The 68,263-nt window shown below is 38.3% G+C and overlaps 9 protein-coding genes and 1 long non-coding RNA gene across 15 annotated transcripts; 4 read left to right on the forward strand and 6 right to left on the reverse strand.

Annotated features, from left to right (window-relative positions):
* Positions 1–727: 727 nt before the first annotated feature.
* LOC139189184 (uncharacterized) lies at positions 728–1,332 on the reverse strand. Its single transcript, XR_011572832.1, has 3 exons — positions 1,190–1,332; positions 1,034–1,089; positions 728–938 (listed from the first exon to the last, which is right to left on the reverse strand). It is a non-coding gene; the product is annotated as an uncharacterized lncRNA (long non-coding RNA).
* Positions 1,333–2,073: 741 nt separating this feature from the next.
* LOC103413355 (asparagine--tRNA ligase, cytoplasmic 1-like) lies at positions 2,074–6,972 on the reverse strand. Of its 3 annotated transcripts, none has more exons than XM_029089134.2 (7): positions 6,717–6,972; positions 5,669–6,272; positions 3,929–4,519; positions 3,000–3,256; positions 2,786–2,915; positions 2,624–2,682; positions 2,074–2,465 (listed from the first exon to the last, which is right to left on the reverse strand). In XM_029089134.2, exons 2-7 carry the CDS (start codon positions 6,155–6,157, stop codon positions 2,282–2,284), a joined length of 1,710 nt encoding a protein of 569 aa, XP_028944967.1. In that variant the 5' UTR covers positions 6,158–6,272; positions 6,717–6,972; the 3' UTR covers positions 2,074–2,281. The 3 variants fall into 3 exon arrangements, with proteins under 3 accessions (XP_028944967.1, XP_028944968.1, XP_070663716.1); XM_029089135.2 differs by having other exon boundaries at positions 5,669–6,233; positions 6,717–6,962; XM_070807615.1 differs by having other exon boundaries at positions 5,669–6,299; positions 6,596–6,896.
* A 1,720-nt stretch (positions 6,973–8,692) lies between these two features.
* LOC103430167 (ribokinase) lies at positions 8,693–11,026 on the reverse strand. The gene is made up of 4 exons (XM_008368300.4): positions 10,250–11,026; positions 9,503–9,688; positions 8,969–9,164; positions 8,693–8,880 (listed from the first exon to the last, which is right to left on the reverse strand). Exons 1-4 carry the CDS (start codon positions 10,901–10,903, stop codon positions 8,789–8,791), a joined length of 1,128 nt encoding a protein of 375 aa, XP_008366522.2. The 5' UTR covers positions 10,904–11,026; the 3' UTR covers positions 8,693–8,788.
* Positions 11,027–13,830: 2,804 nt separating this feature from the next.
* LOC103430166 (SH2 domain-containing protein B-like) lies at positions 13,831–20,114 on the reverse strand. The gene is made up of 12 exons (XM_070808205.1): positions 19,831–20,114; positions 19,293–19,484; positions 18,431–18,640; positions 18,200–18,289; positions 17,776–17,853; positions 17,505–17,669; positions 16,965–17,324; positions 16,180–16,460; positions 15,494–15,656; positions 14,356–14,705; positions 14,123–14,200; positions 13,831–14,038 (listed from the first exon to the last, which is right to left on the reverse strand). The coding sequence occupies exons 1-12, from the start codon at positions 19,972–19,974 to the stop codon at positions 14,020–14,022; spliced, it is 2,130 nt and encodes a 709-aa protein (XP_070664306.1). The 5' UTR covers positions 19,975–20,114; the 3' UTR covers positions 13,831–14,019.
* A 2,044-nt stretch (positions 20,115–22,158) lies between these two features.
* Positions 22,159–35,373, reverse strand: LOC103448937 (actin-related protein 4-like). 2 transcript variants are annotated; one of them, XM_070807749.1, is made up of 21 exons: positions 35,289–35,373; positions 35,208–35,256; positions 34,986–35,077; positions 34,061–34,234; positions 33,899–33,972; positions 33,273–33,353; positions 32,843–32,903; positions 32,661–32,710; positions 32,056–32,110; positions 31,637–31,714; positions 31,490–31,543; positions 31,170–31,223; positions 30,984–31,044; positions 30,323–30,374; positions 30,026–30,092; positions 24,264–24,326; positions 24,080–24,142; positions 23,689–23,751; positions 23,156–23,220; positions 22,706–22,774; positions 22,159–22,572 (listed from the first exon to the last, which is right to left on the reverse strand). In XM_070807749.1, exons 2-21 carry the CDS (start codon positions 35,218–35,220, stop codon positions 22,527–22,529), a joined length of 1,335 nt encoding a protein of 444 aa, XP_070663850.1. In that variant the 5' UTR covers positions 35,221–35,256; positions 35,289–35,373; the 3' UTR covers positions 22,159–22,526. The 2 variants fall into 2 exon arrangements, with proteins under 2 accessions (XP_070663850.1, XP_028944970.1); XM_029089137.2 differs by having other exon boundaries at positions 35,208–35,360.
* Positions 35,374–39,979: 4,606 nt separating this feature from the next.
* LOC103430168 (receptor-like serine/threonine-protein kinase At1g78530) lies at positions 39,980–41,771 on the forward strand. The gene is made up of 5 exons (XM_008368301.4): positions 39,980–40,235; positions 40,409–40,747; positions 40,830–41,084; positions 41,187–41,320; positions 41,471–41,771. The coding sequence occupies exons 1-5, from the start codon at positions 40,100–40,102 to the stop codon at positions 41,654–41,656; spliced, it is 1,050 nt and encodes a 349-aa protein (XP_008366523.2). The 5' UTR covers positions 39,980–40,099; the 3' UTR covers positions 41,657–41,771.
* Positions 41,772–43,359: 1,588 nt separating this feature from the next.
* LOC103409546 (fatty-acid-binding protein 3, chloroplastic-like) lies at positions 43,360–45,912 on the reverse strand. 3 transcript variants are annotated; one of them, XM_017325320.3, is made up of 5 exons: positions 45,476–45,912; positions 44,464–44,564; positions 44,168–44,323; positions 43,868–44,082; positions 43,360–43,648 (listed from the first exon to the last, which is right to left on the reverse strand). In XM_017325320.3, the coding sequence occupies exons 1-5, from the start codon at positions 45,646–45,648 to the stop codon at positions 43,490–43,492; spliced, it is 804 nt and encodes a 267-aa protein (XP_017180809.2). In that variant the 5' UTR covers positions 45,649–45,912; the 3' UTR covers positions 43,360–43,489. The 3 variants fall into 3 exon arrangements, with proteins under 3 accessions (XP_017180809.2, XP_028944972.1, XP_070664660.1); XM_029089139.2 differs by having other exon boundaries at positions 44,464–44,570; XM_070808559.1 differs by lacking the exon at positions 44,464–44,564 and having other exon boundaries at positions 45,476–45,807.
* A 517-nt stretch (positions 45,913–46,429) lies between these two features.
* On the forward strand, positions 46,430–47,622 carry LOC103430169 (major pollen allergen Ole e 10). The gene is made up of 4 exons (XM_008368302.4): positions 46,430–46,636; positions 46,952–46,977; positions 47,089–47,323; positions 47,416–47,622. Exons 1-4 carry the CDS (start codon positions 46,579–46,581, stop codon positions 47,439–47,441), a joined length of 345 nt encoding a protein of 114 aa, XP_008366524.1. The 5' UTR covers positions 46,430–46,578; the 3' UTR covers positions 47,442–47,622.
* Positions 47,623–50,360: 2,738 nt separating this feature from the next.
* Positions 50,361–54,400, forward strand: LOC103448906 (solanesyl diphosphate synthase 1, chloroplastic-like). Its single transcript, XM_008388164.4, has 6 exons — positions 50,361–51,068; positions 51,168–51,292; positions 52,548–52,675; positions 52,758–52,861; positions 53,278–53,405; positions 53,581–54,400. The coding sequence occupies exons 1-6, from the start codon at positions 50,831–50,833 to the stop codon at positions 54,127–54,129; spliced, it is 1,272 nt and encodes a 423-aa protein (XP_008386386.1). The 5' UTR covers positions 50,361–50,830; the 3' UTR covers positions 54,130–54,400.
* Positions 54,401–60,932: 6,532 nt separating this feature from the next.
* Positions 60,933–64,219, forward strand: LOC103448904 (mitochondrial ATP-independent inner membrane protease subunit 1a). Its single transcript, XM_017335428.3, has 6 exons — positions 60,933–61,040; positions 61,082–61,232; positions 61,322–61,546; positions 62,858–62,968; positions 63,519–63,583; positions 63,870–64,219. The coding sequence occupies exons 2-5, from the start codon at positions 61,104–61,106 to the stop codon at positions 63,552–63,554; spliced, it is 501 nt and encodes a 166-aa protein (XP_017190917.2). The 5' UTR covers positions 60,933–61,040; positions 61,082–61,103; the 3' UTR covers positions 63,555–63,583; positions 63,870–64,219.
* The last annotated feature ends 4,044 nt before the right edge of the window (positions 64,220–68,263 follow it).

Genomic DNA, 68,263 nt, shown 5'->3' on the forward strand with positions numbered 1-68,263 from the left:
TAAAGCAAATCAATCAGGCTCTTTAGGCCCTCTGGTCACTACTCCATTAATCCATCTCCTTTGAAGTATCACTACTGCAGCTAGCTATAATCTATACAATGCAAAACATCCGGTACCAGTAGGCATCTATAGATGGGGAAAATCTTTGGTGAGATCAAATTTCCTCGTGTGAATGTCTTACTCAAAGCGTAATTGTTTTCTCTCTCTCGCATAATATAATCTCACCTTTTTTATCTTTGCCCCCCTCTAACCAATTTTTCTCTTTTTTTAGGTAATTGCTTTATCTCATACATACTACTTTAAGATTTATAAACAGAACCTAATTAATTAGTAAGGCAGATTTGTAAGCAAGATACATGCTAAACTTGCTAATACGTATACCTACAAATTTAACATAAGAAAATAGTACCATACGATATTGATGTTCCTGTAATTATCTTCTTCAAAATTTACATCAAAGTACCGACAGTTGTAATTTGAAACTCATAGGATAAGTGTTCTGAATAGGTGGCTAAAGTGAATTTTTATTTTTATTTTTTTGTGCTTTAATTTGTCATTTTCCACGCTACTTTAGAAAACTTTACGATGCATGGCAATCTTGATAGCCTATCTCACAACTCAACGTGGGAAAGGAATCGACATCTTTACATTGAGTTGAAAGACGCACAGTATTACTTGACTTTTGAATGAAATATACAGTGCATTTTTAATCATTAATTTTTATGCATTTTGGATCAGCTAGCTTTGCAAATTAAGGAAGAACATATGATGAAGGAAATAAAAGAGTATGGGCGGGCACTTCTTCGATCGTAAGATGATGCCGCCCCTTATGCTGAGGAATTGATAGAATTACTGATAGGATTTGCTCCTGAATGTACTTCATGCAACGCTTTCCTTTTGACATGATGACTTCCTTCGACAGATGATGAATAGTACAGCTGCTGATGACATGAAATACATCAAGAAATGCATGTGCGAAAGAGAAGAGAAACATAATCCTAGTTTGTATGCTGTATGATCGGTCAGTAGTTACCTTGTCCCGAAAATTATTTGATGCTCCTCTTAATTTCTTAGTCTTGGTCTCCATATCTGAACAAACACACGTTCATGTCAAGTAGTACTCATCAGAATATGTTTATTTTGTGTATGCGGGCGAGAGAGAGAGAGAGAGAGAGACAGACAGACAGACCTTGTAGTTTTCTTGTGACCAAACTTGAGTGAGCAAACAGATCATGGGAGACTAGAAGGATTAGGAGAAAAAACAAATTCAAGTTCATAGTGTTTCATTAATAAGTGAAAAATCAGGATAGAATAATGGTGATCAACGATAAGAAGAGAGAGAGAGAGAGGGAGAGAGAGAGATAGGGTCCAATGCAATGCATAGGGAGATGATCAGTTCAGAAAGTTTTATATAGACGAGAAAAGATAGTAGTAGTACGACTACCAGAAGTGCACGCACACGCATGTGTGCATATGAACCTCATCCTTATATATCACAGGAGAACTACTTATGTAGCAAGGGTACACTGCCACGTGACCTCTCATGCCAATGAAACGATGGCATATGAACCAAAACTTACACATATTTTTACTTGGCTCAAGACGTCACCGTGACAGTGTATATGTGCCATATAAGTCCTCCCATTGCAGGCTTCATTCAGGATCGATTCAAGTTTGATTGGTTGTTTCAGCCTTTGGTCAGGAATGTGAGTAGAGACGAAAAGAGGATGACTAGACCAACGTGTCGCATTTGGAAAATTATGCATGTAACAAGGACAATGCGACTGTGACCAAATGAAATAGGTGAAACTTGACAAGGAGTGATAAGTTTGGAACACCGCCAACTTAGTGTCTAAATTGCACGTAAGTGTCTTGTGGTTTTGTTTGTAAATGTCTTCAGCTGATCGTGTTTCTATCAGGACAGGATTTTCAATCAAACGCAACAAAAGCAAGCCAGAAATAGCCGATCAAAAGTGTGGCACACATTCAAGAACCAACCAGCAACAAATCATGCATCCATAATCTTCCCACAAGCAAGAAGTCACAATCAAAATCAAAATGGAGCTCCGGAAATCACACGAAACACAATTTAAAGGTGAGAATCTATAAAACACAGATATGTTAATAGATATGCTTCTCGAATATGACGTTGATTTGAAAACAGCAATTCTTTGTTCTATGTTCTTCCTTATGATGATCGGCCAATACCGTAGTTAACGTAGATAAAGGCATAGGACGTAACAACTAATTCGAATATATCCCTTTCAATCTATAGACTAATTCAAAGATCTGCCCTTCCTGGATATCTAGGGAAAGGAATCACATCTCTAATGTTGTCAATCCCGGTAGCAAACAGAACCATTCGTTCGAATCCTAAACCAAAACCACAATGTTTGACAGTCCCGAAGCGCCGCAAGTCAAGGTACCACTCATATGGCTCAACAGGCAGACCCATCTCCTCAATCCTGCAATAACAGATTCATCACGCAATACATACATTTGTCGGTTCATTCAAACATTACATAAAACTATCCACTCCGAAGTATGGGGAAAAAAATTGTACAGGAGATGAATCCACTGGAAATAATAAAATAATAATAACGGCACTAAAACAGAATAATACCTGCTGATAATAACATCGTAACGCTCTTCCCTTTGGCTTCCCCCAATCAACTCTCCCACCTGAAATATAAGAAAACCATATATGATAAGTGAAAGACACAATGCTGAAGTATGCAACAGAGCAGTGAAATCAATGATACAAAGTTCAGAGTATAATACCCACCTTTGGTACCAAGACATCCATAGCAGCCACTGTTTTCAAATCATCGTTGAGCCTCATGTAGAATGCTTTGATCCCTTTAGGATAGTTGTAAACGATAACAGGCTTTTGAAATAATACCTCTGTCAGGTATCTGCAAAAATAGGACGAACTGGTAAGCTCAATTTAATCAGTAACCATAATAAGACAAACCAATAGAATAATCCTAAGGGACTACCTTTCGTGCTCAGATGCCAAATCAATCCCCCACTCTACATGATTCTCAAACTTCTTACCCTTTTTCACAGCATCAATTAGCAGATCCACTGCTTCTGTATAACTAATCCGTTTAAAGGGTGTTTTAGCAACCATTGCTAGACGATCAATGCAAGTTTTATCAATTTTGTCAGCCATAAATTCCATGTCTTCCCTACATTCGTCAAGTAACCACTGACACAGAAATTTCACATATGCCTCTGCACAATTCATATCATCCTACATGAATACACAAACTGTAAGACATCTGCACAACAATAGAATTCAAAAATAATAAAAATCACGAACTGAAAGTTAAGAGGCTGCTCCTATGTTCCCACAGAAAACAAACCATTCTCTTCATCTTACAAAGCATTCAAAAATGAGAGAGAGAATTGAATTCAGACAACCATCTAAACAAAGAGCTTTGAAAATAAAGGACCCTTAACAATACTTCAAACTAAGGATACTAGAAAGCAGATGTGAATTCTAATAGAGAGAATCCCAAGAGAAGGCCAGATAGTTGTTTTCTTGGACCACTGTAAAGATACATATTGTAGCGAAGTGAACCTAATGCTGAGGATTTTGATATTAAAATTATTGCATATAAAAGTCATTTTGACATGAAAGTTGCCATCATCTTGCAGATAATTCATCACTAGCAACAGTGATCAGTGAGTATGAGGGGAATTAAACCAGAACAACAATGAAAAGAGGGCCATATAACCCCTTTATTGGAAGCCTGTTAAGAGAGATTGTTGAAAGGTGGATCAGAGACCCGGATTTTCATATAAAAATGTTATTAAGTGAAAGTGACTGAATCATAACACCAGGACATAACATAAAGAGCATATATACAACCTAACATTAAAGTACAAAATGCATATTTGACCACAATACAGCTTCACATACCTCAAGTTCTGCAAATGCAATTTCTGGCTCCACCATCCAAAACTCTGCCAAATGCCTTGAAGTATGGGAGTTCTCAGCTCGAAAAGTAGGCCCAAATGTATAGACACTACTAAGAGCACACGCATAAGATTCAACTTGTAACTGGCCAGAAACAGTCAAAAAGGCTTGACGGGCGAAGAAATCTTGGGTATAATCAACCTTCCCATCCTTTCGAGGGATACCAGGTTGAAGCTTAGATCGCTCCTCTAGCTTTAAGACATTATCCTTTGCCTTTTTAAGCTCAACCACAGCAGCATCAATATCCTGCTTACTTGCTTTAGCAGATTTCAGCTGAGCGACATCATCACCTCTCTGCTTGACATTAAGCTTGGCAGCCTCTATGTTTGCTTCTGATGGAGGAGGGTTCTCAATCAGATCCTTTTCCAACTTTTCAGCTCCACTAATCAAGGTTGTGACTTGAAACATCTCACCAGCACCCTCACAGTCACTGGTGGTAATAATTGGAGTTTGCACATAAAGAAATCCATGCTTATGGAAAAATGAGTGGGTTGCAAATGCCAAGGCATCTCTGATTCGAGTAACTGCAGAGATCTGAAAGCAGATTCAAGTTAATCAAACATTAATTATTAAAAGTATAAGATGTTCTACAAGCAAGATGAAGGCTAAGAGGCAACACATTATCATCAACAATAACTGCCCTTTAACATCTCTCCATAAAAAACCAAGGTCATGTTCAATCAACCTTCTTTTAAACAGGGGGAAGAAAACAAAGGGGCTCCACTAATTTCATACTTCATTATGGTTTTCTATAAGAAACAGAGTTTTATTGATAAAAAATTAATAGGAGCAGACAAGCTATCCAAAATCAGCAGTCCATCAGTAAGCAGTAAGCTAAAATGGAAAACAATTCACTTCCTAACACAAGTTGAAAACCAAAACATTAATTAGGCTCCTAAGTAATAGCTGGTTTCCAATCAGCTAAACAAAAAAGTAATGTTTTATAATGCGAAAAAAATTGAAACACAAACAGAAGGCCAATCTCACTTCATTCATTTACACCTACATCCCCTCCCATTGTGATTCTCAAAAATTCTTCTTTTCCTTTCCAACCAAATAAGGTAAAACATCATAAAATAGCAACAAAAAAAAAAAAAAAAAAAAAAAAAAAAACTCGATGTCATCAAATTTTTTGCTTCTTCCAGCAAAAGCCTTATGCCTTCTAAGACAACAAGGAAAAAACATGCAGCTGGAATTAACCATAGCACAATCGTTCTTTTGAGTAAATCCCCTCCCGTTGTGATTCTCAAAAATTCTTCTTTTCCTTTCCAACCAAATAAGGTAAAACATCAAAACAAAACAAAAAACTCGATGTCATCAAATTTTTTGCTTCTTCCAGCAAAAGCCTTATGCCATCATTTTTTACATAAAACAAGATGATGACTACTATTTACCCATTAGTGAAAAAAAATTCAAGATCTTTTCCTTTCCACCACTTATCCCCCAGAATACTCTGATGGATAAGTACATGTTAATCAAGTTTCTAATCAAACAGAACCAACTAAAACTACATTGTATATGCATAGTGTATTAATCAGATTGAAAAACAAAATTAGAAAAAGTGAACAGATCAACCATACCCAAGGGCCAAAGCAAAAATCTAAATGTTTACAGGCACTTAGTATATCTGTGAGTATGCATTTATGAGAGTAAGCATGTTTCAAATTAATGCAAGCAACTTACAGTGTTGGTTCTGGAACGCATATGAAGACGGTCCCTCAAAAACTCGAGGGTGAGCCTGGTCTTGGGCAACGGGTATTTAGCTGGGTCAACCGGACCCACATGGATCACCTTCTCAACATCAAGCTCCACCTTCTGCTTTTTCCCATCAGGGGGAAGCTTAAGCATACCATCCACAGACAGGCAAGTACCAGTCTGTACAAGCTGCCCAAGGTCATACTTGTCAGCTTTTACAATCACCTGAAGGTTGCCTGCGCATGACCCATCGTTCAGCTCCAGGAATGCAAATGCATCCTTGTCTGCCTTCCGACCAGTCTTCACCCACCCACCAATCCGGACTGTCTGCCCGGCCAACCTGGACCCTCCATCAGGTCGCGAAATAATGGAACGGATGAGGACTCTGTCAGAAAACTCAGCTTTTAGAACGGAGGAATCGTCACTTAAGGTTACTTTCGCGAGCTGGGCACTTGAAGGCATGGAATCACCAGCCATTTGGAGTTGGAATTCAAACTCCCGCCAAAGCAAATAGCTTGAGACGGCAGCTGAGTATTGTTACCCAAACAACTGTCTGTAACAGGCAAAGGACAACTGATTATTACAATTCAATCTGCAAAATCAAGTATCCGCGTGAGTTCTTGAAAGCATCCAGAAAAATAAACTAAAAGAACAACAGAAAAAGGAATGAAGCTAAACATACATATAAAGCTTCATCGAAATTTATCACACACATATGCAAAACCTCCATGGACGAAGCATCAAATTCAACCAGCCAAACCAAAACAATAAATTGTTAAAAATTTCTAAACTTTACCAATTATCTAATATGCCCATCACACGCACAACCGAAAACATCAATAAAATTTACACTAAACATCAATGAATTTGCACTAAACATCAACGAAATTACCCATAATCCCATTTCTTCCACACCAATTTCTATAATTTCCAAGCACACAAACAATGTAAGGGACGACATTTAAGCTAAAACTGTAAATCCAAATTTCAGACTCCACATTTCTGATACCAAATTGTGAAAAGGAAATCTAGTTACCTGACACGGGAAGTGAAGGGTTTTTTTTTTCGTTTCAGTGCAAGACCTTAATCGTGATATTTCGATTTCGAAGTCCCCCTCTCGGTTTCTTGAAACCCTAGTTGTGAAGACTTGGGGCCTCGGTCGCTCACTGCCGCCGCCCAAGAGAAGGAAGGAAGGAAGGAAGGAAGGAAGGGTTGTAGGGCGAAACGAGTGAAACGCCAAAATATAGGAAAGACTATTCCGCGGACTGGGAGAAAAGGCAAGAAATCTTTACACTGTTTAAAATACCGGTATAAAATTTTGGAAATATTGCCAAATAAGATTTCAATAGAAATAATGGAAATATAAAATGAAATAATGGAAATATTATTCATTGTGAAACTAAGTTTATCTATCGTTTGTTAAAAAAAAAACAAGAATTTGGACGAAATATAAAAGTTTCTATAATATTTAACACATATGAAAGTATCGATGATAATGTCAATCTTGAAAGTTTCTTCATCGATTTTCATATCTTTCTCTGATTTTTTGACATTTGTATCGAAGAAATTTTAGACATTAAATTTTATCCAAAAAGTTGAAAAATAGAATTTTTGTTTTCCTTTCCTTTTCTGCTTTTAACTTTTTTTATCTTTCCAAATTTTCCGCTTTCGAACTTTAAATGTTACGTTTTGTTTTCATTATTTACCTTGGAGGGCCAAAAAACTAGGGTTTGATCAAACAAAATTCTTATTAGAGGGGCGAATCGGATTTTGACTCAGATATGATCCAAATTTGATGTAATTAATACGATATGAATTGTAACTTTTAATACGATAATTTGAATACAATCCGTATTTGAAGGTTTGACAATGGATGGAGTATTAGTATATACTTTCCTTTTTCTTTTTGAATATAAGATGTATTCTATGAGTTTGTTTGAGGGTACTTTTAAAATTGTTTAAACGTTTTTGACGAAAATGTTTTTGCTTTTGGAACTAACCAATCATTAGTAAAAACGCAAGTAAATCTTGAAAAAAAAAACTCTTAAAAGTGCTTTTTGGAAAAAACGCATAACTGGTACTTCTTACATAAGCACTTCAAATGCTTTTAACTCAAAGAAGGTACTTTCAATCATTTTAAAAGCATTTTCTAACGAGTCATATGTTAATAACAAACTAATTTCCTTCCCATACAACATCAGTATCATATGAAGTGGCGTCGTATTTTTAACCCTTAGGTTAACTGGTGCGCCAAACCAGAGTCAATAACCTCAAAGAATACATTCGTGAGAGTTTAAACTCGGAATGAGAGTTCCAAATTTTTACTCCCTTTCCACTAGACCCCTTTTGAGGTTTATAACATATTATTTTATGTTATGCATTAATTATAAATGGATTCAAATATGAATCAAGACAAATCCGATTTATTTTTAGGGCTAAAAAAACCACTATCAGTTGACAAAACACAAAGTATAAAAATGATAAAGAAATAAAATAAAGGAAAACTAATGAAAAAGACTTAAAAACTTTAAGTTTTAACGATAAGGACAAAATAAATGGTAAAGTGAATAGTACTATATTTTTTAGTGTAAAAATATGATTTTTCGTTAAAATGAACAGTCCCGCAGACTTTTCGTTAAAATTCCCATAAAATAAATGTTGACACCGAGAATTTGTATACGAGTAAAGTAGACAATTAGCTTTTTTCTTCTCTTCCACAATGTTTGGTCTGAATGCTGTGAGTACTAAATACCGTCCCCACCATATCTGGATGCTCTGAATTTGCTCATATTCGGTTCATATAACCACTGGCTTCCGGAGAGAATGTATTCCTCCAGAGGAGCATCGCATAGAGTGCGAGTGCTATAGGGCGATTCCATAACGAATACTAAACCGAGGAATCCTTAAAAATGCGGGATGTGAGAGCGAGAGAATGAGCGAGTGAATGCTCTCTCACGTCATCATTGATGCCCGCATTAGAATTCCTCGTACTAACTTGCTTGTAGGAGTAGCTTCTGGGATAAATAATCGACCTTAACTGTTTAGATAAAGGAAAAATCCAACAAGCATGTCGAAATTTATTGTACCTATCTTATGTACAAGCTATCCTCAAGGAGACTGAAGAAGATTCAAAACTGATTTTCTCTCCGGCATGCTAGGAATGGCTCCCTTTACTTGAACACAAAGAGAAGCTGCCGCAGCTGGCAAAATGAGAAGAGAAAGGAGTCATCAACGAAAGTGTTATAAGGAACGTACTCAAAATAGAATAACGGGTTTTGTTGCCCCTACCTGCAAATCTCAAGCATTCTCGTTTGGACTTGCCCTCCACAAGAGCCACCGCGAAAGAGGCTGTAAAAGTATCACCAGCTCCGGTAGTATCAAGTACTTTGGCAGCAGGTATGACTGGTTGTTTGAGTGGTTCTTCACCATCTACAAATAGGGCGGACCCTTTGTCCCCAAGTTTCACCAGGACTTGCTTAACACCCTGAGATTAAACATAAAACAAAATTACGGCTTGGTAAAGCTAGAATATAAGAGCACCTTCCCAGTGTGGTTAAATGACCTACTATCATCTAAAATCAATACTATCTGACAACATAAGGGCCAATGCAAGAAAGCTGATGGAAACGGTATCAGAACGTCATGAAAAGATCAGATTTTGATATCAGCAAGATATTTCCCTTTTTGTCCAAGATGATATAACACTGAATACGAAATTATGCAATGATAATACCAAAAATCTTCAAATCATAGAAAACACAGTCTAGAAGCTTGATTAATCTGTTCAAAGCTATGAAAACTACTCAGTGCAGCACAACTTACCATTTTATGGAGTTTCACCACAGCATTACTAATCTGTTCAAAGCTTTCAGTCGGCATTCCTGTCAAACGACCAAGCTCAGTTTCATTTGGACTCAAAATATCAACAAAGTTCAATAGTTCTCTAGAGATTGGTGTGTCCATCCCTCCAGCATCCAAAATGACTGGTACACCTGCACTCTTGGCAGCCTAATTACAAAATAGTATATCAGTTTATGAATTGTTACGAAGATAACAACGATTAATGGAATCAACATGTTCATAGTCACATCTACTATATAAAGGGACACAAAATTGAAATTCAAAGTAAATAAACTTATGTGAGGAATTGAAAGTTGCCTATGAACAGACCTACTGTCATGTACTTTACGTGACTACACGTGGTCTGCTATCGGATCCACCTTGAGCAAATTACCTTATTCCTGCAGAGATCCTATATGGTGCTATGCTGTTTACAAGACACGGGCTTCAAATCGAGACTCAAGGACCTAAAAATCAATAGCACTTCACACCAATTTAATCATTTACAGCTGTGGAATAATTTTCATATAAATTGCCATTAGTAACTCACTTCATTGCCCAGCAGTGGGGAATAAACATGGCAGAAAATACACACAGAAATTTAATTGAATCCACGCATATGCTACAAGTAGATAGCAGGATCATTTGATCCTAATCTAGCACAATCGAGCAATATCCTAAGCAAAACGGAACTTATAGATTGAAAAAAAAAATACTGAAAGCCCTGACCTTTGCAACCTGAACGTTGACCGAATCCGGAATCTCCCTCTGAAGCAGAACAATTCCAGCATTTCTCACAACCTCCAAATCCTCATCAGAAATCCTCTCAGGCCAGCACTCCATGTTGGACCCACCAACAATGATGATGGAGTTCTGCCCATCAGACTGCAACATCACCACCGCATGCCCAGTGGGCGCACCAGAAACCGCACTCAGGCGATCGAGGCAGACCCCGCCGCTCTTCAGAGCCTCGGTGATCAGCTTCCCATGGGCGTCCTCGCCCACCTGACCGACGAAGTATGTTGGGTAAGAAAGCTTGCCGCCGCAGGCAGCCTGGTTGGCGCCTTTGCCGCCAGCCAGGGTCTGGCCGCTCTTGGCTGAAATGGTCTCGCCTTCTTTGGGTAGACGGTCGATTTCGACGTAGATGTCGGCATTGGCTGAGCCGACCACCACGAGCGGCGGGGTTGTGGCGGTGAGAGGGGTTGCTGGGTTTGGGGATTTTGATGCGTCTACGGAGAAACAGGGAAATGGGTTTCTTCTATTGGATTGAAGATTTGGGTTTGCGTTGTTGATTGATCTGTTTGGGTGGGTTGGGAAATGGGTTTGAATTTTTTCGTGCCATTGATTTGACGGTGAGAAAACTGCAGCTCGGATAGCACTCATTGCTCTCTGTCTCTCTCTCCGACTGAAGTTTCAAGAGCGATGACGCTTTAGACGAGGAAGGTAATCGTCGATTGATACCCGACAAGCTTGCTGTTTGAGGATGGAGACCCAAAATTTTATGTCAGTTTTACTTTCCCATTTTACCCTTAAATTTTGAAAATATACTTTCTATTGGTATTTTTTTTTTTATTTACCCTTAAAATTTTAAATTCGATTATCATTAAAAATAAATTTAAATTACATTATTATTAGATTATTATCACATTATTATTGACTTAGTATGAGGCTAAACTTATCCGCTTCCCTTAATGTAGATAATAATATCGTTTGTTAAAAAGAAAAAGAAAAAGAGGTTTTTTTCTTTATTAAAGAAATCTAGACAACAAGAGGTGAAATTTTTAAAAGTTAAAATTGATCTTGGCCGCACTATTAATTTGAATGATCAAGATTATTTAGTCTGCAAGCTCCACACACAGATATCCAAAGACGATCTTAATCCCATTATCCAAGTCCGCAATTCATAAATTAGCATTGTTTATTACTTGGTGTTATTACATATTGAATACATCAATTTGAGCAAGATATAGAGGAAACGGCAAGAGGGATCTGCTTTGGTGCAAACATACTCAAGAGCAAGGTATAAAATATTGATGATATTAGAAATATTGGTAGTTCAAAAACACGAAAATTTCGATGAAAATATCGGTATATTATCGATATCGATAAAAATTGAATAAAAACCACGGAAATTGTAAGAAAAACTTAGAAATTTTTATTGAAACTTTGCAGGATGTTTATTTAGTCAATTATCTATTAGTTTATCACAAAAAATTAGAAGGAAATGCATTGCATGATAGATATAACTGATTTAAGTTGATTATATAGCGAGCTGACAAACATTGTGAGTGTAGAAAATATGTAGTAATTAATGAAAGAAGTTTAAACACACCATAATCATTTATATATAATAAATTAGTACAATATTTTACACTTCATACATTGCATGGTAAGATACATGAGTGACTTAGCAAAGTCTAAAATATCGATGATATCGGAAATATCGGTAGTCCAAAAACACGGAAATTTCGATGGAAATATCGGGATATTATGGATATTTTAGACCATGCTCAAGAGAGACAATTCCACTAGTGGTAATATGGTACCCATCATTAACAAGACACTCATTTTTGCTCAATCACCTGAATATTCTCCGGTTAATCGGTCTCTCGGAGTGAAACGAGCCACATCTCAGACGGATTTGCCCAATTGGGCAGTCCTCACTTGGGCACGCATTCAGAATTTGGACGCTGAAAACTCGACTTCCTGTCCTGAGTAGCTTGGCGTCGGGGAATTGTATCACCGAGATGAAGTTTTTTGAACACGTGACTTATGGTACTCATTTGACTCGATTATTGCTGCAATGTGACGAGCATGCGAGATTAATTAACGTTTAGGATAAGAGTAACGTTCTCTTGCTAGATATCTGACATGTTATATGTTAGTTAACTTGGAATCATCTCTGCAATTGTAGCATGTATTATCGGAATGTAATTTTTGAATTGTAAATAGTGTAGGATTGCTACGTAAATAGGGATTACTATAATCCTATAATATATTGTAATATTTTCCACACATTAATATAAAGAGTCATAGTTCTACATAATATCACCCGTCTAGGTTTTTTCTCGGATTCCAAGTTTTCTCTTTACGTCCTAGGGTTTATCTTTTTCACTTACCTTGCCGTCCAACCTATACCAAATTAAACAACAACAAAAAAACAACACAACTCAACTCCCAAATTGTTTTTGGACCCCGATCACGCCCTCACGGTTTTGTTTCTGGGAACTCAGATGAGAACTTCCCAGTGGATCACCCATCCTGGGATTGCTCTCATATGAAATCGCTTAACTTCAGAGTTCCGATGGAATCCGAAACCAATGAGCTCTCAAAAGGCCTCGTGCTCGGAAGAGATAGTCATGTAAATATAAGGCTTAGAGGATCCACTCTCCTGGGCGATGTGGAATGTTACATTGTAGTATTTTTTTTTTTTAGAAAAAAAAAGAGTCGGTGATTTCACCGCCTACCCTTTTGGGAACCAAAACCCTTTTAGAGGCTGTGACCTTTTTAGAGGCCGAAAAGACTCACAGATGATTTAGAAAGAAATATTACAATAAATATCTTAATCTTTTCAGCTATCAAATTGATTTGGCTTTTAATCAAGGATGATGTACTATCAAAATGATTTGGTTTTTAATCAAGATTATGTACGGATTTACAACAAAAACATACAATTACGTTTATGTTTATGTTAATTTGGACTCAACCGTTTCTCAACTTTACCAAATCCTACCAAATAGTACAAGGCCATATTCTTGAACATACTAGCAGGGATTCGCGAATTAATACAAGGCCTAAGTTGCCATTAAAACTATGAAACGGGTTCATTTTTACTTGTAAGTGAGAAAAAAACGTTCTAACTTATTAGATAACAAGTTCCATACTCAAAATCACCCCTCCAAATATTATTGTATCCAAAAGAAAGAGAGAGAAAATTGAAGGACGATATTTGTTATACCACATTTATTGTACTACTAACCACCTCCTTAATAGACGGCTAAAAGTAGAAAACTCACCTGCTGCGGATTTTTATCTCCCCTTCTTGTTATTTCACCCCTTGCGTGAGGGGTGGGATAGAGAGAAATAAAAACTCGGGCCATATAAGTAATGTAGAGGCAAGTTTGTTAAAGAGATTACGAGCAAAGTGATCAGTAAATGTGATTAATTACAGAGTCTGATTCTTGGTTTCAGGTTGACAATACGGCCATTCGCCATTCGGAATGTGCAAAGCATCACATATGATTAATGTACATATATTTCACAACTGTGTGCATCACTGGCATCCAAAGCTCATTGTATCAGAAAAAATGTTGGCCATAAAAGTTCAATCATGCAATTGAAATCTGCTGAGGATTCTACAAAATGGACATTTCCACTTTGGAGTTATTGACATAACAGAAGACTAATCTACACATAAAATGCACGAATGCAATAATAGACACCCGAAAAAATTGATCTCGCAAGAACGGAATGGTGTTATCTACGCATCTCTAGCTCACTTAGCGACTTCTTATTATCCTGCAAAATTTTAAGCAACAAATTTATGAACAATAATATTAGTAAATACAATGCACGGTGAAGTAAATTGAACAAATTTCTTGCCTTCCCAATTGAGAGAGTTCGGGCTCCGCAAGAAGCATGTCTTGCAGTGGTTTTGCATTCTTCTCTCTCTCAGCAGGACTACAAGATAAGGGAGGCAACAGCAGCATCAGTAATTTCAAGAAACAACTAGGTTGCAAACGGAACGTCAAAGCTTTACCGATCGAAGCCAAGCAACAGAAGTGTAATTTAAAAACAAAGTTTATCAGGAAATGCAAAAGAAGCGAACTACGCACCTAAACATATGATCAAGGGAGATAAGCCTGTGGTGAATTGTGTGCTTGCTGCCCACATAAGTCACAACTAAGCTGCCAGCATCCGGGTGGGGCCAGCTCCTTGAAGTAGGAAACCGGAGTACAAACGTTCCAGGTTCCTGGAAACCCCTTGAACCTTGAAGCGAAGTCTCAGCTTCTTCCTTTGTAATGAACCCTTCTATCCACTTGGGGGACGTTGAACTCCACATTGTATTTATCCCACCTCTTGATAACGTAAAAGCTACAGGATATAACCAACACCACAACTTTTCAAAGTTCTCTTTGGCGAGATGTTCTCGGCAACCAGCGATTCTCCCCAGTAGCTCAAAGTCCTGAAAGCATTTCCCAAAGGAAAAGACTAAATTTTTGCAAGCTAATTCTTTTACAAAATTTCTTCTTGGCAATTAAACTTCAGAAAAGCTGAACGAAATAGAAAAAACAAGATAAACCCCTAAACTTTGTGGAATCACACAAACCAACTGATAATTTGTATCCAAGTTCTGTTAAACAAAGCTCATCGCAGCAAGCAATGATAACGAAAGTTGAACCAAATAATGACATGGATGCTGTCACTGGAGCTCCACATGAGAAAAGACTTGAAAGAGACAACCATCAAGGTTGCTAAGAATTTACTATGACTTCGAATTATGCCAATCCTACAGCTTGAGACTCAAAAAATAAAAAACCTGCTATACTCGTAAAGTAGCCCAGGGCGTTTAACAGGTGTTTTAAATTTTGAGTTTAGCAAGGCGTTTATATTATCTGATATCTTTTCATTTTCAAGCTGTGATTCAAAGTATACAACATAAAAAAAAACCTACTAGACTCGGAATTTAAAATCTTTTCTGAGAAAAGGTTCACAAACTCAGTGGATTGAACACAAAGTTAAAATTTATTGAAAAAAATACGACTGATCTGAAAGCTTGATCATGTAGTGTTGATTGCTCCACCAAATTCAGTTGTCTGACATACAGCAATCTTTAATAAATAGTTGATTATGCTGTAGGTGTATTATGAGCAAAAGATACTTGATCCCACAGGAGATTCGAAATGTCTAATCCTTACATATTTCAACCAAGAGTAAAGTAGAGAGAGAGAGAGAGAGAGAGAGAGAGAGTACCTGCTGTGTGAGAGACCGAGAATTACAACAAGCAATCTTCATGAATTGCTCTTCAATTTCAAAAACTGCACTCTCCCATGGAACCTGGCGGTTATTTTGTGAGATGGAATTCCAAGCTTTAGTTCCTTCTTCTACCAATCTCTTTGCCATTTCTACTTGGTGCCTGGGGGAATAAACAACAAAGAAAAAGGATTCTGATTATACAAGGATAAGGAATATCAGTACCGTAAATCACAAATCAAGGATCAGTGGGTAAAAGATGATCAAACTCTTGTCCTTTTTTTTTCTTTAGTGCAAATTGACACAATATACACAAGGAAGGGGGTTAGTGACTGCATGATCAGTAATCTAATGAGATGAGCCTTTCGGGTCTGTTACTTTCTAGTTTCTTCCTACAATTATTTTTTATCGGTCATGAGTCAGTTTTCACAGAAATGTCTAGTTGGAATCTCAAACAAAAAACGGAAGCTAAGTTTGGCCACCAGTGGAGTATTGTGAATTTGGGATCCAAGCAACATTCTGTTTTTTCTGTCATAATGAACAAGAACGTGAAATATCAAGCAAGATTGGATATCATCCGATTTCTTAACTCCAACAAGTATGATAGGATATCATCATATGTTCTGTTAACTCGAGCGATACAGCCAGTAATATGATTATATTAATAAAAAAAAACTAGTGATTACCTGTGGTGTGAACATCCTGAATACAAGGAAACCTGATGGGAAAAACTCAAAATTTCTTCATTGGAAGCAGTGCTGGCAATCTCTTTGAGCAGAAGAGTCTTCTCAGATAAACCTGCTAGGCAGTATTTGAAAATAGTTGCATCTGAAATTGGATTTGTACTACTTGATGTACTCATAAGATCTGGGTTTCTCGCTTCGGGTCTCTCTGAATCAGTTCGGGAGTCGTCTATTTCTTCAACACTGTCGGGTCTACCAACCACATTTTTCGCAAGTGCTTCAACCTGATTTTCAATTTTTCTCAATCAGACTCTTGTCTATATTCACAATAGGTAGACATGACCATATCTCGATGTTACAAAATGTTTTCTAAAGGTTCAAAAGGTAGACATGACGGTCTTCATCTCTCCGGCAAAAAAATAAAAATAAAATATCATCCATAATAATCATCAAATTATATGCTCAAAGGTAGTAACTACAAATCTTGAAGGATCATGCATACTTCTAATACCGAAAATGTAGTATATATCTTTCCTTACAATATTGGTATCCTCAGAAGGAAAAAATAGCAAGTTTGGTTACTCATAAGGACTCCCTTCTATAAGAAGATTTGTGACAAAAATACTGAAGAAGACAAGTCTGGTTACGATATTATATTAGCCTCTACGGGTTATCTAATTTGTCATTATATTACTTCCAACAAAATAGGAATCTCAAACAAAAGAATCCGCTTGAAATTTTCTTATCATGAAGCACACTTGTGAAAATCAGAGAAAAAGGATGAATACCTGTTTAGCAGTTCTAGCATGAGAGTTGCATTCGTCATCGGGTTGCTCCAAGGCGGAAACAGTTGCACGTATTCTATCTTGTCCCAACCTACACCGTTTTGATGATGGACTCGGTTTCTCTTCATTAACAGAACTGTGCTGAAGTTCTAAGGTTTCATCACCCAATCCCGACAACTGAGATAAATTAACTGGATCACTGGCAGATGCTGGTCTTTTCCACGCTGTAGTGGATATTCGAGTAGTGCGGCTCCTTGAGATACAACGAATTGGAGGAGTGAATGCCTTGAGGAAAGGATACTTTTCCAATTTCGGGATGTGAAACATTACGCGGAACATCCGATTATCACACTTAGATGAAAGCTGAAAGGAGAAAGAAGGATAGTCACTGAAAATTGTAGCAAACATGGAAAAAATTCATCACAGTAAGTAAATCACCTCTGTGTATTGCACCTCAGAAAAAGGAACATTTCGATTAAAAAATTATGGGATGGTAACATGAGGAAACAAAATGATCTTTTTATTTCATTTCTAAATTAGAACCTGGGATATCTTGAGCTTAAAAGACGCATGCCCTTTCAATGTTTTACTTGGTCTGTCTGAAAAAGCAAATTCAAACCCATCATGACTTGCCAAAAGCGGAGCTTCCCCGTCACTTGTCTTCTCCACAGGTTCCCCATTGTCAGCATACACAAGGGAAGCAATAACCTTAAAGAGAACCAATGTCAACTGTGCATGTTAATATTTATTCAATGTTGCAAAGTGAAATTAACAGTATATAAAGTGTACAAAATGTCAAAACATAAATACAAACCTCCAACTCCTGGTTTGAAGGATGGGAAAAGGCATCTAACAGTACAACGTCCAGTGAAAAAATCCTGCGACACGAGGCCTGTGATATGGTAAATAAAAGTGGCAATATCAGTTAGAAAATATCTCGGTGCAGTAACCCTTAACTTTAGATAGCATCCATTATTGTAACATTGTTAGAGAATGTTTGGGATTATCATGTATATGCATGACAAACTTTTTTTTGAAAAAGTAATAGACATATCCAATTGAAGAGATAAAAATTTGAATCGATAAAGTTGTGAACCAAACTACTGGATCCTTGACGTCGTTCGTATTTGAGATTTGTGCTATAAATGAAATCAATTTTATAAAACGCATCAACCACCACTGTCTACCTCAATCTCAGAAGCAGATGAATTATCAATTTGTGGAAATGAACTACTAACCTTGCCGCCAACAATACTCCAAACACCGTCACTGTCTACCTCAATCTCAGAAGCAGATGAATTATCAATGGATAATTTTAGCGGTGGGTCCTGCGATACAAATATATTTCTTAGTAGAATAGACGTTTACTCTGGTGGATAGGGGGCTAAACGGGCTAGGAGAGTTAGTCAATTGAGATGCAAATTATAATAAACCCGTTAAGGAATTACAAGGGTGCAACTACTACGCACCTTAGCATAGTTTTCCAAAATAGATGAAGTTAAAGGCAAAACTTTGTGATTGCAGATGTAACCCTGCAAACTATTGTCCTCTCCACCACCAGATACCAAAATGATCTTCGTCAAACCACTTGAAATGGAGTCCTTGTTGAACAAAGACGACATAGATTTATTTCCCACAGCTTCACCATCAATATGCAGCCGCAAGGTATCAGACAAAACCTAAAACGAAGTCATAAACTCTGAGCATTTGATATATTAAACACAAAAGGTGCACACTAATCTCACCACCGACAAGGCCCAATCAAACTGTTTCTAGTATGTAAAATCTAAAAAACAAAACAATAATGCATTGATAAACCTCACCTTAAGCAACAAAGAAGTACGCCTTTTATGAGTTTTCAATCAAAATTTATTTACGAAGGCACGGGATCTTAATTAAATTGAATGTTTACTCTCTTATTTCCCCTTTTTCCCTTTTTCATTTCTTTGGACAAGAAAAATCTTAGTTAACTTCTTCATTTGCATAACTTATCATTAAATAGAATCTGAGTTCTTTTGTTTCCTTGACACCTATTTCTTCTTAATTACATTACGGTCCTATATCTACCAATGTATAACAAATTTATTCTCTTTTTAGCACCCAAAAGGTGCATACTAAGAAAATTTTAGCGGTAGAGACTTTAAGAAAAGACATGGAGTACTCGGAGCTAACAGAAGACTTGACGCAAACCGAATGCAATGGCGTTCTAGGATTCATACAGCCGACACCACTTAGTGGGATAAAGCTTTTTGTTGTAGTTGATGTTGTTGTTGTTTAGCAAGAACAAATTCTTGGAAACGAGTTTATCTTTAAATAACTAATAAACCATACCTCACACCCAACATGAATCCATTTCTCCATCGGAAACTCATTCTCCGTAGATACATATGAATCTTCGGACAACGAAGACAAGTCACAAGTTTCAGGAGCTTCCTTGTGCAAGATTCCCAACGGCAAAAGCACCATTTTCTTCTTCTCGCTCAAAACAAGAAAGGGCGCACTTCCAGTGGCACCCGACTGCCCCTGCATACAAGAAACGAAAAAAGAAAAAAAAATACATCATCGAACACACTCAAAGAACCAAACACCAAATGTTCCAAACCATAAAAGGAAAATCAAATTCGAACATAATCGTTTACAGAAATCGCTCCAAGAACTGAAAACAGAGATCAAACTGGTAAAACATTGAAATTCAGAGAATAACTCCAGAAAAAACCATAAAAAGAACAAAAATTGATCACCAAAAAGTCTAAGAAATCATCAGAAACTATCAAGAACACAAAAATGAGAAATGGGCATCCATTGTAATAGCTAAAAACATTAATTAAAAGGAAGGAGAAGAGAGAGAGAGAGAGAGAGAGAGAGAGACCTGAATGAGCGTGGCAGGAGAGGCAGCGGAGCTCGTGAGGTAGAGCCAAAAGCAAAGAGAAAAGGCTCCATCTTTCGGTTCAATTTCCGCTCTGAAGTCCTTCAGCAGCGAGTATTCCTCTCTTTCTTTTGCCTCATCCGCCATTGTTGTCGAGGTTTTGAGAATTCTCGGGGGTTTTGAGAATTCTTGGGGTTTATTTCCGAAAAACCTTAAAACTCTCGCTGTGTCTGGTTTTTGGGAAGAAAAAAACAGCGGTTGTTTTGAGTGACCGCTGTCAACTAACGGTTGGTACTGTTGCTTCTGTGTGTTCCACTTTGTGCTTTGAGATGGGTGATGATCCACTGCTTTGCGGAGTACTTTCGTTTCTGAACCCAAACGCGCCGTTTCGGGCTTTTTTTTTATAAAATGCTTAATTGCGCAAAGTTAAGCTGTGTTTGGGTTTTCGCATTACTAAAGAGTTTTAATCACAAATCATCCCTTATGTTTGGCTTTTTGTACGACTCTTACGCACTTCTTTTTTTAGTACACTGATATTTTTACATTAAAAGGACGGAGAGTTTGGCTAAGCCACACAATAGGCAAATTTGGTATCGAATTCGCTATCCACAAGATTTGAACTTAAGACATCTCACTTTTAAGCGAAAAAGAATATCACCATATCGTAGTACTGAATGGTCACACACTCTTGTTTAATCTTGTTCATTATTTTTGTTTAATTTAGTCAATTCAATGGTTATAAGTAAAGAGTTGTTTGTGAGATGTAAAAGAAATTAAAAATCATCTCCCTTGATTTTTTTAAAGGAAAACTAATGAAAAGCGCTTGAAAACTTTGAGTTTTAACGACAAGGACAAAATAAATGGTAAAGTGAATAATACCATGATTGACTTTTTAGAATAAAAATGTGATTTTTCGTTAAAGTGAACAATACCGAAAGCTTTTCGTTAAAATTTCCTTCTTTTTTTTATGCTTTTCTAAGAAGTTATCTTTGCTAAGAGCATCTCCATCCGTTTTTGGAGGGCAAGGGCAAGGGAACCATGAACAATATTTGCTTTTGTGCAAGTCCACCTGTTTGAGAAGAGAAAGGGCAAAGACAATGGCGATTACTATTCACATATATTTTTTATGTCTTATGCCTTGTAAGCAAGGTATAAAATATCGATGATATAGGAAATATCGATAGTTTAAAAACACGGAAATTTCGATGGAAATATCGGGATAGTATCGATATCGATAAAAATTGAATAAAAACCACGGAAATTGTAAGAAAAACTTAGAAATTTTTATTAAAACTTTGCAGGATGTTTATTTAGTCAATTATCTATTAGTTTATCACAAAAAATTGGAAGGAAATGTATTGCATGATAGATATAACTGATTTAAGTTGATTATATAGCGAGTTGACAAACATTGTGAGTGTAGAAAATATGTAGTAATTAATGAAAGAAGTTTAAACACACCATAATCATTTATATATAATGAATTAGTATAATATTTTACACTTTATACATTGCATGGTAAGATACATGAGTGACTTAGCAAGATCTAAAATATCGATGATATCGGAAATATCGGTAGTCCAAAAACACGGAAATTTCGATGAAAATATCGTGATATTATGGATATTTTAGACCATGTTTGTAAGTATGTACTTAGTAAATTTGTTCTTTGAAAATAAAACTCCCTATTTATCTCTTATAATTTAATTTTAAATACAAAGCATAGCATTACAAACAAGCATAATTAATAAAAAAATAAAAGGCAAATGAAAAAGATAGTTAAACTTTGTAATTTTGTTAAATGTGTCTATTTTTAAGTGTGTTGTTTTAGAATTGTTTGGTATTTTCAATTTTTTTTAACATTGGAAATCCAACGGTTCAGATCAGAGGACCGTTTGGAAATCCAATGGTTTGCACTGCTGCAATTGGGCAGCCGAAACGGCACTTGCGAAGGCAATTTTTGCAAAGGCAGCTGAAAGAGCACAAGCCCTTGCTCTTCCTCCGTTGGACCTGCTCTGTTCGACCAGTTCAACCCAATTGCAAGGGCAATTGGGTGACTGCTGGAGATGCTCTAACCAGAGCCAGGGCAGAAAGTGCGATCGGCCTCGGCCCCGTCTAAAGGGAGGGCTCCAAAAACCATTTGCTACATGAGCAAGCAACCAGTTTCGGGGAACATTCCGGCAACTCTTTGCAAGGGACAAATGGAAGCGATTCTGATGATGCTCTCATCGAGTTTTCCGGCAAGATCCCGGCGAGGTTGGGTTAAATGAGAAAAACGCCATACTTTCATTAGCTAATAAATAGAAACTAGCTGCTGTCGAGAGCAACATATGGTGTTAGAAATGTTAAATGGCTTTGTCATTTAAAACTAGTAGAGGTAGCAAAGTTGGGTTTAAAACTGGATGAACACTCTGAACAGTGAGCACCACAAGAAAAACCCTAATCAATGGACATTAACATAAAGTTCAGCAGTGAAATCTCTTCCGGTACACAGGATAGGTGACGATTCATACAAAACAAAGCATCACTCTCTCCTGTTTCGACAACACAGGCTTTGAGGCTTTGAAAGTTGAAATGTAATTTCGTGCTTATATTTTTCTTCTTCTGGAAAAATTAACGTAATAGAAGTCTGGCAGTAATAACTAAGTTGACATCAAGCACAAACCTTTCCTACTCGCACTCGATCAGAAGACACGAATTTAAGGGCACTTTCGTTGTATGTAGGAAGCCCCATGCTCCTCGTACCTGTCAATTGCAATCACACGAAGCAAAATATCAGTAGAGGACTCCAAAACACTCTACATGATTTCTTAATCATCTACAACGTAGATCGTTTGATATGGCTTAAGCAAGACACAGGTGAAATCATGAAACTTACTCAGCCTTGGAGAACCACATTTGCTGGAATGAACCGAGAGACGCCAATATACTTCCGCCTATCCAAACACTGCAAAATTAAACACCAACATGAAGTCAGGAAAAAGAGAAATTTTGCATGTATGTATATTATGAACATTAAATTTTTAAAAGCGCATAACCTATTACTACACAAAGGTGAAACTTGAAAGCATTTGAGTGAGTTTCGAAGTTATACGGTTAAACATGCTTCAAGTGTATTCTCTATGAGAGATGTAAAATTTCAAAGTTAAGCGACTGACAAACTGCCATCACATGACCCTAGAATAATTTCAGGGTGCTCAGATGAAAAATGTAATCCGAAAATCAAATAACAGTTGCAGAGTTGCAGCCAAATTGCTTTATGTATGGGATCTTCTGTGCTAGCATGGGCAAAGAAATGAATGAAGGACTTGAAGCAATTTATATTTACCTGAATCGCCTTTCGGTTGAATTCCCGGCCACCAATACTTTAACTCTAGCAGCTTGAGGGGACTCCTGCAGGTTGAATAATCGCATTTTGATATTTCATACTAATAAATACACAAATAATACTGTACCAGCTGAAATCAATTTAACTACTTTGAGTACAAATGATTTTAGTATGCAGAGAGTGAGATAGAGAGTTCAATGACATCGATGTATTAGGCCAATGGCCAATGCTGAAAAGCATGTCAGTGCTTTGCTTCCTGAAGATAGTATGAGCTAAGATAAACAATACAAAAGTTATAGAACGAAGGCGATGAGAAACTAGTTCTTCTAAGTTGTAATGCCACAAACACATTAAAGAACAAATTTAGTACCCAGATCTTACAGTGAATTTATAAAACATGAAATTGTTACTGCTAGACAATTGAAACAATATACCAAATAGAAGCCAAATTCAATAATAAAAACAGTTGGCTGGGATTAATAAAAAGGGAAAAAGAAACATGACTATGGTAGTGCTTCAATTAAAAGCCATACCTCCAGCATGTCTTTCTCAAGGCGTTCCTTTAACTGTTGCATTGATGCTGTACCACCGGCAAGCTGTATAAAATAACAGAAGGAAAAACCATGTCATATAATTCTCAAGTTGCACGTCAAGAAATTCCGTGGAAAAATTGGGGTTAATGGATGTGATAAACTAAGGAAATTTTCAGGAATTCTGCATATTCACCATAGAAATTGCAACACTTACTCAGCAAGTCCTACCAAAACATATCTATTTGCATCCAGAACTAAACTAATTTATGCTATTAATTTTTGTCAATTCTTTGGGAAAAAAAAAATAACTGATTCATGCATAAAATAAGTAAATTGATGCTCCAACCAAAAAAAATATAATAAATAAGTGACTGCATCTGCATCATCTTACCAGTATACTACTAAACAATTCACGCCGGATGTCCACATCACACTTGTTAATGCTCTCGATAACCTGGAGAGAAGAAACAAGAAAAGTTAACCATGAATTAAAAATGAGGGGAGAGGGGGGAAGAAAAACAGAGAAGCAACTGCATGGATACACCCACTTATTGTCAAATAAAGCAGGATATTACCATTTGTGGCAGACCACGAACAGTGGGAGCAATCTCTGCAAAATGCTCCATACCAGGAATTGTCTGACATTTTCATAAAACCAAATATGATAGATATAAGATGCAGGAAAAATATATTATTCAGTACCAATTAAAACATACATTTATGCAACCAATCCATCCAGCAACTGCTTCAACCAAAGTTATATCAGGGGTCAAATTTTCTCATGAAGTGCAATTTACAATTGACTGATAAAATGTGGTCCAACCATATAAAAAATACCCAACCTACATGCTCCACTCAGAAAGCTTCAACATACAAGCTTCAACAAAAGAAAATTCAAAGAACTTAGCGAAGAAGGCTTTGGTGTATCTAACACAATACGTTGAAATGAAGGAAAGCTTATTTATTGATATCCCCGATAAGCTACAAATATGTACATATACATGAGTCAAAATAAACACACAAGAGGGAGCCTTCACAAAGGTTGCTTAGGAGAAGTCTCAGCAGTCGGTAGAGCCCCAGAAAGAGAAGGCACCGGAGGGGGATCATTTGGAGCCTCAGTACTGGACAGAACCCTAGAAGGAGGAGGCATCAGAGGTTGATCATTTGAAGCTTCATTACGCGGTACAGCCCCAGAAGACGAAGGCAATAAATGCCTTTGGAACAAACCCACAAATCTCTGATGATCAAGTAAAACCTGACCATCAGTTTCCTTCATCTGGTCAAGCTTCCTCTTCATGTTTGTAGCATAGTCATGTGCGAGCCGGTGCAACTGTTTATTCTCATGCTTGAGCCTTCTAATCTCCTGTTTGAGACTCATCACTTCAGCCGCCAATGATTCAACTTGGCGGGTTCGAGCAAATAGGCGTTGGGCCATATTAGACACAGAACCTGCACACTGAACACTGAGAGCCAGCGAATCCTTAACAGCTAACTCATCAGACCGTTTGGAAAGTAGTCTGTTATCTTTGGGAGTGAGAAGGTTCCTGGCCACCACCGCAGCGGTCATATCATTCTTCATCACGAAATCCCCAACGGTAAGAGGACCAGTAGGGGAGACGAAGGATGGGCGCCATATGTTGTCTGGAGAAGGCGGGGCTGCCTCTTCAACAAGGTTCAAGTCAAAACGACGGTCGGAGGGGCCAGACATTTTCAAAGGTGTTGAAGAGAGAAGAGGTCGGACAAATCAAGATCTTAGAAGTGCAAGAATGAAGCTTCTACTGGTGGAGATTCAAGTGTGCTTTGGAACTTAATGCCAGCCCCTATAAAAATCTGCACTCGACGGAGCTTCAGAAATCGAAGAGGCGCCTGCTCAGAAATCGAAGAGGCGTTTGCTTTCTCAAAAGCTGGGCTGCTTAGAGATCACGAGGGTTGATCTCAGAAATCGAAGAGGCGTTTGCTTTCTCAAAAGTTGGGCTGCTCAAAGACCTCGAAGGCTGATCTCAGAAATCGAAGAGGCGCTCGCTTTCTCAAAAGCTGGGCTCCTCAGAGACCACGAGGGCCGATCTCAGAAATCGAAGAGGCACCTACTTTTCCAGCCTTGTCAGCACCTGTCACACGCACACTCAGCTTTGCGGAAATTATGGGCATTCTGTCGAAGACTTCTAGGGAAGTAGAAAACACATGAATCTTACTGTTCAATCACCCACTTCCCACACGCAACAATAGCTCATGGGTACCACAGAAAACTTTGCCAAAGTTCTCTGCCAAAGTTGAGCACGTGAAGCTTGCAGCTCCCACTACATCGCTCTGACCAAGAAGGGTAAAAGAATAGCAAAGAAACAGCACTAACAAAGTTTAGACCCATAAATTTTGAAGGTCTAGCTACCATATTATTACCCACAAGGGTAAAGGAACAGTACCACTGCTGGATAATTGGAAAGTCCCTGTGTGTCAACCTCTGTGCTTTGTGGCAAGGTAGACTAGCAAACATGCCCAACCTTTACTCATATTCGAGAAAACACTCCCAATAAGATTGCTTGCTCCAAAATCGAAGAGGCACCGTCCTCCTAATCTCGAGAGCCAGACTCCCAACATGACTACTTTCTTAAAAATCGAAGAGAGGGTAAAGGAACAGTACCATTGCTGGATAATTGGAAAGTCTCTGTGTGTCAACCTCTGTGCTTCGTGGCAAGGTAGACTAGCAAACATGCCCAACCTTTACTCACATTCGAGAAAACACTCTCAACAAGATTGCTTGCTCCAAAATCGAAGAGGCACCGCCCTCCGAATCTCGAGAGCCAGACTCCCAACATGATTACTTTCTCAAAAATCGAAGAGACACTGCTCCCCGAATCTTCGAGAGCCAGACCCCCAGCATGATTGCTTTCTCAAAAATCGATGAGGCATCGTTCTCCGAATCAATCGAAGAGGCGCTCGCTTTCTCAAAAGCTGGGCTGCTCAGAGACCACGAGGGCCGATCTCAGAAATCGAAGCGGCACCTACTTTTCTAGCCTTGTCAGCACCTGTCACACGCACACTCAGCTTTGCAGAAATTATGGGCATTCTGTCGAAGACTTCTGGTGAAGTAGAAAGCACATGAATCTTACTGTTCAATCACCCACTTCCCACACGCAACAATAGCTCATGGGTACCACAGATAACTTTGCCAAAGTTCTCTGCCAAAGTTCTCTGCCAAAGTTGAGCACGTGAAGCTTGCAGCTCCCACTACATCGCTCTGACCAAGAAAGGTAAAAGAATAGCAAAGAAACAACACTAACAAAGTTTAGACACATAAATTTTGAAGGTCTAGCTACCATATTATTACCCACAAGGGTAAAGGAACAGTACCACTGCTGGATAATTGGAAAGTCCCTGTTTGTCAACCTCTGTGCTTCGTGGCAAGGTAGACTAGCAAACATGCCCAACCTTTACTCACATTCGAGAAAACACTCCCAACAAGATTGCTTGCTCCAAAATCGAAGAGGCACCGTCCTCCGAATCTCGAGAGCCAGACTCCCAACATGACTACTTTCTCAAAATCGAAGAGAGGGTAAAGGAACAGTACCATTGCTGGATAATTGGAAAGTCCCTGTGTGTCAACCTTTGTGCTTCGTGGCAAGGTAGACTAGCAAACATGCCCAACCTTTACTCACATTCGAGACAACACTCCCAACAAGATTGCTTGCTCCAAAATCGAAGAGGCACCGCCCTCCGAATCTCGAGAGCCAGACTCCCAACATGATTACTTCCTCAAAAATCGAAGAGACACTGCTCTCCGAATCTCGAGAGCCAGACCCCCAGCATGATTGCTTTCTCAAAAATCGAAGAGGCATCGTTCTCCGAATCTCGAGAGCCAGATACCACAGACCACTTTTTCAAAGTACTCTGACAGAGTTAAAACATGTGAAACTGGCAGCTCCCACTACCGTGCTATGACCAAGCAGGGTAAAGGAATAGCATTACTACTTGTTAGGGAGACTCCTATATATGTCGACCTCCATCCCCAACGGACAGGCAGACCTGCAAAAATGCTCAACCCTTCATCATATCTGAGAGGGCACTCCCAACGAAGCCTTTCGAAATATTCAGCTTTCTTTCCCCCCGATAATACCTCTGCAAACAAGCTATACTAGAGCAAGAATATCTCATATCATCAGGGTTAAAAGCAAGAGTATCCCATATCATGCTTTTTCCCTGTCTTTTCCTTTGGCCTTGTTTTTACCTGCAAGACAAGGAGAAAGAGAGCAATCAGTCAGCACTTGGAATCAAGCTTCCAGCCAGGAACTGACTGCCTGGAACCCCTTACCTGATTACTTACCTGGCATTGCTCTCGAGTACTCATCTTCAACATCTTATGTTTCCAGGGAAGATTCCGCATCTGCTTGAGGAACAGATAGGGCAAGTGCGAAGGATACAAGGAAGCATGTGGAGACAAGCGTAACAGCACACGTGCCGATACATCCATTACTCTGTCAAAAGCAAAAGTATCCCATATCAGCAGGGTGGAACGTACTCTAGATTTGATGGACTTGTTTTGACCCTCAAATTCTTCAGCCGGCCTTATACTCTGGAGGAAACCAGAAAACCCTCCAGCTCAGTTCAAGAATAAGCCTGTGGAAAGTTACTTCTTCAAAAGCAAAAGTATCTCATATCATCTCTTCTCATTTTTCTTCTCTTTATCCTTCATGCTGCTGCAAGATGGGGAGAACGTGAACAATCAGTCGGAGCTCTGATTGCTTACCTTGTCTATCACCTCTTTCAGCAACCCCCTAGCTCGGCGACTTGGAGGACTCCTACTACATGGTTTGTATCGCGCTTGACCAAGCCTGAAACTACAAGTAAGCTTCAAGTGAAATTGATACATTACCTTGTGCATCTCCACCAGTTAAAGATACCACCCCTGGATGGAGGAATAGTACTTCCAGAGAAGATGCCACATCTACCTATGAGACAGATAAGGCAAGTCAAGACGACACCACACTCCGATACTTAGAAGTTTCGTGATTACGAGATCATTCTCTCACAATATTTCCTAATGTCATTTGTACTAAATCATTCACTTGTACTCACTAAAGGAGAGCTTGAACCTATGTACTTGTGTAAACCCTTCACAATTAATGAGAACTCTTCTATTCCGTGGACGTAGCCAATCTAGGTGAACCACGTACATCTTGTGTTTGCTTTCCTATCTCTATCCATTTATATACTTATCCACACTAATGACCGGAGCAATCTAGCGAAGATCACAAAAAGCGACCGTTTTCGCTACCTAGGATCTATCTTGCAAGAGAACGGAGAATTAGATGGAGATCTCAACCATAGAATACGAGCTGGATGGATGAAGTGTAAGAATGCATCCGGCGTGTTGTGAGACCGTCGTAGGCCACTGAAGCTCAAGGGAAAATTTTATAGGACGGCAATAAGGCCAGCGATGTTGTATAGCACAGAATGTTGGGCGGTGAAGCATCAACACGTACACAAAATGGGTGTAGCGGAGATGAGGATGCTTCGTGGGTTGTGTGGGCACACGAGAAAGGATAAGATTGGGAATGAGGATATCCGAGGTAAAGTAGGAGTAGCTGAAATTGTAGGAAAGATGAGAGAAAATCGGCTCCGGTGATTTGGACATGTGCAAAGAAGGCCGAATGACGCTCCGGTTCGAAGATGTGACTACGGGACAGAGGTTCAAGGCCGAAGGGGTAGAGGAAGACCTAGGAAAACTTTGGAAGAGACTCTAAGAAAAGACTTAGAGTACTTGGATCTAACGGAGGACATGACACAAAACCGAGCGCAATGGCGTTCTAGGATTCATATAGCCGACCCCACTTAGTGGGAAAAGGCTTTGTTGTTGTTGTTGTTGTTTCATATATCCAAATATTACCCATACAATTAGTAGACATGAAGATATTAGTAATCAAGTAATGAACTATTCCACGAATTCCAATTTATTGATCAAACCAAAAACAGCCCACAGAAACAAACTCGAGATATCCTTCGAGTCAGCAGTTATCTAAGCATAAAGAAATGCTGAAAATGAACAAGGCATATGATAGACTTAGTGTCCATAGTACTTTGTAGATTATCTTTCTTTTTCAATAAAGTTCCTGTTTTCTTGTCCCATAAAAAAATGCTCAAGATGAAACAGTCATGTCTCACTTTGCACAAGGTTCACATGTTAAGACGAAGTGGGAACTAGGAACCGTTAGTTGAATGAAATTATTGAACAGATAATAATAAGATCGTGGTGAAATGCAAATGTGTCCCATGAGATTTCAAGGATTCAAGGAAAGTGTTAAAAACTGGCATCATATAGTTTAGAACTTTAGAAGACATCCACCTGAGCCAAGGATGGGTTAAAGAGAATATCAGGAATCTTGAATCTATCAGCTCCGATTTCAATTGTCCTGTATCATGCAGGATCATAAAGTAACTATACATTTATATTAGAAACAAAATTCACAAGTTAATTAAATAGTATACAATATGCGCAAAATTAGATTGTCATCATTTAACAAAGTGCACCATGAATTAACAAGATCAAGAACAGATCTAATGAATTCAATAAGGGAAAGTGTAACCCTCGAAACAAATAGAAAAGTTACAACAAACCAAGATGCAAAAGAATAGGACTCACTGGCCATCAGGAAGCTCGTATGAGGTCATTGGAATGTTTGAATATGCGATTTCTGGAAGAAAAAAAAATGAAAATCCTATTAGAATGCTAATTGAACATTTTTTTATCTTTGCTTGAAGAATATAGCAATTAATACAGGAGCTATGAACAATATGAAAACAACTAACAAGGTTGAATCATAGAAATAAACCATCATCCATTCATCGTGTAAAAGTAAACAATATCCTAAAAACTCCAAGCAATTGAGTTTTCAAAGAGCTAATATGCTCTATCCTGCAAAACTCTGAAAACTCCAATAATCAAGCTGTCAAAGAGTTAAGCTATCTCTGTACTCCTTAAGTACTAATTGTATCAACATTTGAATGAATTTCCAGATCAAAAAACTTTTAAGAGAACATAAGGTCATATATGGACCTTCAAGCAACAATCAAGGATATCATTTGTGAATAAAGAGAATAAATGCAAAATTGCCCTTCCAAATATCAGGTCTTAAACAAATGAATATGTTTTGAACCCAGTAGCAAAAATAAAACAATAACCAATTGATTTTTTTATTTTTTTATTTTTTTGAATCTGCTATCAAGACTAAAATGTAATGTCACTAACAAAGTTTATAGCCTAAAAAACATTAAAACACATGAGAAAGGGATATATAGCAAACCATCATATGGAGTGTCTGGGGCTCTACACACGCATTCTTTGATGTCACTAGCAATTATCCTCTGCCACGAAGAAACATTCAGCAGAAATGAAAAAAAAAAAAAAAATATATATATATATATATATACAACATTGAGAATATCATTAAGCTGGGCATAGAGTCTCTAGCTTTTTGTCAATCACAGACCTGGGCATAGAGTCTGTAGCTTTCTGTGGTATTTGGAAAATCAACGTCTACTACCTACAACATTGAGAATATCATTAAGCTAAACAAATGCGATATTAAGCTATCAAAAAGGAAAACAAAAATATTCATCTATATTACTGATGAAGTCTCACAATTGATAACAAGATAAACGAAGGATGCATAGTCCCAGAGGAACAATTAATAACCCGACAGCAAGTATGCACCAACCCACCACTATAATATTCAGACTGGAAGCATATTTTGCTACTCTTAGCATTCCACTATTTTAGAATACATCCACCAGTAAAATCCAAAGGTACCTGAAACTCTCCAGGTCGTGTTTCCTTTCTCTTAAAAGAATATCTGGGTTTAATCTACAAATAAATAAGAAAAGGATTAAATAAGGTAAAAACAGCAATTTTGGGCAAATGATTCCCCTCTAAAACGAAATTTAGGTGGTCACTCACTGTCATGCCTTTACTTTCCAAACTTTTTGTCAAACAATCAGTAAGAAACTCTCCCCCAATAGGAGAAGATGACACAGCCTGTAACAAGTTGACAAATAACAAAATAGGAAAGAAAAAATGGGTGTCAAAATTTGACAGATTGGTTAAATTCTTATATATGGAATCACAGAAACAAGCAATCATAAATTTTCGGTTTATTTCACTTTACAGAAGGTTTCTAAAGGCATTTATAGAGTGCAAGAGGGCATTATACAATATATATATATATATATATATATATATATATGTGTGTGTGTGTGTGTGTGTATGTATATGTATATGTGGCGCACCTTGAAATGTAATTATATAAAAATAAGCTATAAATTAACTTGTTATGAATGAAGATCTATCATCTAATTTGACAGGAAAGTGAGAAATACCTTTTGAAGAACATAGCCATCATGAACTGGAGCAACTGTAGTTGATCCTCCACCACTAGATGAATTTTATAATTTTGCATAATACCGTACATTAGTTTTGCATTCGCAATAATCAGGCAAAATATAAAGGGGGCAATAAATACACTAGAAATGATGTTAAAAACTCATGTTGTACATTGCATATAAAACAATATCAAATTCATAGATGTAGTATTCATAAAGTTTAAATTCAGTTGATACATTATCGTTTGGTTTATGATTCCTAAAGTTACATTCATAATTTCAGAAATTTCTGCATTTGTCCATTTTTACCTACAGGCCACTGAGATAGATATTCTTTTGACATTTATTAGAATTTGAACTACTGATTTGTATCCATCAACATTCTCTTTCTTGGGATTAACATAAAACAAAAATCATGTGGATCTATGGTCTGCATCAATTGGACAGATTGACTTAAAATAAGCTTATGCATAAGTGTGAAAATGAAAGGATGCGATCATAGAAATGGTAATCCAATTATATACAATTGGTTTAAAACAAAAGACGATGTGCAAGTACTAAAATTATATACAGCAAGAGTCAAAATGATGTCATCTACCTACCTATCAACTACTAATGAGGTAGCTCGACCTGATGCAAACGATGTGAGAACCTGACATAAGAAAAAATATAACAGTTACTCACTAATTACAGACTGAATTTCAAAAGGAAACAAAGAGCAGAGTCTGCAAATAGTAATTCATGTTCTACAAGTTGGAATCAGGGAGATGGGGTGAACCCATACAGCATTCTTGGCCAAAAATAAGGCAGGAACTTTGTACTTTTCGAACATAAGCTCTGCCGTCCTGTCAGGTACAACACAAAACTCAATCACTTAACCTAAAAACTAAACAGCATAAAGACACACCAACTAAACCATCAATAATGATGGAACAAATAATATCATTTCTATAAAACCTTTCATCAATGGGGCCAGCATACTTATTACAAGTTAGACACCTAAAAACAAGAAATCTAGGTATGCAACAACTGTACACAGACACAATGAAGCCATCAGTCTGCAAAGAAAAATACAAAAGTTCGTACAGCTGAGCTTTGCAAGGCATAGGGGTCAATGTGAAGTCTAACTTTATCACAAAAGAATACATGACCTATTACATAAGTATTTTAGCTCGACTTGAGCTGATGAGAAAATTTAATAATTACCATATTACCTTTCTCTTTGTTGTTGAGTGTTTGAAGATGGCTCTGCAAGTAGCATTGGATGCTCTTTGGGATCAACCAATAGACATTCCCTGAAATAATAGCAAGCACTTACTGATATGGTAATACCAAAATCAAACATCTAACTAAATAATTGGGAAACATATATTGCCAGATGGACAGTTAACAGGGAAAAGGATAACAGCCAAGCCTTCACACTATATAACAGTATTGAATATGAGCTGCTACAGTATTACGTACATCTGTTAAGTTCAAACTCGTATTACGCGAATAATGGAATACGGTTGAACAAAAGAACTTCTAACATATGATAATCGCTCCCCAAAAACAGATGACATCAGTATTCTTCTGACCAATTAGATCAGTGAGAAAAATTTGTACCAAAGCATTACCGCGGTGAAGATGTATACAGAAATGAGTACTAGAATCATTATCATTTGTTGATCATTATATCCTAATGTTACTAAAACCGTAAGCGTAATAGAAGAAGCTGACCATTCAGGGCGTTGCATTATATGCATGCCTTATCTTTACTTAACCAAATTATTAATCAACAATTAAATGAGAAAACTAATTTAACCCATAGTAGATTACTAATTCATCCATTAGTAGTTACCTAAAAGCATGGTCCCATATACTCTCCACAGCATCCCAGTCAACAACAACTCCATCCTTTATGGATGACAGCACCTGATACAACAGCAGTAGTTAACCAAAATCTAACAGCAAAAGATCGAAACTGTGCTTCAATTACAAAAGCTTTTAATTCGAAACTGACCTCCATATGATCCCGACGGTACCCTAAGGCTTGAGATCCTACATATAATTTGCGCTTTCCCTTGGCTTTGTCAGAATCAAGAGATTTTGAATTATTCTTTGGTTCTACAGCAGGTCCAGAGTTGTTTTCCATTTCAGTTGCATCAACTTCCATTTGATCAATTGACCCAACAACCTAAACGAAGAAGAACAGATGCCAAAACCAGGTTACATTTTTAATTCACTTATGAACTAGTAATGATGAATATCCAATTAACAGACAGACGCACAGTAAACAAATTTTACACCCAATGTGACTAATTTAATAAGTAAGGTCAATCCACTAATATGTTGAAGTTTGATGCATATAAACTTCATAACTAATAAGTTTAAAAAATTAAAAAAAATAAAATAAAATGAAAAGCTTCATCCACTCTTCAAAAATTCCTTAGTCATTTAAGCACAACCATGAGCTTCCCGCCTAAACAAGTGTATCTGACCAGCCTTAACTCCCCCTCTACTGAAGATGTTCCCCCAATAGTCTCACATTATCCATCATGGTATAGAAAATAGCGACGAGGGACTCTGGACTCATCATTCTTCTGGGTAAAAAACAACTTACAATTCAAATATCTTTGGGACGGTCGAAACGCCAAATTTGTACTGAAAAGGATTTATGAAGAACAAAATCTTTAGCTATAATCTTAAAAGTTTTCAAATGGGCAATTGCAAAACACACATTCTGCATTACCACTAAATCTGGCAAAATGGGTAAACATTTCCCGGATCTATAAAATAAGAATCCTCAGTACTACATTTTCGGTTACACAAACCAACAAAGTTGTGAAATTTTCTACAACAATTAAGGTTTAAAAAGAAAGAGAGAGTAAATGTGACTGCCACTATGAACAATTGAAGTAAAAATTGAGCAGAAAGTAAGCACATACGGAAGGGAAGACGGCCTTGGGCACATCTTCGCCAGCATAGCCGGCTTTGCAAGTGTGGGAGCCGAGGTCGAGGATGATAGCTGATACCTCATCTGCAACCAAAGAAACCAGAAATCCCAAAAAAAAAAAAAAAAAATCACCAAAAAATAAGAAAAAAAAATTAAGAAAAAGAATGAGAAATCTTGTGGCATGCGAGTGCTGTTAGGTTTTTGATGAACTCACCGCCTCCGTACATAATTGAAGTTTTCTGAGAGACAAGAATTTGCTCTGCGAGTGCGGGAGGAGGAGGAGAATTTGCTCTGTGAGTGCGGGAGGAGAAGGAACGAGCGAGGGAGAAGGGTTTAACGAAGTTTGGATTTGGGGGGTTTGGACTTTTGGAGTGGAGACTTCAGCAACGACTAGCTCGGTGCTTTTATTTTCATTATTTATTTATTTCTCTCTAATTACACAACTACCCCATGACTTTTTGTATTTGATTCACCCAATTCCTAAATGTTTTTTTGTTACAAATTGGTCCCTTACCTTTTCAAATTTTGTTGGTAAATAGTGACACAAGTTACAAAAGCTGACAGCAATAGCGGTATGTGCAATTCAATTCGATTGTTTTTTTTAGTTTAAACGGTGTCAACCATGTTAACAAAGAAATTTTTTGAATGATGCCTAATAGTTATGGTTTTTGAAGATTCGTGAGAGGCATAAGAGGTAGGGTAGTTGTGCACCCGATGCTTATTTCTATGAAGGATCTTGGGCCCTTACATTATTTCTATTAACCATGTAAATGCCAAGTGGCACAATCTTAGTTAAACATGTGCTTTGATTGACCATTGGATTCTAGCTAGATTGGAAGATTGGTGACCGTTGGATATTAGTTAGTTAGAAGTTACTTAGTTATTAAGTTTCATATCTTCCATAAATAGTGAGTGGGTTCGCTTTACAATGTAATGAAGGTTTTATCTTTGTAATACAAAAGCATCTTTAAATTCTCTCTCTAAAACTCTATGTGTCATTTTTTTGCTTCCTGTAACAACTGTTATGATGGTATCGAGTCGGTTCATTCTTTTTGGGGGGCACGGTGCTAATTGGAGCAAGTCAGTGCTGGTTCAAATCAGATTTCCTCTCGATTGCTGGTTCTTTTTCTCGAAGTTTCAACAATGGCGGTGCTATTTGGATCTTGACGATACTTGTGAAATCAAGTTCTTTCTTTTTTATTCTCAGGTTGATTGATTGTTCTTGAGACTAAAATTGAGGCACGAAGCAATTCTGGTTTATGTAATTGTTGGAAAATGTTGAATTTCTTGGAAAATCGTTGAGGCACGAAGCCATATATGTTTTTTGGATATTGAATCTGATTCTGATATTGTTGTAGCACGAAACTTACTATTCTCAAAATCTTGAATTGTTGAAAAGGATTATAGCATGAAGCTCCCATTTCTTTCCAGAAAACACAAATTAGGGCACGAAGCTCTCTGATGTGTATGAATTTGGTCTTATTGAAACGAAGTATGTTATTTGATGGGTAAAAGATATTTGTTTGCATAATATTGTTGATTGATATATAGTTTGGAGATAAAATGTGATTATAGTTGATATAAGGTGATTGAAATTGGTATTTCTGAAGAATTAAGTTCTCTGTGGAGTTGTTTGTTTGGCTAATTGTAGTTCTTCTATAGCAACATGAGTTCTTCACCACTCAAGATTAAAGGTTTGTTGGGAATGCTTACAATTCGGTTACAAGATGATAATTTTGCTAAGTGGTCTTTTCAATTTCAATCTGTCTTGGAAGGATATGATTTTTTTACTACTTTGATGGTACCAATATTTGTCCTTCTAAGTATGTAATGTCTTTGGAGAGTGGAGTGACAAAGGAAATAACTGCAGTGTATCGTGAGTGGATAAAGACCGATAAGGCATTACTTAGTCTTCTGATTGCAACACTTGGCGATGAGGCAATTGAATATGTAGACAGCTTGGACACAACTTACTGATAGGTATGTTTTTGTGTCAATGGCAAGGATAAATCATCTCAAGACTAAGCTACACATAATCAAGAAAGAAACTGATTCAATAGAGAAAATATTTGCTAAGGCTTAAACATTTGAAGGATCAATTACAAGCTGCAGGAGAACATATTTCAAAGAATGATCTGATTGTTGCTGCCTTAGTTGGCTTACCATCTGAGTATAACATGATAAGACCTGTGATTGTGGCAAGAGAGTTGCCTATAACTTTAAAGGAATTTCATGCACAACTACTAAGTGCAGAAAAGATAGCTGAAGAATATCAAACTACAATGCAGTTTCCAATGACAAGCATGCTTTCTCAGGGTGAATCTTTTGCCGGTGGAGCTCAAAAACAATTTTACCAAGGGGAGTCTTCTGTAACAGGTGCTAACAAGTCGTTTTATCAAGGAGAGGGTTCATATGGTTCTAGTTCCAATTCTCAAAATTATAATGGTGTTGGATTTGTGGGGCAATATCAAAGGAACTCTAGCAATGGCAATGGTGGAAATGGATCTAATGGGGAGAACCACTTTCATATGGTACTGACTTCCGGAGTCTCATATAGGCTATGCAATATTATTATTTTTTCACTAGGTCTGACAATGCTTTCGCACTTAACCAAGTTTGTCAGTTCATGCATTCTCCTACAAGTGCTCATTGGGCTGCGGTAAAGAGAATACTAGGTTACTTAAAAGCCACTCACGATCACGGCTTTGTGTATAAGCCAAGTCCTCTTACCATTAGTGTGTGTGTCAACGCAAATTAAGCTGGTGATCCTGATGACTGGAACTCCACTGGTGGTTACTGCATCTTTCTTGGAGATAATTTAATCTCATGGAGCTCCAAGAAACAGTGGGTGTGTCTCGAAGCGGAATATCGTCAACTTGCATATACTTTTTTTCTTTTCTTTTTCTTCCAACTTGCATATACTTCAATTGCTTCTCTTGGTTTCAAAACCTTTTCCGAGATCTACACCTCTCTCTTGATCCTCCACTTTTGTGCTATGATAATATCAGTGCTCTTGCTTTTGCTTCTAATCCTGTCTATCAAGCACGCACGCGCCATGTCGAAGTGGATTATCATTACATTAATGTCACTCGCAAGAAGATTGTTGTTGACTGTGTTGCTTCAGCTAATCAGCTTGTTGATCTTTTGACCAAAGGTTTATCCTCTTCACCATTTACCAACCCGGTTTCCAAGCTTTCCGTTCTCTAACGATCACTCAGCTCGCAGGGCCGTGATAAGCCAACTGATAAGTCAAAACCGAACCAGTTTGAATTTCCTTCTTCTCGCTCTTCTTCACAAGCGAACACATCGATTCATCTCAAAACTCTCCAGCAGATAGAGACTTCTAGTTAATATTATCTTCTATCATATCACATGTAATTATTTGATATTTGAGATGACTCTCACTTGTAACATAATCATCTAATGTGACAGTATATAATGAACATGCAGGCTCACTCATTATTCGTCGAGTTGAGTTTATTCATTCAAAAATGGGTATCCACTTAAAAGTTAAATCAAATAGTGAAGTTTTTATGTAAAATTTGATTTAAATGACGAAACAATAACAAAGTGTGTAGAAAAATATAAAAAACAATACTTCATTTCCAGATGAAAACAAGCAACAAACTTAAGTCTTGTAATCTGAAGTTCAATCAGCAATCCTATTAAATGTTGGTCTATAGGGGGTTGGATGTAATAAGTGCTTGTATTAATTTGGGTTAGAAATTGACTTAGGTTGGGTTGGGCATGAGAGGGAAAAACAACTCAATAAACAATCGAGTTGAAGTCGAATTGATTCGGGTGAATTTTAACCATGAAATAACCTGCGGGATCATGTTTAAAGTTGTGTTGGATATGGGCGAATTCAAAAACGCAAGTCGCATTTTTAATTTGAAGAGCAAGTTGTTAACATTTTCAATTTGCTAATTATGTTGCTACTTTCATTAAAGATGGTTCCTACAATGCATTCATCGAATTAGTAAACAATTTTTTTGACGTGACAGTCACACTACCTCAAATTTATGACTCCTCACTTTTAAAGAAAAATTTCAGTCAGTCGAGAACATGATCCGGTACATCAAATATTATGATACAATTGGTTAAAAACTTAAGAAAAACAAAATTCCCAACTAATTATAAGATGTTTTTCTAGTGAACCGTTCTTTATTTTCGTCACACTAAAAGTATGTCCTACCCTTGAGATATGAGTTCATGACCATGCATGATGAAATCAATCGAGCTAATGACCTTCACAGGTCACACTTCACAGCTGTGTTTATTTTCCCAAAAAGGGTTGTACTGTGTTAGTCCTGTGAATTTTGAACACCGACGTAAATGGCAAAGGACAGGTGGAGTGGAATAATTTGTCACATCAGCTTGAATTTCACATGATGCATGCACACACTACCTGACATTCAGCTGCACCTTTCTCATGGGTTTTTGGTTGCTGGTGACTTTGCTGTCATGCCACCCTTTTTATGTCCTCATCTACTTCAATTTAATTGATTTATGTCTAAGTAATCACTCTACTTTTGCCATAGGTTAAGTCAATCATGATTGTCATGCATTTTAACTTTCTCATGTAACAATATATGATTAATTTGAGATACCGTTATAACAGCATTTTAGTTGTACGAAAGTTCTACTATTGATTCAAGATGGCCATGCATTTTAATTTTCTCACATAATAGTGTATGATTAATTTGAGATTCGTCACAGTGACATTTCAGTTGTACGGAAGTTCTACTCTTGATGCAGAATCTCAAACTAGTAAAATGTGAATACAAAGTGCCCTTGCGCACATTATTAACAGTATTACCAGTGCATGATTAACGTAAAGTATCATCAAAATGACATCCTGTTAGAGGAAAATTCTTCTGTTTACTCGCAGCCCCAAACTAGTAAAGTGTGAATGCATTAGAGAGACGAAAAGCACTTTGGTCGCTTTCCCTAATAAAAACACTTGTTGTGTCAAAATTTCAATGATCCAACAGCACTTTGTTTCTGTGAACAGTTTCTCAGATAAAGCCAACTTCTACTTAACCATTACTTCAAATTATTTCCTTGGTGTAGTTCTTTGTGAATCAAATTCGCAGAGAACAAAATATGGGAAAGGCTTTGGTTTTAGCGTTCTACATAACCATATGCTGTGTTGCTTTTATTATATCAAAGATTGTTATTTCAGTCCTCATCTATAAGCGCTGGAAGAAGAAGCACTTGGTCCATGAAGATGGCTTCTCTGGTATGCTCGAAAACTCCATGAAAACACTCGGTTTTACGCGTCTTAGAGGGTATCTTTTATGACACCCTCATCCACGATGCTCAAAATGACGCATTTTCCGTGTAATCTTCGATGAAATTCGTAGCAATAAACTATATATCCTGATTGATGTATTGTAATGTGCATGTATACAGGTGGGAGAATGGTTTTGTTCAGGGCACCAACAATGAAACCTCTGAAAACGGATGTGTTCTTGAAGAAGACACTGAAGTTGAGCAACAAGGACATCATTGGTTCCGGAGGCTACGGGACGGTTTATAAGCTGACAGTAAATGACTCCACAGCCTTTGCTGTGAAAAGATTGAGCAGAGGAAGTCCAGAGAGAGATCGAGGCTTCGAGAGAGAGCTCGAAGCAATGGGGGACATAAAACACCGCAACATCGTCACCCTTCATGGATATTACACTGCTCCAAACTATAATCTTCTCATATATGAACTGGTGCCTAATGGAAGTTTGGATGCAGTCCTGCATGGTATGCACATATGCACTCAAATTTTACAAAAATGCAAAATTTCCATTTGTCTATGGTGATCATCTGGTAAATTACGATGCAGGAAGATCAACGGACAAGATGCTTTTGGATTGGCCTACCAGATACAAAATAGCACTAGGTGCAGCAAGAGGAATATCGTACCTTCATCACGATTGCATCCCTCACATAATCCACAGAGATATCAAATCAAGCAACATCTTGTTGGATCAAAACATGGAGGCTCGAGTGTCTGATTTCGGATTGGCCACCTTGATGGAACCGGATAAGACTCATGTTTCGACACTTGTAGCTGGAACTTTCGGATACTTAGCTCCTGGTACAGTTGAAGTTCACCCTTGAATTTACAATAATATTGTCAGTAGCATACTGCTCAGTTACTTTCTTGTGTATTGATGTAAGACAGACCATTTTTCTGCAGAATATTTTGATACGGGAAGAGCAACAGTGAAAGGCGATGTTTACAGTTTTGGAGTGGTTTTACTAGAGCTTCTAACCGGAAAGAAACCTACGGATGAAGCATTCATTGAGGAGGGAACAAAGCTTGTGACATGGGTAAGTTATGAACTCAACACTTCAATAAGCAATAGCAACCCTTATTTTACTGAATCCTCCATGTTCTTACTTGAATTGCCATAAAATTACTGCCATTGTTGATCAGTGACTAAACCTACCTGCAAATCAATCGGTTAATGATGTTCGCAGGTGAAGGCAGTTGTTCAAGACAGAAGGGAGGAGTATGTACTTGACAGTAACTTAGGCTGCTGTTCGATCGATGAGATTAACACTGTTTTTAGTATTGCATTAATCTGCCTCGAACCGGAGCCTTCAAAGAGGCCTACCATGGATGAGGTTGTCAAGATGCTTGAGCAGATCAAAAATAAAAAATAACAAACTTGTAAAAGACACATAAATTTGTACACCTGTTTATACCTAAAATGTTCGTACCTAGAGCTTTCTTATGAAAACAAAAATTAAATTAAATTCCTATAAGGTTTGAAAATCATTTTAAACGCTTTCTGTAAGCACATATACATTTAATTCCCTTCCAGTTTCAATGGCGACTCCTCTTAATTCTTCTTCAACATCGTCAACCCACTACTCCTGCTGCTGCTTATCTGTGAAGCGTCGTCCTATTTTTGATCTGCTCCGAATATACACTATCTTATGCCTATGAAGCTGGAGGGCACCAACTATATTATCTAGAGGTATCTGTTTGTCCCCATACTGAGAGTTTACGATCTTACTGGCTACATCGATGGCTCACTCAGATGTCCAGACACATTCATCGTCCAAGATTCAACGACAGCAGAGCTGGTTAATCTGGGCTATGAGCTATGGTGCAGGAAGGATCAAGCAGTGGTGGCGGTGATGAATGCTAAACTCTCACCTTCAGCACTCAGAAAAGTCTTCCATTGCTCTACAGCCAAAGAACTATGGCTTGCTTGCAGCTTTTCAACCCTACCGTATGATTATTTTGAAGTGTACTATATATTTTCTTAATTATTAGTTACTACATATTTTAGTGGTTAGGATTCATGATTATAATAACCATTATCAGTGATATATATATATATATATCTTCTAGCTGAACTTTCTGTTTGTATTTACGACCACTCGCTATCAGTTCCAAATTCATGGCTATCGATGCCTATGTTGAAGAGGGAGGCCCTGATCACTAGGACAATCTACCACTTGCTATTCAAAATCGGTATTATTTTCACTAGTTTCGTTAAATGGGGCTCAAACTTTCCTTCTCATCATAATCAACTAATGGTTTTATTTGGTTTGAACCTTTGTTACGGAATATACATTGATAGTTACACTACTGCAATCACAATGACCTACAATGGTTTCTCAATAGCTTTGCAATCTGATAATCGGGAAGGCATGCCTTGCCCCGCCACCTATGGTTTGAAGGCTAGCAGCTTCTTGTTTGATTATGTTGCCTACCTAGACGGTGTTTTAGGCCTAAAATCAGCATTCGTTAATCTATACTAGAATTCAACACTGAGCAGGTCTATCAACTAGTTAGAGACTAGAATTAGATACATGGTTTGATGATTGGCAAGAAAGTTTGTTTCAGCCAATCAAATGTGCATAGTGCATAAGGTAATTTCAGGGGAAGAATGAACATTAATACAAGAAGAAGAACATTAAACAAAACAGAACTTGCAAATCAATTGGTTAATGATGTTGCGGGTGAAGGCGGTTGTTCAGGACAGAAGGGAGGAGTATGTACTTGATACTAACTTAGGTTGTTGTTCAGTCGGCAAGATTAGCATCGTTCTTAGTATTGCACTAGTTTTCCTTGAACCCAGGCCTTCAAAGAGGCCTACCATGGTGAAGTTGTTAAGATGCTTGAGAAGATAAAAAAATAATAAACTTGTAAAAGACACTTAAACTCGTACACCTGTTTATATCTGAAATGTCCATACCTGGATCTTTCTTCCGCCATTTCTCTCATATATACACAAATGATGAGCAATTCAAGTAGACATCTGTTATGGCTTACTGTTCTGTAAACATTATTTTATTTGTGTTGTAGATTGTATTCTAACCGGAGAGTAATCGGCAAGATAGCCACCATAAGATGGTTAAGAAATATATTTTCTTTCAATTTATACCACTTCCTGGTCCAATTCAAGGTACACAAATAGATACATAAACAAAAGGCAGGCTCAAGTGGCTAATAGAGAAAATGAAAAAGCTTACTCGTAGCATCTACTTGAGGATTGATTCCAGTCCTTTCACAACTGAAGCTTTCAAGGAGAAAGAAACAGGAGTATCTCCAACGAATACATCAAAAAGAGCAAAAGCCACATTTTCTGATTTAATTTCAGCATCCACTCCAGACGGAAGCCCATCAGACGAGATAGAGACCTAAATATCACAATAAATCTCATTTGATAAGATTGCATGGACAGAAAAAATTCACATTGAAGAAGCATAACATAACTATGTTGGTTTAGATTTGCAAACACAAACTAGCATCAGAATGCGTGTTAGAGGAAGTCCGAGAGAAATAATTCAGGGAAACATAGAACTCCCAAAAGCCTGCCCTAGTTAGCTTGCATAAGAAACCAGTAAATTCGAACTTACAAGCATTTTGGAAGGGTCTGGCCAAGTCAAAAATATGAAAGTTCCTTTCTTAAGAGGTTGCCCTTGAAAGATGCTACGGAATGTGGACAGTGCGGATTCATCAACAGGGGTTGGTGATTTGATTCTTGGAGAGATGGCATCATTCAAGGCGTCCCAAAAAGTTTTCCCATCAACATCTCTAACCAGAACAATCTGTATCGATTTCTCCGAAGGAGCTGCAATTAGGAAAAGTAACGTTAGCATCCTCTTTATGTGCGAGTGTGTGTGGCAAGGAAGATGCATAATTTTTATGATTATTACATAGAAAAATAGAGTTGAACAAGGATGAATCCTCTTGAATCTCAGCAGCTGATCTTCCTTTCCAAGCATTCAAACTATTTAAGACGGACTGGTTCACATATAGTCCTGCAGCATAGACTTCTACGCCAATAATTGCAAAGACCTTTTCCCTGTATCCTATAACCATTGCCAACATTAAGGTTATTTGCTACATGCATCATGCAATTATTTGTATCAAAACTCAAAAGGAAACACAGAGAAATCTTTATATTCTTAGAGTGAATGCACTTTGCTATATGTGATTTGAAGCAACTGACCAGTTCCAAGCAACGTCAATGAACTCGAACAGCCCGGTAAACTCAAAGATGTTTGAAATTTCTCTTTGGTGGCAGGTTCCTCTATAATTCTGCATTTCCAACTGCAGCTTTGTTTATATAGAAAAGTACATCAGGTTTTGTTATGAATGCAATCAAAGGAGAATATAATGAGTGATTGAAATGGAACAGCATAGTAAATCTTGAACACAAAAACTGAATGCATTCTCGTGATTACGATACCACTGATAACAGATTTTATATTGAACCAGCTAGATCTGTTTCATGGTGATGATGAAAATTGTGTTCTATCTTCTCAGTCTTCAACGAAAAACGATAACACATCAGATTAATCACCCTGATGATGAAAACTGTGTTCTATGTTCTATACCCCAACATAAGACCTGGCCATTAGGAATTTCAGAAAGTGAAACCGCTCTCAAGTCTAGTAGCATTCTTTCACATTCTTACAACTGGAGTTCAATGTTTCTTTAAGGTTCAATCTTTATCAGATTGTCTCCATGTTTTCAAACTTCTGAGACCAGTATCAAATTCTACAACTTCACCAAGTATTTTTGTTTCATTTTAAGCAATACAACCACATAATTGACTAAAGTCACCGACTTTTGGAAATATACTCACTCTCTGACCAGAAATTTGATTGCTTTCTTCTCCTCCACCTCAATTCAACAACATTAATCATATCAAAAAACTCGACCACATACATTTGCAAGATTTTACCAGAGCTTGCTTTCTGCAGTCGCACCATTCGCCTGATGAACAATTCTAGATACATTTCTTGTTCTAAGTTACTGCTGGGGTAACACCCCAAAGCCCAATTGGGATTTTAACAGAAAGAAAGTAAATTTCTCCGCAGATAATTTACCATGGCAACTGAAATTTCAAATGAACATTAACATAGCAAAACTTTTTTCACTTCACTCAGAAGAAATTAAAATTAAATCCTGCAGATAATTGAAACAAGAAATGAGGAAGCTAAGTGGGAATTATTCACCTGAAGTTGAGGAAGCATTTACTGCAAAAGGGGTCTGAGATTTGATGTTCTTGTGAGGGGGGAAGTGAATGGGGTTTTGGCAAATGAGAACATTTGGGTTTGAAATTCCAGTCGGGAATCCAATTCTGGGTTTGGGAATGCAGTTCCTGGTGGGAGTGGGAAATTGGAGCCATTTGGGACTGCAAATTGCTTGAGCTTCAAACATGCTTTCAATTTTTGGTTTCTGGAAAACCTGTTTTCCATCCAAACTGTAGATATGGAACAAATTCATAGTCACGTGAGGTCTCGATCTAATAATATAATGTCATACGTTAGAAACTTACATATATCATTGTTTTATTAGAATTAGAGATCATGATGAACGTCGAGCCTTAATTTATTGGTTACACAACTAACAAAACAAATTAAATCTTAATTTTTGTATTTTTAAATAAAAATTTAACGATTAAAATATCTGAAGTACTCGATACACTAAAGCTGCCAAGAAAGTCACTGTAACTCAAAAGTTAGGATTGTAAATTTGACCAATTAACATGGATTTCACTTCAATCCTACAAACATAACCGATATAGGTTAGAGAAACTCCCCCATTAATAGTATTAAAATAAGAGTGCATTTTTGCTTATCATCATTTAGTATGGTATATGCTTACCATCTTATTTATCACCGATTTGTACTTATTTATTACACGAATCTCGAAATTCAAATTCATCTAATAATGATAAATAGGATGATGAACATATATCACGTTAAATGATGATGAACAAAAATGTTTCCTTAAAAAAAATATGAATCATCGGAATGTGAAGCGAGCAGTCAGTTGGGCACTGACTCCGATAACTAGAAGTTGAATCGGAGGTGGCTGATGATGTAAGGGAGACGCAAAGTCAGTCAGGCTCCCTCCCTCCACGTGGATGTTGTTCTCAAAAGCTCCAATCTTTCCAACTTTCCAATAGAATTCTCAAACGGCTCACTTAATATAGCCGTTACACTTTGCCCCTTTCTCCCACTTTAAAAATCCTACCATTCTCTCTCTAATTCCATTCCACCCTCAGCAGACAAAATATTTCAACTTTCTTCTTTCTTCTCTCTGACAGCTCTCAATGGCTAAAGCAGCTCTCTCTGTTCTGCTCCTGCTCCTGCTCTTGTCCTTCACTTCAGGTACTTCTTGTGAAAAACTGAGTTAGATTTCGTTAAAGATACAATAACTAGGATGTAGCAGCGAAAACTTTATGTACTTTGGAGTTTAGAGCGCTATATTTTTTATCATTTTGGGTTTTCTTGCACTTGGATTATAGCATTGTGCTAAATTTCATGCGAGTTATTGCTTAATTAACACTTTACAACTGACATTTTAAGTTGTGATGTCCTTTTTTTTTTTGGACAAATAAGTTATACTGACTGGCATTAACTTATATGCACTGTACTTATCTCAGTTCTGAACCTCTAATTTCAAATTTACTGTTGTCTTTGCAGAAACTTTGCTCATGGTAAATGGACAGGTAATTAATATATCAAAAGTTACTAAAAAAATGAAACATGTAACTTCAAATACAAACCTACAACAACGCACTTTAAACTGATACTTTTCTCGTTCTGTTACTCAAATGCAGAAAACTTGGTGTGTGGCCAGACCTTCGTCCGACCAAGCAACGCTCTTATCGAATCTGAATTACGCGTGCGCGCACGTAGATTGCCAGATTCTTCGAAAGGGATGCCCGTGCTCGTCGCCGGATAATCTCATGAACCGTGCCTCCATAGCCATGAACATGTATTACCAATCCAAGGGAAAGAACCAGTGGAATTGTGACTTTAGAGGCTCTGCTCTCATTGTCGTGACTGATCCAAGTAAGTAACATTTTTTTTCATGAAGAAAGTCACTCATTTAATTTGTGTGGTATTTTATTTATTTATTTATTTATTTTTGTATTGATTTGCAGGTTATGGTGACTGCATCTATGCATAGTCCTCAGTAAAAGAAAGTGCATGGGATCGTTAGAATTTTAGCTTTTAATGTGCTACCGGGGATGTCAAATTTTCACATTACCTCAAATGGATAGATTTTTAATAAGACTTTAGATTTGTAGTTAAGTAATTGTTGCGATTCAAGAACAAATATATGGATTAAACTCAATTTATATGACAAATTAGTACATGAATGAGGATGTGAAAATAAATTGGAATTGTACGTATGTGAAACACCTTATAAGCGTCTCAAACGTGCTAGTTCCTGTGAAGAAACTTGCATGTTATATCTTGAGAAAATTGTAACAATAGTTCATTGACTTTAATTCAATTGGAGCACTGATCTCTCGACTAAAAAATCATGACCATTTGTCCCTTAACTCATCAAAACATGCAACTATGGTCATTTTTATCAAATCCGTTAGAACTTTAGTCAAAATGAGTGACGTGCCACACATGCGAGGATAAATCAAGGGCAAACAAGGAAAACCAAATGAGAAACTTTAAGTCAATTGGAGTAATAGCAGCCCTCAACTTTAATCCAATTGTAGTAATGATTCTTCCAACACGATTCATTTTGACGGAAGTTCTGAAAAAAGTTGACTTAAAAGACCATAACTACACGTTTTGATAAGTTAAGAGATTAACGAGGGATTATTGCTTCAATTAGATTAAAGTTGAAAGACAATTTCTACAATTTTCTCTATTATCTTTGTATTACAACAATTAGTAAACAAATGTCTCGCAAAATTTCAAATTTACATATGCAAGATGCCAGCGGAATGATCGGCCCAATAGAGGCTGGGGTTGGTTCCTTCCCATCGCGTCCTTCCTTGTGTCAATATATAAAACAAGTGCATCAAAACAAGAAACGAGAACTAGGTCGATCTATTCTATGCAAAGCATAACTGCACAGATGAAAGTGAAACTTCTATATAAATACTGTAGGAATAACCACATAAAGGACCGAAATTTGATCTTATAAAATCAAACAAATGCAACTTTAATAGGTAGTGAGTACAAAAATTACACATGATTCCTATACAACCATTTGATGCTACCTTCCTCTGCCACATTTAGTTGTTGAAACTTATGATTCATTTATTAAAATAGTAGCTGAAAGACATCACGGACTGCAGTAGATAAATAAGGACTCACAATTTCCTTCCAACCAATCAATAAAGACTCACACCTAATTTTTTGATTGAAAACAAGACCATGAAATGTGCATCAAGTGAGCTGATGTCAGTACAGGAAAAGATGCGGTCCATTAATTTCCTGTCTTGCTTTTTGTTGGCTTAAGCGGTAACTAGTTAATAACTTAATACGACGTAAGCCGTTAATTTCAATTCAGCTCATGATATTTCTTGTAATTTAAAATGATTATTGTTTTTAATTTATCATCGAAAGATCATCTTTACAAAAATTTATTAAAATTAGAAGTTAGTTCAATGAAAAATTCACAATAATAATTAAAGGTCTAAACGATTGTTTGCGCCAATAATGACTTAAAAAATAGACTGTTTAGATCATGAGATTACTTTGTGAAGTAAACCCAAATGAGTAATTAGAACCTTGAAAAATTCTAAGGAGACTCTCTCAAAGTAGGATTCTCCATTGATTCTCTGATACCTCACATTTTAACGTCAATTTCGGTGCCAACATTACAAAACATTTTTCAAAAAACATAAGGTGGCAGAGACTCTACAAAAAATCTCACTTTTGAGAGAGTCTCCTTAGCATTTCTACACCTTATTAAGTTATTAACTAGTTCAGAGAGCTTAAGGGGAGGGATCCCCATTTTTTGAAAAAAATGGGGATTAGGTGTGGGGCCCACTTCACATCTAATTTCAACGATCCGAACCGTCTATTTTGTTAGTCTCGATTCATAAATCATCCTTGCAAAAATTCAATTCAATCCGAAACCATTTGCCTATTTAATTATCAATATCAAATTTCATATTTTTTTATATAACAAAGTATTCGTTCATTTCCTTGAACCAATTAGATGTCTTAAACATTTCCAATTTAGCTAATATTTTCTAAGGATGATCTATGAATCAAGACTAACAAAATAGACGGTTCGGATCGTTGAAATTAGATGTGAAGTGGACCCCACACCTAATCTCCATTTTAAAAAAAAAATGGGGATCCCTCCCCTTAAGCTCTCTGTAACTAGTTTACACTTGAGCACTTATATATATATATATATATTATTATCTATTTACCTTTGGGTGTTCTTATTCGACCCAAAAGCAAGTATAAAGGTATTGTTATCATTCTAAAACCTCTAATTAGCTCGCTATTGTTTTCTTTTTGTTATTGAATACAAAAGTGAATATTCAGCCGTTGAACTTTGCACATTACTGTATTAATTATTTTACATATAAAACGTGTAATAAAATGATACTTGCACAACTATGTTTCTTTTATTTTCGGGCCTCAATGTCCTCTTTCCTAAGAAACGATATTTGCACAACTATCATGTTAATGTGATTGCTAAGTGGATTACATGATATATTTTTTCCCGTATTATGCCATGTGGTCTCTTTGGACCTCTCATTGGATCTTATACGAGGCCGGATAAATATAAGATAACTCGGTAAATTTACTATATATTTTATTTGACAAGACGATAATTAATGATTGTTATTAGCAGACAAGTACATTAATCTATGTAACTGACCTAACGAGCATAAATTTACTACCTATTCTAAATTGCTCTAACATACGAATACGAGAATTCAAACTTTGATACTATCAGATAAGTATAATACACTACGCAACTGACCTAAACCGTATCTACATATGCACAAAAGAACAATTATTTTAGTTAATATTTGTGTAATAGTGTAATATAATAATTGCTAAAGAGAAAAAAAAATAAAAAATCAGGCAACATTCACAAGAGAAATTCTTTGATAGGTGTAATATCCATTATCCATTACCGCCAGTCGTTTAGAGGGAAATTGGTTTTCTGGCTCTTATTTCACCAACAAACTTGAAAAATTGCGAGGACACAAAGGCCAACTCTTTTTCTTAGGGTCACTCATCTTTCTCACTCTCTCCCAACTGATAAGGAGGTGCAAAGAGAACTCTCTCTGTCTCTCTATATATTTATACGTATGCGTGGGCTTCTTGGATCCACTCAATTGCTATTCCAACTTGTGCCTCATGTTAAAACGGAAGCTTTCCATTCCCAGTGGCCCCATTTGATTGTTTTTACAGAGTTTTCTTCATTACCCACAGCTGTTTTAATGACTATTTTCTTGCTGGTGTTTGGTTTCTGAGAAAATTTTGGTGATTTTCCATTCTGCGTTTTTGAGCTTTGGTGATTTTGTTTCTGGGTTATTGAGCTTTGGTGATTTTGGCTTCTGGGTTTTGGTTAGAATGATGTCAATGACATGCCACACTCTTGATGCGAGAGCTGTGATGGATTTTGTGGCTTGTGGGTGTTCTTCCAATGCTTTGTTGGACCGTTATTCGGTGAGGAATTACTCGAAGGCGAATCCCAAGGGCAGTTGTAGAGGTTATGGAGCTCGTCGGAATCGAATTCGGTGTGGAGTTTCTTCAATGACAACAGCTGAGACTCCAATACCAAAGAAGGCAGATAATGCTCTGCTGAATGGTAAGACAACAGAACTTTTTGTTTCAAGTTTGAGCTTTTAATTACTAGAATTTATTTGAATACCATATGAGTTATTTCTATCAAATGCTTGAATTACAGGTGCGCCTGAAGGTCTTCCACAGGTTTTAAATTTAAAGAAAGAATCCAGAAAGCCGGTTTCGCTGACAAATTTGTTTGAAATTGTTGCTGATGACCTCCTCACATTAAATCAAAATCTTCAGTCTGTAAGTACTCCTTTTGGATTTCCTGGTGCTGTGTGATAATTTTAGTTATTAGGAAGTTTATGGTGTAGAATGTTGTTACAGTATCTAATCATTTGTTCGTGCCGGGGCCTAGCTGAGCTTAGTTTTAAACAATCATTTTCTGCTTGATGAGATTCTATCAGTTACTATGTTTTCCCGTTAAGCCCTTTTGAAAATAAAGTTTGCAATGCTTCGATGTGAAAATCAGTACTGCACTGACAAACGAGAATACGTGTGTGGATGTGTTTTCTGGTGTGGCGATGTGCTTAGTTTAGAAGCTGGCAATTTGGAACCTTTTGGTTGTTTTGACATCAATACAGATAGCTCTTTTAAAGATCGATAGGACCTTGTTAAAGCTGGAATCGTTATGATAAATGTACTGATAAGTGGAAGTGTTATGCTTGTTTGTACGTTATTTTGCCTTTCCCATTTATTGTTTGGCCTTACGAATGAATAGCATCCTTGTTCACTTATTTTGTCCATGTCTTCCCGTTCTATGTAGATATGGCTGTTATCCATTTGATCACTTATCAGTTATAGTTGAGCATACATGTCCAATGGCAGAGGTCAGAAGGCCTTACTCCAACTGTTGGGGTAGGCAACATAATTCTTTACCCTGTTCTTTCTTGTTTACCTTATCCCATCTACAAATTTTCTCTGTCTTTTTGAAATTATCATCCTTTCCTTCATTCCAAATGTTGTCGATTGCAAAGGAAGAAATTTATGTGGCAGTCTGGCATGATGGTGTTATATTCGTTAGTTTGAGTGACCTGCATTCTTGGAACACTTTTCCAATCTTGAACTTGCTGTACTGTGAAAAATTCTTATCAATCATCCTTTGCTAGAAATGTCAACTTATTTCTTTCTCTCACTGTCGAGTTATGGCACCCTTGTCGTACCAAAAATGTTTGTCGACTAGATTTTTGTTGAGGTAGACTGACCAGGTTTAAAGTTATGGACGTTATTTTTAATATCATATAGCTTTATACGATTTGCTAATATAATAATTATAGTTTACTTGGCAAGTGTTAGGAAAATCAACCATGCTAATGCAATATTTCATCTCATTACTCCTTCTGGTTAAGTGTTACTGTACGATAAAAAAATTACGTGCTTGATGATTTATGGAAAATTAGATTACTGTACATAGTGTCAGGGGGACTAGTTACAGGCCCTTATTTTCTGTTATACCTACTTGAAGAGAAAAAGGATACTTTGTGATAATATGCTGTTTTAGATTGTTGGTGCAGAAAACCCCGTCTTAATGTCAGCTGCTGAGCAGATCTTTGGTGCCGGTGGGAAGAGGATGAGACCCGCATTGGTGTTTCTAGTGTCCAGAGCAACAGCAGAACTAGTTGGATTGAAGTGAGTTTCATTCAATGTTCTTAAACCGCTGTATTGTATGAGGTTAACAGATTATAACTTCTCTCTAAACTTCCATGTTCAGGGAACTTACCAAAGAGCATCGGCGATTGGCAGAGATCATCGAAATGATCCATACAGCAAGCTTGATACATGATGATGTTTTGGATGAAAGTGACATGCGACGAGGTAGCCATTATTATCTTCTTATGCATGTCACGTGTAAAATTATAGAGATGTCTCTGTGTCAAAATATATCACCTTCCTAATTTTTGGCCCAAATTTCAGCTACTACAGTATATGTCCTTTAAGTATATGTAGTCTGAATGAACTTGATAACATTATCAGAAAACGGAATGGACGTTAAATCTAGACCTGACATTCCTCGTTGTTATAAATGCTTGAAATGTATGCATTGGCTGAGGGCAGAGATTATCTAGAAAGCATTGCCAGTAAGTTGTGTTACATTGAGCGGCAGTGTTCTCTAATAGACTAATACTAAGCGATTACCACGTTACCCAAATTTATTATTATTGTTTCATTTCTTTGTTTTATTTTCTGTCCCCTTTCAATCTGATTCCATTGAATTTGAACCCAATTTGCAGGGAAGGAAACTGTTCATCAAATGTTCGGTACAAGAGTGGCAGTGCTTGCTGGGGACTTCATGTTTGCACAGTCATCATGGTATCTTGCAAATCTAGAAAACATTCAGGTCATCAAGCTCATCAGCCAGGTAAGTTGTGTCATATTTATACTCTCGAAGCCATCATGAATCGAATCTTCTTTCTAAAAGACACTTTCAAACTCAAAAGTTGAAGAACCAAAAAATTAGAAAGAGGTTGCATTCTTTTACATACTTGCAAGTTGCAACCTTTAATTTAGACGTAATTCTGTTAGCGCTATGGCAGGTTATCAAAGATTTTGCAAGTGGTGAAATAAAGCAGGCATCTAGCTTGTTTGATTGTGACGTCGAACTTGAGGAGTACTTGCTTAAGAGCTACTACAAAACAGCCTCCTTAATCGCTGCAAGTACCAAAGGAGCTGCCATTTTTAGTGGGGTTGACAACTATGTAATGGAGAAAATGTACGACTATGGCAAGAATCTTGGGCTGTCCTTCCAAGTTGTTGATGACATATTGGATTTCACACAGTCGGCGGAGCAGCTGGGGAAGCCTGCTGGAACTGACCTTGCCAAAGGAAACCTGACAGCCCCGGTTATATTTGCTTTGAAGAAAGAACCAAAACTAAGAGACATAATTGAATCAGAATTCAGCGAGACTGGTTCCCTCGACGAAGCCATTGCATTGGTTAAGGCTTGTGGGGGGATTGAACAAGCACAAGAATTAGCGAAAGAGAAAGCTCATCTTGCAATACAAAATCTCGAGTGTCTTCCCAAGACTGCTTTTCGGTTAGCGCTGGAGGATATGGTGATGTTCAATCTTCAACGGATTGATTAGCGGGCTAATTTTTTTGGATAGCGAGTATAGACAAGCACTCTTCAGGCAGAAGGAAGAAAGGCTAAAGATTGAAAGCGTCTACCGCTGCAAGCACTTTTCTGCACATGTACAAAAGTGCTTCTGCCAGTGATGACAAGCTGATAGCCACTGCTTCTAGTGTTGATTTAGTTATACATTCTTCATAACAATGAAATTGATACTTCACCATTGTTGTACAATAAAATTCTGAGGTCATCAATAATCTTCACCAATATATTTTTACTGTTTGCTATCTTGTTGATGCTTTGAACTCCAACGACTTACGCATTTTGTGTATCGTTTGAACTAAGATCTCGCGTGCAGAAATTCCCACGACTGCGCACTCCTTCATAGTTTAATTTTAATTAGTTCTAGTTTAGTTTTAATTTATTCACTTTTTCACATCATTTACCCTTATGGTTACGTCATCTCTTGGTGACGGCCAACATGCTTTGACCTTCCTAGTGTCACGGGATGACTCTTTAAGCCTTCCGCCCGTGCGGCACTTAGACTTGAATACCTCGATGAACAAGCTAAGTAAGCCTTTGAAGCCTCGCTTCCCCGGATCGAATCACAAAGAAAGCTAAGATAGCTTGGAGAATGCTAAGATCACTTAGAAGATGGGAGAAAGGAAGCTTTGTATTGAAACTTAAGAGAACTTTACAATTGCTTACAACTCTTGGATGGTTTGGCCAAATGGCCTTACCTCCTATTTATAGGCCTAAGTCACCTCCTCAATGGAGGGTTCTAGAATCCCCTACTTACATCCAAAAATATCTAGCATAGTTCTAGATACAACTTGCCTAATCTAGATTATTCTAGGTGAGGCTTAAATATGTACACTTGTGTGGAATGTTCCGGAATGCCCTAGATTATCTTGAATGCTCCGCCACGTTCTTGATTTCTCCGGGACGTTCCAGAAGCTTCCATGAAGACATGGCTTCATGGGCTTAGATATATGATGTCTTGGGCATTTTCTTTGTTTTTAACATGCGGCCCGTGACATCCTCCCCCACTTAAGCCGTCGACGTCCTCGTCGACTCTTGCCTCTCGAATGTCTGAATCAAGTCATTATATTGCCATAAGGACGTCTCCTTCTCCCATGTTGCTTCGGAGTATGGTAGCCCCTTCCATTTGACAAAGTACTCCACATGCTTTGGTTGTCTTGGTCGCACCACGACACGCTTGGCTTCAATGCTCTCCACTTCTTTGTCAAATGCCTCCGTCATCAAAGGGGGTGCTCGATGAGACTCACCTCGACTTGGTTCCTCATTGTCTGCATGATAAGGCTTCAAGTTGCTTACATGGAACACCGGGTGAAACTTGAGGTGGGGTGGGAGTTCCACAACATACGCGGCTTTGCCAACCTTCTTGATGATAGGGAATGGTCCCTCATATTTCCGCAACAAGCTCTTATGCAAGCCACGAGTACTCTTGTGCTGAGACGCATTGAGCTTCACAAAGACTTGGTCGCCAGTTTGGAACTCCACATTCCTTCGCTTGCGATCTGCCCATTTCTTCATCTTCTTTGAAGCCTTCTCCAAATGAGCTCGAGCAAGTTCGTGGGCTAATTGCCACTCCTTAGCAGTTTTGAAAGCGGCTGGACTATTCCCCGTGTAGCCAGTCACGACCGTGTTCGGGGTCAAGGGTTGTTGCCCTATAGCCAACTCGAACGGACTTTTCCCCGTCGACTCCGAACGTTGCAAGTTATAAGAGAATTGGGCAATATCAAGTAACTTAGCCCAATCTCGTTGATTGGCACTAACATAGTGCCGCAAATAAGTCTCCAACAATGCATTAACCCGCTCCGTTTGTCCATCAGTTTGGGGATGAAAAGCTGTGGAGAAGTCTAACTTTGAGCCAAGTAGCTTGAAGAGCTCCTTCCAAAATCTACCTGTGAAGCGAGCATCTCGATCGCTGACTATGCTCCTCGGAACACCCCAATACTTCACCACGTGCTTTAGAAACAAACGTGCAGCTACTTCGGCTGTACACTCCACGGGTGCGGGTATGAAAGTGGCATACTTGGTGAATCTATCGACCACGACGAAGATAGATCCACATCCATCAGACTTGGGCAAATGTGTGATGAAATCCATGGTCAAACACTCCCATGGTCTTGATGGGGTGGGAAGTGGTTCCAACAGTCCTCCCGGTTGCCTTTGTTCCACTTTGTCTTGTTGGCATACAAGACAAGTCTTCACGTATGAATCTACATCATCCCGCATTTGTGGCCAATAATAAGCATCGCTCACCAAAGCCAACGTGCGGTGAGTGCCAGGATGTCCTGCCCACATTGAGTCATGGCACTCCTTAAGGATTTCTTTCCTTAAGCTTCCCCACTTTGGGATGTAGATCCGCTTGCCCTTGGTGTATAACAAGCCGTCCTCAAGCCGAAACCTTCTTGTCTTCCCATCCTTGACAAACTCCACAATGTTCTTGGCTTGGACGTCATGTGATAAACCTTCTCGGACACGGCCCAAGAGATGGCTTTGCGGCTTGAGTACCGTAGCCATTAACTCTACTCGTCTACTTAGAGCATCGGCCACCACGTTCTCCTTTCCTTGCTTGTACTCTAGCTTGTAATCAAACTCCGCTAAGAACTCTTGCCACCTTGCTTTCTTAGGTGTGAGCTTTTGTTGGGTTTGAAAGTAGCTAGTGGCAACGTTGTTCGTCTTGATGATGAATGGGGTACCAAGCAAGTAATGCCTCCAAACTCTAAGGCAATGGACGATGGCGGTCATCTCCTTTTCATGGGTCGTGTACCTTTTCTCGGCATTGTTTAGCTTGCGACTTTCATAGGCTATTGGATGTCCCTCTTGCATCAACACTCCTCCTATGGCAAAGTCGGAAGCATCAGTGTGCAACTCGAATGGCTTACTAAGGTCGGGCAACCTTAGTACAGGCTCCTCCATTAGGGCATTCTTCAACCTCTCAAAGGCCTCTTGACACCGGTCCGTCCATTCCCATGCCTTGTTCTTCTTAAGAAGGTCTGTTAAGGGTGCTGCTATGGCTGAATACCCTTTTATGAATCTCCGATAGTAGTTGGCTAGCCCCAGAAAGGATCGTAGTGTTGGTACCTTGGTCGGCGGTTCCCACTCTTGAATGGCCTTGATCTTGCCCTTTTCCATCATAAGTTTCCCCTCCTTTATCTTGTGGCCAAGAAATTCTACTTCTTTTGTGGCAAAGGAGCATTTCTCCTTCTTGACATAGAGTTCATGCTCCCGAAGGGTCTTGAACACTATGCGCAAGTGCTTGACGTGCTCCTCCAATGTCTTGCTATAGACAACGATATCATCAATGTAAACCACGACAAACTTGTCAAGATAAGGATGGAATACCTTATTCATCAATGTGCAGAATGTTGCGGGGGCATTGGTTAGACCAAATGGCATGACTTTATACTCGAACGCTCCATATCTGGTCACCATCACCGTCTTCGATTCGTCTCCAGGGGCTATCCTCACTTGGTAGTATCCCGATCGAAGATCTAACTTTGTGAAGTACCTTGCTTCACCAAGTTGATCGAATAAGTCGGCGATCAACGGAAGTGGGTACTTGTTCTTGATGGTAATCTTGTTCAATGCTCTATAGTCGATGCACAACCTTAGGCTACCTTCTTTCTTGCGTTGGAACAAGACGGGTGCACCATATGGGGATTTGGAAGGTTGGATGTAGCCAGCATCAAGCAGCTCGTTGAGTTGCTTCCTCAATTCCTCCAACTCGGGTGGCGACATCCTATAAGGTGATTTGGAGGGAGGCTTAGCACCAGGCTCCAACTCGATTGCATGGTCGACCTCTCTCCTTGGTGGCAACTTCTTTGGCAGTTCCTTAGGCATCACGTCCGCAAACTCCACAAGGACGTCTTCCACTTGTTTCGGCAAAGGCCCGTGCTTCTCCTCCCCTTCATTCAACATTAGGGTTGCAAGAAATGTGGCCTCGCCTTTCTTCCAAGACTTGGCAAATTGAATTGCCGACAAGTGTTGGGTACACTTCTTGGCTTGCCTTTCCAATGGCACCAGGCAAGGTTGTCTTCCGTCGGCCAGGATACAGAAAATATTGTAGAAGGGAATGGGAAAGGCTCGTACCTTGTCCATGAACTCTAACCCAATGACTACGCCATAGTCGTCCATCTTGACTACGGTGAAGTCGATCTTTCCCTTCCATGTGCCAATGTCTACTTGTACATTTCGCGCAACTCCAACAATGGGGGTGGCAGCGGAATTTACCGTCTTCACGCTACCAGGCTCCTTTGTGACTCGGAGGCCAAGCCTTGTGGCTTCCTCCGACGTCATGAAGTTGTGTGTTGCTCCCGTGTCCACCAACACACGCGTCGTCTTGTCACCAGTCTTGACGTCGACGAACAATGATCCTCCCCCAACTTGAGCCTTAGGTTGTGGGAGGGTTGTCTGGATGGCATTCAGTAGACGGATGCATCCCATCGTTGCATCGTTACTCTCCTCGGCCTTGTCCTCCTTGAAGGCCATGGCCTTAAGGGCCTTCTTTTGTGGGCAATCTCGCATCATGTGAGGGCCGTCGCATAGGTAACAAGTGGGTTGCCAAGACTTACCTTTGCCTTTGTCATGCTTATCGGCTTTCTTCTCCTTCGGTTTGCTTGTCTCGGCCTTGTCCTTCGGCTTATGTTCTCCCCCACTTCTCTCATGGTTACCCCTCTTCCCCGTGGACTTGGAATCACCTTGGTGGCTTGATTTAAACTCAATCAAGGATTCGGCAGCGGCAATGGCATCAGACAATGTTTGCACGTGTCTCCTTTGTAGTTCGAGTTTTGCCCAATTTTGCAGTCCACTCATGAAGTACATGAGCTTGTCTTCCTCTAACATGTTGGGCACCTCGAATAACAAGCTCACGAAGGCGTTGACGCTCCCCGTTTGCTTGAGCCACCTTAGTTTCTCCTTGGCTTCATACTTGGCATTTTGGGGATAGAAGTGCAACATAAGATCTTTCTTAAATTCATCCCAAGTGGTGAGGGAGAACGTACCTTGCTCAATCTCCATGCTCCGACGACGCCACCACATAAGGGCATTGTCGGCTAAGAACATGGTTGCCGTCGAGATTTTGGACTCGTCATCTTCAAGCTTCAGGTACTTGAAGTATCGCTCCACGTTCCACACGAATGTGTCGAGCTCATTTGCTTCCCTCTTCCCATTATAGGATTTGGGTTTAAAGGAGTCGATTACCTTGGAGTCCAACGCTTTGATTTCCCTCGGCCCTTGCACGAATTGCTTCACAACTGCTTCTTTACAAAACGCCACATCTCCCTTAAGTTCCCTTGTGTCCTTTATCTCTTCTTGAAGCGCCACAAACCTTGCCTCTATGTTGTCAAGGTGAACCTGGACTTCCCTCCGCATCTTGTCTGCCATGGTGTTGAGAGCGCCAAGGAGCTCATCTCGTAGCCCTTCCACCAAGCCACGCAATTCATCCTTACCATTGTCCACCATGGTTTGGATTTCCTCCTTGTCGACAACGTCCTCATCAAGTCGAGTATCGAACTCGAGTATGGTTCGTTCCACCTTCTCGAGTCGCTCTTCCATGGTCTCCATCGATGCTTGCAAGTCCTTTAACTTTGGCTTGCTCTTGGCAACGTCTTGGACCTCGGCAGTACGCTCCCTTAGATCGGAGACTCCGGACACCATCTCTCCACTTGCCATATCCTGCTTTCCTTCAAGTGATTCACGAGCTTGGCTCTGATACCAGCTGTCACGGGATGACTCTTTAAGCCTTCCGCCCGTGCGGCACTTAGACTTGAATACCTCGATGAACAAGCTAAGTAAGCCTTTGAAGCCTCGCTTCCCCGGATCGAATCACAAAGAAAGCTAAGATAGCTTGGAGAATGCTAAGATCACTTAGAAGATGGGAGAAAGGAAGCTTTGTATTGAAACTTAAGAGAACTTTACAATTGCTTACAACTCTTGGATGGTTTGGCCAAATGGCCTTACCTCCTATTTATAGGCCTAAGTCACCTCCTCAATGGAGGGTTCTAGAATCCCCTACTTACATCCAAAAATATCTAGCATAGTTCTAGATACAACTTGCCTAATCTAGATTATTCTAGGTGAGGCTTAAATATGTACACTTGTGTGGAATGTTCCGGAATGCCCTAGATTATCTTGAATGCTCCGCCACGTTCTTGATTTCTCCGGGACGTTCCAGAAGCTTCCATGAAGACATGGCTTCATGGGCTTAGATATATGATGTCTTGGGCATTTTCTTTGTTTTTAACATGCGGCCCGTGACACTAGGTTGGGATGTGTTAGATGTCACACTGAAAAATTTCTTGTCAGTCAACGGCGTCTTGATTCCAAAGTTTTGTTATGCTCAAGATTTTATTTTATTTTATATACGATATATTTACGGAATTGGCAATTCATATGTGCCTATCTTAATAATGTCATGCATGCAAGTCGAACATAAGACTTTTCATTTACAATTAAAGATGGATACTATTATATTGTAATACTAATTAGTTTAAAAAGAAAAAAACCAAATCAAATGGTTGGATCATAAGTTTTGACTGTGGACCGGCCCAATTCTGCCGCTAAATAACGAATCCAGGAGGATCCTGAAGATCGGTGAATTGTGTCAGTTCATTATACATTATACGGTCAGAAATTATTTTAAATATTTTTATTTAGAATCAAATACAACAATATTTGATTAAAACTGACCGTATAATGTACGATGAACAAACACGATTCACAGATTCCAAGATCATCACCAGAAGGATCCGGAGAGGATCCTGTTGGCTAAATTACACCCTAACCCGACCCGTTGGTCGGCTCGTCCTGGCTTTTACCTTGGCCTGATGCACAAGCAAACTCCTTCAGCCTTCAAATTCATCGAATTTCTTACAAAATTTACAGCCTTTCAAGCTTTCTATAGTGAGAAAGTAGAGAGAGAGAGAGAGAGAGAGAGAGAGAGAGAGAGAGAGAGAGGAGATGAGGCTGCTGGGCTACTTGGGACAATGGCGAAGCGTAGCAAAAGAAGCCATGGATCTGTCAGTAACTGTAGCAAAGTTCATGGGCTTGCTCCACATCACCGACGCCTACCTCTGCTCATCCACCCTCGTCCGTCACTCTAGCAATCCCATCACTCCTTCTCTTTCCCAGTTTCCATATTCCAAATGCGCCGTCGTCTGATTATCCGCTGCGTGCAGGTCTACGGCCCCAGTATGCTCCCTACCCTGAACATCTCCGGCGACGTCCTCCTCTCCGAACACGTGTCCCATCGCATTGGGAAGGTGGGTCCCGGCGATTTGGTCCTGGTTCGGTCTCCGACGGACCCTCGGAAGATCGTGACCAAGCGTGTCCTGGGTATGCAGGGTGACAAAGTCACCTACTTTGTCGATCCAAAGCACAGCGACAGGTTGCATACGACCGTGGTATGTGAAATTGTGCTATTTCTTCGTCTATTTTGATGGCTTTGGTAATTTGTTTGTGATTACAAGTTGTTATTTTTCTTGGGTAGAGTTCAATTTTTCACTGCTTTTTGTAATTTTCATTTAGTAAAAAGTTAGTAGCTTGTAATTGAATGACATTGTTTTGGTGTTTTTAATGGCTTGCTCTTACTAATTGAAGATGCATTCGACGTTTCGGTTCAGTAGAGCTTCTTTTAGGCGTAGTGTGTATAGATTTTAATGGTTTTTTAACCTTTTTTTTTTATCACTTGAGGTTGCGATGATCACTACCATATGGTGTAATTGGGGTCGTAGAAGATGCATTGGAGGTTACGGTTCAATAGAGCTCCTTTTAGGAGCAGTGTGTATAGATTTCTATGGCCTTTGTATGACTCTAGGTTGTGACGATGACTAACATGTGGTGTATTTGATAACATTTCTATGGCCTCCGTGGGACAAATAGAATGACCAATTTATTAAATAAATGGAATTCATGTTAAATTCTCAGTTGACTGCTGAGGAGGAGGGCTGAATGTTTGATAACATTTCATAGTAGCTGGGCCTTGATTTGGTGCATCTTTGATGGTCTAAGAGTAATTTTTCTTAGAGTTATCGGTTTATGATATTGCTGGTTTAGTACACCACAAATGCAATATTGTATCCTAGTTATGTTTTCGATCCTTTATAACTCAATTCTTTCTACTTTGAAAACTGGGCACTAAGGTAGCTTAAATCTCTGTAGTTCTAAATTAGACGTAGTCCTAAAGCAGATACCATGAAGCTTACTGTTACCAGTCAAGTTAAGAGACTTGATCGAGAGTATTGTACTGCTATTAAATGCTTTGGGACAGTGTAGATTACCTTCTTCCTCAGCATGATTGCTTGGTTGCTTAGGTTGTTATATCCTTTCATCTCCAGTCTAACACCTTAAAAAGAAGACGCAAATTCCAGCTATAAAAAATTTAAGCAAGAAGCCACTGAAACAACCCTATAGAAGCCGGTGTCCTTACTCTTCAACTATTCCATATCTTTTTCACGTAAAGCTTATATGCCAGATGACAGAGCACCAACCAAACCACCCTGTTTTGGTAGCATAGCTGCTTTTATGTGACACACAGTTATTGGTTGAATGGATGTTTGTAATGTAGAAACTGAGAAAGCTACTGTCTTAAGAATATGTTGTGCTGGTTGATAGTATTATGAAGTTGTTTCGTCTTACTTTTTGATAATATTATGTTATGCTTCTGATTGATGCGATTAATTTGTTGCTTTATTTTATTGAACCCTGATGAATAGGTGCCTAAGGGGCATGTTTGGATTCAGGGGGATAACATCTATTCCTCCTTTGACTCACGAACATATGGACCTATACCTTATGGTCTTATTCAAGGCAAAGTGTTTTGCAGGGTAAGGCTTTTTCATCTTCCTGAAATTTATCTTGTTTTGTTTGTACTTGTGTTTTCTGTCATTTCTTATTTTGGTTGGACTTCTGTCCCTGATGGAAATTAGGATGTAGTTTATGTGATGAAAGCAGGACTAACTTCAATATCTTTGTATGATATGTTTATAAAGTTCACTTGCTCTGCAGTTATTTCAATTTGTCGAGGTTGATAGGATTGCAGGATATATTTATGCCTCTCGGCAATTTTGTGTATTGTCTTTACGCAATGTCTTTCAATCTTCTCATGTGGCTTACTTCACCTTAGTTTCACCACTGCTATTATTCAGAGGGTAGAGTAGCAACACTAAATGAATTGACGTGTGCGATTTAAGATAAATTGATTGCTGCCAATTCTATATCACAAGCTTATCAGGGTTTAGATGCTAGAAAGCTTCTGACCAATTGTGATTGGTTTATAATCTGGGTTAACCGGACTTTTCGTGGTAATGAGTGTTTGTGTATTTAGACTTTTAGGTGACCTGAAGAGTTCTGTTCTTTTCTCATGGCAATTACTAGGTCTGGCCACCTGATAGCTTTGGATCATTGGATTGATAAGCATATAGAAGATTATAACATTGAAGGTAATATTTGGCATTTCATTACTTGAATCCTCTCTGAATTTGAACTTTTCATTTCGCACCTTCTGTTTGCTTTTATGTAAAAGAAAACCTGTTAGTTTGTATTGCTGCATTTTTGGGTGTGCTGAAGTTTATAAATCATGATTCCGTTATAATGACATTCTGATACTTGCTGTAATATGCTTATGGCTATTGCTTTGAATCTGATACGTTCAATAGCGATGTTGTTCTCGTGTAGGGGTGACATATTGCTTTATTTTCATAACATTTCTCTCGTCTTTACTGGCAGAAATTCTTTCTTGGTGTGTTAGATGATTGACACAAGATCTGAGAAGCCCTAATTTGTATATATTCGAAGTGGAAGTGTATGCGTAGAACTACTAGAAACCTCATGTATAATGGCAGTTGCCATGGTCATCGGTAATTTTTTGGACACAACAGAGTGGCTTATTTGACATATTTGACACAACCATCTTGAGTCCTGAGGCTAAAACTTTCCTATCAGAAGGAAAATGAGATCGGATTTGGTGGCCAATCGAAATTCTGTTTTCGACAAGTTTTGTTATCGTGTGTTCCACTCGTATACAAATTTAAAGTTGCCCTTCGGCAATCCTACTTATCTAATATTTTCTCCAGTAATTGTATCCTATTTTTGTTCTTAAAGTGCTTTTGGGGTTAAGAGTAATCTTCACACATCAATTTTGGATATGATGGATAAAGAGAGATCAGGCATTGAGGGCCATCATCCAAATTTCCAGAACGCCCCTCCTCAAGGAAGTGATCAAGCAATTCAAAGTAGAGATCAAAGCAATTCAAAGCAATCCAAATGGAAGTTTGGATCAAGTGTGTATTAGTGCCAATTCTGAGAGGATGAGGGGGGTTTATGGTCCTAACTTGCAACCGACGTTGAGCTTCTGGAGAAGAACTTATAGGCCCTTTTCTTGTGCATAGAAAGTCCAAGAGAGGCACTATGACGGACATGAAACATGTAGTAAAGGTGGTCACCTCGAAAGGCACAAGATGAAAACTTTTGTAACTTGTTCTTACTTGGTGATGCGATCACCATCACTAGATGTTCATGTCGGTCATACAACTTCGCTTGGACCTTGTCTTTCTATGCACAAGGGACCTATATGTTCTTCTTCACAAGCCATGTCTACTGCGAGTTAGGACCATAAACCACGTTATCCTGTCGGATCCCGCGCTCTAATATCACTTAAATTGCTTGATTATTCCATTCAACTATTAGGGTAAGGTTAAAATTACTGAAATAGCCTAATCGTTATGTCTGAACTTCTTCCAGATTGAATGAGTTAATGAGATAATCCGTCTTTGTATCATATATGAATAACAAGATAACTTTAACTTCAATAAGGGAATTGTTTATGCATACTAAATTTTCTAGTACCACGCAATAATTTTTCCACTGTGAGAACGAGGATCAAATCGTGACAATATCTATATTGTACTATTATTGTCACATGCATATTTGCTTGGACATCTTTCTAGCTTCTTGGGCCTCAACCAAACCCAGTTCAGCAACTTCCATGCCCATCATCAAACCAATTATGTATAGCACTAGGCATACATTGATCGCTGATGACAACATGACTTCCAGTTGCTAATTAGAGAGAGATATACAGAATATAATCCTTTAGAGCTTGAAACCTAAAATTTAAGGCATTAATTAACAATCCAAGACTGAACGCTTAAATTCTAAGCTCTCCGTTTCGATCCAGAGAAATATTATAATCTGATTCTAAAGAAGTGAGATATTCTCGAAGTGTCAGAAAATACATATCTTAATCAAAGAATTTATATGACCCATCTATTTGCCGTAGTATTGCTAGAAATAATTCCATGTATGGATCCCTCGAAATTTGTACAAAACCCGCGCATATGTAGTCTCAATGAGCTAAGGCAAACGTGAAGATGTACTTTTGCAAGACTTTGTTCGACATGATTATGTTGTGAAAATGTGAGTAAGAACTGTAAATAATATTTGGTTTTGTTAGAAAGTGTAGTTCATTTTTACGTTCTAGCAACATGCATAAGCATTTGTCTATCAACATACAATGGTAAGAAAAACTTACCCTAGGGCATACTGTAAGAGTAGCGAAGTGAAGAACAACATCCAAGTGACAGATAAATCAATGGCAGAAATGAATGACATTTGTCAAGAGATTACATAGTCTGTTATAAGGTAATTGGGCAGTTAGGCCTTAGCTTAGTGAGAAAGATTTGTAACAAGATATAACAGCTTTTGTAAAATGATGATGAACTACTGAAAAATACAATACGATCAATTCTCTCTCTCTTTCTCAGCTTAATTCTCTCTCTAATTCTTTCTTCGTTCTTCTACTTTCTTCTACTTTCTGTATCTCTTCTTCAAGGTTTCTGCAATTCTAATATGGTACCAGAGCCATTGGTGAATTCAATGCTTCCGCATACTATCTGATACATATATTTCTTTCTCTCAACCCTCTGATTTGCTGATTCTGTGTGTTTTCTGGGTTTATCAAACTCCTAGTTCTCAAGATACTCGATTTCTACACAATTGCCCACCAACTATTCGATACAAGTTCACAGTGAAGAAATCTCTTGCAAATTGTGAAAATTGTGCAACAATGGTTACCGCAGCTCAATTACAAATTGTGCAATCGCCTATTACGGGTCTCATCTCTATTGTGTCATCTTCTGTTACAGTCAAATTGGATGACTCAAACTATCTTGTATGGAGCTTTCAGATCAATCTTCTGCTAGACAGTCATGGAATTCTCGGTTTTGTTGATGGATCCAAGCAATGTCCTCCACGGTTTCTTGATGAGGCGAATCTTGAAGGAGTTGAAACAGATGCCTACTAGGTTTGGAAAATGCACGATCGTGCACTTATGCAGCTTCTCATAGCTACATTCTCATATACTGCGATTTCTTGTGTTCTTGGTAGTACTAGTTCTCATGCAATGTGGACAAATCTCAAAGTACGGTTCTCTTCAGTTACAAAGTCTACAATTTTCCAGATGAAAGCAGAGCTTCAGAACATACAAAAAAAGTCTGATTCAATATCTGTCTATCTACAAAAATCAAAGATGCTAGAGACCATCTTGTTGCATCCGGTGTTCTATTTGATGATGATGATATAATCATCCTTGCTCTAAAAGGGTTGTCTGCTAATTATAATACATTTCGGTGTGTGATTAGAGGAAGAGAAACTGGGATTTCCTTGAAAGAATTTCGATCACAGCTTCTTGCTGAAGAAGCTATAATTGGACAATCTTGTGAGTCCTCTGTGTCTTTTGGAACTGCAATGGTTGTAAGCACTCAGTCTGAAAAAGGAAAAGCTCTTAGTCTTGATCACAATTCATCTCAATCTCAGGGATTTGATATAGGGTCTTCGAGCCAAGGCTACAATCTCAATAGAGGATCTACTTCTAATGGATATAACTCTGGACAAGGTTCATCTTCTCAATATGGCTCTGGAAATTTTAATGGCAATTATGGCAATTCCTTTTCTTCTAGGGGATACAAAGGGCCAAACTATAGAGGGAAAGGAAGAGGTAAGTTTCAATATAACAATGGTTCCAGATTTCACTCTCTACCATACAACTCTAGTCCTGGAATTCTTGGGGCTTAAAAAAGGTTTTTCAACACACATGTCCTGATCATCCAAATGAGATTCCTACTTGTCAAATCTGTGCAAAAAAAGGTCATGTGGTTGCAGATTGTTTTCAAAGGCATAATATACCTACTGCTGGACATGGGGCAGTTATTCAATGTCAAATTTGTTGGAAGTTTGGGCACTCTGATACCCAGTGCTATCACAAGACCAACTTTGCATACCAAGGAAGACCACCCTCAGTTAATCTTACTGCGATGCAAGCATGTCATACTCCTTCTGCACCACCTGAACAGTTTTGGGTTGCGGATACTGGTGCCACATCTCATATGACTTCAGAGCTTGCAAATCTTGATTTGGCTACTCAATATCAAGGCACAGATACAATAACCACTGCGAGTGATGCAGGTTTGACAATTTCTAGTATTGGTACATCTACACTGCAAGCTCCTACTCAGACACTTCAATTGCAAAATGTGTTGCATGTTCCTAAATTATCACAGCACTTATTGTCCATATATCAACTCTGCAAGGATAATCAATGTAGATTCATATGTGATGATATTTCCTTTTGGGTTCAGGACAAAATCACAGGGAAAATCCTACTCAAGGGACTGTGTAAAGCTGGCTATTACCCCATTCTGTTTAAATCTCCACAGAAGACACTACCTGCATCATCCACATTACATGCATGCTATCTAGCTAAACCAGTTACTACAAGCTTATGGCATCAACAATTAGGGCATCCCTCAAACACAGTCACTTCTGCAATGTTGCAACACACCAACGCTCCTGCATTCACAGATACATGTCCAACAATTTGTACTCCTTGTTTGCAAGGCAAATTTACAAAGTTGCCTTTTTCTTTTCCTGCAAAAGTCTGTAACCCCATTAGAGGTGATTCATAGTGATGTTTGGGGACCTACCCCTGTGTTGTCTTTTGAAGGGTATAGGTACTATGTTAGTTTCATTGATGAATGTACTCGATACACATGGATTTTTCCACTGAGAAATAAAGCAGAAGTGTTTCAAATACTTGTTAAGTTTCATGCCTTCTTAAGTACTCA

Source organism: Malus domestica, chromosome 11, assembly GCF_042453785.1.
Source record: "Malus domestica chromosome 11, GDT2T_hap1".
Classification (NCBI taxonomy): domain Eukaryota; kingdom Viridiplantae; phylum Streptophyta; class Magnoliopsida; order Rosales; family Rosaceae; genus Malus; species Malus domestica.

Excerpts from the sequence above, each read along its gene's own strand:
- LOC103413355 (XM_029089134.2), bottom strand. The coding sequence starts at position 6,157 with ATGGCTGGTGATTCCATGCCTTCAAGTGCCCAGCTCGCGAAAGTAACC. Across the intron at positions 2,916-2,999 it reads TTGGCATCTGAGCACGAAAG|ATACCTGACAGAGGTATTAT; the intron begins GTAGTCCCTTAG and ends CTATTTTTGCAG. Across the intron at positions 2,466-2,623 it reads TACGATGTTATTATCAGCAG|GATTGAGGAGATGGGTCTGC; the intron begins GTATTATTCTGT and ends CTGTTATTGCAG.
- LOC103430167 (XM_008368300.4), bottom strand. The coding sequence starts at position 10,903 with ATGAGTGCTATCCGAGCTGCAGTTTTCTCACCGTCAAATCAATGGCAC. Across the intron at positions 9,689-10,249 it reads TCAACGTTCAGGTTGCAAAG|GCTGCCAAGAGTGCAGGTGT; the intron begins GTCAGGGCTTTC and ends TTTTGTAATTAG. Across the intron at positions 8,881-8,968 it reads AGAATGCTTGAGATTTGCAG|CTGCGGCAGCTTCTCTTTGT; the intron begins GTAGGGGCAACA and ends TCATTTTGCCAG.
- LOC103430166 (XM_070808205.1), bottom strand. The coding sequence starts at position 19,974 with ATGGCGGATGAGGCAAAAGAAAGAGAGGAATACTCGCTGCTGAAGGAC. Across the intron at positions 17,325-17,504 it reads TTAAGCTCAAGATATCCCAG|CTTTCATCTAAGTGTGATAA; the intron begins GTTCTAATTTAG and ends TTCTCCTTTCAG. Across the intron at positions 14,201-14,355 it reads TCCCTTGATCATATGTTTAG|TCCTGCTGAGAGAGAGAAGA; the intron begins GTGCGTAGTTCG and ends CTTATCTTGTAG.
- LOC103448937 (XM_070807749.1), bottom strand. Across the intron at positions 33,354-33,898 it reads ATATGGGACCATGCTTTTAG|GGAATGTCTATTGGTTGATC; the intron begins GTAACTACTAAT and ends CTATTATTTCAG. Across the intron at positions 24,143-24,263 it reads TTCGTGGTCTGCCACAAATG|GTTATCGAGAGCATTAACAA; the intron begins GTAATATCCTGC and ends TCTTCTCTCCAG.
- LOC103430168 (XM_008368301.4), top strand. The coding sequence starts at position 40,100 with ATGGGAAAGGCTTTGGTTTTAGCGTTCTACATAACCATATGCTGTGTT. Across the intron at positions 40,236-40,408 it reads CCATGAAGATGGCTTCTCTG|GTGGGAGAATGGTTTTGTTC; the intron begins GTATGCTCGAAA and ends GCATGTATACAG. Across the intron at positions 41,085-41,186 it reads TTTCGGATACTTAGCTCCTG|AATATTTTGATACGGGAAGA; the intron begins GTACAGTTGAAG and ends ATTTTTCTGCAG.
- LOC103409546 (XM_029089139.2), bottom strand. The coding sequence starts at position 45,648 with ATGGCTCCAATTTCCCACTCCCACCAGGAACTGCATTCCCAAACCCAG. Across the intron at positions 44,571-45,475 it reads AAATGCTTCCTCAACTTCAG|CTGCAGTTGGAAATGCAGAA; the intron begins GTGAATAATTCC and ends ATATAAACAAAG. Across the intron at positions 44,083-44,167 it reads GTTCAACTCTATTTTTCTAT|CTCCTTCGGAGAAATCGATA; the intron begins GTAATAATCATA and ends TCCTAATTGCAG.
- LOC103430169 (XM_008368302.4), top strand. The coding sequence starts at position 46,579 with ATGGCTAAAGCAGCTCTCTCTGTTCTGCTCCTGCTCCTGCTCTTGTCC. Across the intron at positions 46,978-47,088 it reads TGCTCATGGTAAATGGACAG|AAAACTTGGTGTGTGGCCAG; the intron begins GTAATTAATATA and ends ACTCAAATGCAG. Across the intron at positions 47,324-47,415 it reads CATTGTCGTGACTGATCCAA|GTTATGGTGACTGCATCTAT; the intron begins GTAAGTAACATT and ends ATTGATTTGCAG.
- LOC103448906 (XM_008388164.4), top strand. The coding sequence starts at position 50,831 with ATGATGTCAATGACATGCCACACTCTTGATGCGAGAGCTGTGATGGAT. Across the intron at positions 52,676-52,757 it reads GCAGAACTAGTTGGATTGAA|GGAACTTACCAAAGAGCATC; the intron begins GTGAGTTTCATT and ends TTCCATGTTCAG. Across the intron at positions 52,862-53,277 it reads TGAAAGTGACATGCGACGAG|GGAAGGAAACTGTTCATCAA; the intron begins GTAGCCATTATT and ends CCCAATTTGCAG.
- LOC103448904 (XM_017335428.3), top strand. The coding sequence starts at position 61,104 with ATGAGGCTGCTGGGCTACTTGGGACAATGGCGAAGCGTAGCAAAAGAA. Across the intron at positions 61,233-61,321 it reads ACCTCTGCTCATCCACCCTC|GTCTACGGCCCCAGTATGCT; the intron begins GTCCGTCACTCT and ends CGCTGCGTGCAG. Across the intron at positions 62,969-63,518 it reads AAGGCAAAGTGTTTTGCAGG|GTCTGGCCACCTGATAGCTT; the intron begins GTAAGGCTTTTT and ends GGCAATTACTAG.